The 65,332-nt window shown below is 47.8% G+C and overlaps 1 protein-coding gene, 1 long non-coding RNA gene and 1 pseudogene across 4 annotated transcripts; 2 read left to right on the top strand and 1 right to left on the bottom strand.

The window, feature by feature from the left end:
* Positions 1-7,691: 7,691 nt before the first annotated feature.
* LOC309862440 (L-lactate dehydrogenase A chain-like) lies at positions 7,692-8,913 on the bottom strand (annotated as a pseudogene). The gene is made up of 3 exons: positions 8,678-8,913; positions 8,146-8,504; positions 7,692-7,930 (listed from the first exon to the last, which is right to left on the bottom strand). The product of its transcript is annotated as an L-lactate dehydrogenase A chain-like (transcript).
* Positions 8,914-17,339: 8,426 nt separating this feature from the next.
* Positions 17,340-21,486, top strand: LOC309863462. Its single transcript, XR_014311057.1, has 2 exons — positions 17,340-17,683; positions 21,166-21,486. It is a non-coding gene; the product is annotated as an uncharacterized lncRNA (long non-coding RNA).
* A 7,601-nt stretch (positions 21,487-29,087) lies between these two features.
* PRDM8 (PR/SET domain 8) lies at positions 29,088-38,114 on the top strand. Of its 2 annotated transcripts, none has more exons than XM_082728019.1 (6): positions 29,088-29,528; positions 30,143-30,389; positions 31,430-31,566; positions 33,888-34,108; positions 35,111-35,342; positions 35,748-38,114. In XM_082728019.1, the coding sequence occupies exons 2-6, from the start codon at positions 30,361-30,363 to the stop codon at positions 37,361-37,363; spliced, it is 2,235 nt and encodes a 744-aa protein (XP_082584145.1). In that variant the 5' UTR covers positions 29,088-29,528; positions 30,143-30,360; the 3' UTR covers positions 37,364-38,114. The 2 variants fall into 2 exon arrangements, with proteins under 2 accessions (XP_082584145.1, XP_082584146.1); XM_082728020.1 differs by lacking the exon at positions 29,088-29,528 and adding an exon at positions 29,673-29,824.
* The last annotated feature ends 27,218 nt before the right edge of the window (positions 38,115-65,332 follow it).

Genomic DNA, 65,332 nt, shown 5'->3' with positions numbered 1-65,332 from the left:
AGTGACTTTGATTAGCTCATATATTTGCCCTAAAATTTTACTCTTTTTTAAAAAATTTTATTTATTTATTTGAGAAAACGAGACAGATCGCAGAGGGAGAGGAAAGAGCAGGCTTGCCGCTGAGTGGAGAGCCCCATGCAGGGCTCCATCCCAGGACTCTGAGATCATGACTGAGCCAAAGGCAAACAGTTAACCAACTGAGCCACCCAGACGTCCCTTTCCTAAAATTTTAAGAAAAATTCCTGGAAATTACTTGTGTTGGAAATAATGTCATCTACGAACAGGGATAGTTTATTTCTTCCTTTCCACCCCATACATCTTTAATTTCTTTTCCTTGCCCTACGGAAATGGCTAGGACTGTCAGATGGTATTCAATAGTAGTGAGGAAAGTGAGCTTCCTTCCTTTTTCCAATCACCTGAATATTTGAGTGCCGCTCTTTCTGCCTATGGGTCCTATCCCCATACTTTAATAAAACTATCTTTTTTGCACAAAAACATCTCAAGAATTCTTTCTTGATGGTTCACTCTAGGACCCCACCCCACATCAAATCATATAATTTTGGTGCCCAACCCGCCAGCTGAGTCTTCTCGTCTGGACTCTGAGACTCTGCAAATTCGGAAGCCAGAATGCCCATTAACATGGCTTCTTTGTCCCGTGAACCTGTGGAAGACCTCCAACTTCTCTTCAAATGACAGCGAAGGTCTGGAGGATGTCACTTGGCACGTGGAAGCTCTTGATAATACACAATCAAAGCCCTAAATGAAACTCAAAATAGCATTTCCCTATTAAACACTGAAGTAACGCAAATAAGTAAAGCAGTTTTACAAAATAAAATGGCATTAGACATTTTCATTGCTGCACAAGGTGGAACTTGTGCTATCATAAAAACAGGATGTTGTGTATATATTCCAGATCATCACAGAAATGTAGCAGGATTGCTAAAAGATAAATACTTGAACTGGTGCTTTACATGATCTCTCTCTCTCCCTATCCTTTCGTGATTGGTTAAACTCCTGGGCTGGAAGAAAATTTTGATCAACTATCAAAGGCTTTTTTAATTGGGGTTTCTTTTCTCATATAAACCTTATTTTGTTGTTTTTTCCAGTGTTTGGCTCTCCTCTCGTGCCAAGACTCCTTTACTGCATTTGGTAGCTCCTATATATACATATCTATATTCAGAAATTCTATATATAGAAAAATATATATATATATGAATTTATATGCATATATACAAGTTCTGCAACTGATCAATGTTGACCCATAGGTAGGGACATCTTTATGCCCCTGTTCAGCAGGAAGAAGTCACAGAAGATAAGACCTTCCGCCCTCAACAACCTTAAAGATTGTTCCAGGGTGAATTATGTAGAGAACAAAGACAAAAGGAAATGTAGATAGAATTAAGTTTCCACACAACTTGTCATCCATTGACAAATACTTGAGACAGGCAGAAGATGACATTCCTCCAGGAACTCCCAACTGTCTTAAGGTTAATGTTTTGTTAAAGGTGGAAAAACAACCTCAACTTGACAATAATCAGGCCTCCGGGATTCCATAAATCTTCGTTAGCATATGAAAATCCTTTTGGACGCTTCCTTTATTTCTATCCTTCCCAACTTAAAAATGTGTAACCAATTACTCTTCACAATTCCAGTGCAGCTCTTTCTGCCCACAGATCCTGTCCCTGTGCTTTAATAAAACAATATTCTTTTATTTGCCCTGAAAAAAAAAAAACATAGGAACATGCATTTTATCACCACCAAGTGCAATGTCACTGTAGATTATTTGTAGTTGTTTATAAAACGCTCTCCCCTATTCTTAGTTTGCAGAGCATTTTTAACAAAAATGTATGTTGAATTTTATCAGATACTCTTTCAGGATCGATTGATAAAATCATGTGGGTTTTCCTTTGTGAGGTTGTTAATATGGTAGATTAAACTGATTAGTTTTCAAATACTGAAACAGCCTTGCATTCTTTGGATAAACTCCATTTTTCTTTAGTATCATTTTCATTTTATATATTGCTGGATTCAATTTATTGATATTTTACTGGGGACTTTATGTCTATGTTCATGAGGGATATTGATCTGTGAGATTTTTTCTGTATTGCCTTTGTCTTGGTTTCGTATTTTGGTCTCATAAAATGAACTGTGATATATTTCCCTCTTGTCTATTTTCTGGAAGAAATTGCATAGAATTTCTGTTATATTTTCTTTAAACATTTGGTATATTCACCAGTTAAGCCGTATAAGCATAGAAATTTTTTCAAATGACTTTTTTGTTCTACACTTGATCTTAGCCAAAAGGCCGAAAAGCGATGACTTTTTAGTTCTTATTGTTGATTGCTGTGAATTCAGCTTCTTTAGTAGGTATAGGACCACCGGGTATCCATTCCATCTTGGGTGAGCTTTGGTAGTTTATGGTTGTCATTGAATTGGCATTTCATCGAATCTCATGAATTTGTCACGTTTTTTATAGTATTAGCTTAGTATCCTTTTATCATCTAGAGTCCGCAGTTATATCTCTTCCATTCGTGATATTAGCAATTTCTGTCTTCTCTTTTCTTCGTCAGTCTTGCTAGATCCTTCTCAATTTTAATAACCTTTTCAAAGAACCAGCTTGTGTTTCATTGATTATTATCGCCCTCGACCTGCAAGGACGACAAGAAGCCCCAGTTCAGATGTATCTTCTCTCCCTTTATTTCCGCCAGTCTACACACTTATATAGGTTTACATGACCAATCAGTGAGCAGGGTACAGGGGGAGCGAATCAGGCTGTGCACCTAAACGAACAACTTCGCTAGCAACCAATGCTGTTTACTTCCTCTTTGGGCGTTCCACTGAGTCTCACGTGGCAATCCTCACCTGGCAACTAGCCAGGTGCCATCTTTTAATGGTGGAGGCCACCCTGGCCAGGGGCCTGCCTCCGACATCTCCCCCTTTTTTCTATTATGGCAGGGATCGTGCCTGTCTTAGGTTGTCAGTGGCGGGGAATATCCTTACCCGTCATCAGACGGCAGATATCAATGATCTGCATCCTGTCTTAGGTCGGTATATTTCCCCCACCAATCTTACCCATCGCTGACTACCCATCCAGCATACTTAGCCACACTTGGGGGGATGTTCCAGCCTCGATGGCTAACAAGGCTTGCACCATGGCTTGCTGTTGCCTATGTTGCTGTTGCCTCCAAATTTGCAGTTTCCTTACTAGCAGAATCAAGCCCCCTACGAGGATTATCATCAGACCAAATATGCTAGTCCATTGTTTTGTAAAGGTTAACGCATCTTACAATGTTTTGATTATCGCTGGGAGGGTTGCAAGCTCACGTCTGGTGTTATTTATCCTTGTTATTCCTAGTACCAGGTGCTGAGTATAGTTTTGGAATTCTGCGGACTAATTCCCCCACAAGTATTGGGAGAGCTGTCAGGAGACATTCTGTAAGTCACTCATATTAGTATAGGCTATGGGAGTTACACAAATTGCCGGGAAGGGTACTATACATCCCAGTCCCAATAGGGCCCCCCATATGTCCACTTGTTCTTGAACCAAATCCACTCTCTGGTTGACTATCAGGATTCCTGCTTGCAGATGTGCACTGATCTGAGTCTATGTTTGAAGGGCAGCCGCCGTTCCTTCTGCAAGGGTGTTCACAGCTTCCGCAGTGGGTATAGTTGCAGCAAGCGAGACTGCTGCTGCCGTGGCAGCTACTGTAGATATAGCCAATGCTGTCACAACGGCGGCTGTGATACCAAAATCTCTCTTCTTTCTGGATAGCACCACCGGTAACCTGTCCTCTGGAATGGAAATTGGGATAGGAACACGGGTAGGGATACGCATAATCACAGCCAGCTTGAAGGCCGTGACATTCCAGCACTGGGAAAGATAGCAATTCTTAGTGCAATTCAACGTATCATTCAGCTCGCTAGCATTTGTTACGAGGAAAAGGAACGGTGGCGAGACGCATATAAGAACAGTTGAAGAATTTGCCACCATTTAACATGGACAATTGCATCCTGTAAAGGTATTATTTTTATAAGTAGGAAAGCGTGGAGTGAATGTAAAGCTATGCATTTCATTGATGTAAACTGAGCGCAAGGTACTCTGACATCCAGACCACTCCGGTGGCCATACCCTGTTATTGGTGCACCTGGGCAACTTAAAAGGTTGATATGGCCCCGAGGCATTAATAGGTTTCACAGGGGCCAAACCCTGGATCACAGGTGGTCCCATTGAGGTATGTTTAGCAAGCCTTCATCTAGGAACCATGGAGCCGCCTTTTCCACTTATTCAAAAAGGCCCGAGCAGTTTTTGCTTTTAGTGGAGTTGCATTGGCTTTCAGCAGGTCTTTTAAAGACCCTTCCAACCGCACTTTAGATACTTCAGATCCCATTATGAACACACAGACAACAGACACGGACGTTAAAGACACTGACTAGCACATGAACTTTTTACACGCAAATACTTCAGTCGACCTTTACTCCCTGCTTTACCGCGGAATTCCCACTTTTGAACGTGGCTACTGTCCCCGCTTACCTGCGGACCCTTACTCCCCGCTTTCCTGCGGATTACCTTGCAAGAATCCTTTATTTAGTTCCCGGCTGCCGGCACCATTTATCGCCCTCGACCCGCAAGGACGACAAGAAGCCCCAGTTCAGATGCATCTTCTCTGTCTCTATTTCCGCCAGTCTACACACTTACATACGCTTACCTGACCAATCAGCGAGCAGGGTACAGGAGGGAGCGAATCAGGCTGCGCACCTAAACGAACAACTTCGCTAGCAACCAATGCTGTTTACCTCCTCTTTGGGCGTTCCGCTGAGTCTCACGAGGCAATCCTAACCTGGCAACTAGCCAGGCGCCATCTTTTAATGGTGGAGGCCGCCCTGGCCAGGGGCCCGCCTCCAACAGATTATATTTTATATTTTTAACTTCTTTTATTTCTATTCTTATCTTCATTATTTTCTTCTGCTTCTTTTGGGTTTATTTTTCCTTTTCTAGTTTAAAATGGAAGTTTAGATTATTGATTTGAGATCTCTCTTCTTTTTTAATATAAACATCTAAAGTTATAAATTTCTACCTAAGTACTACCTTAGCTATATTCCACAAATTCTGTTCTCTATTTTTATTTTCTTTCATTTCAAATACTTTCTATTTCTCCTAAAATTCCCTATTTGAATGTATAGGCTGTTTTGACACACATTTAAATTCTAAGTGTCTGTTAACTTTCTAATGTTTGTTCCTGGCTTACTATCTTTCTGATATCTGGTTTTTGCTTGGTATGGTTAGAGAACATACTTAAGATAATTCTGATTATCCTAAATTTGTCAACTTTATGTTCTAGGATATGATGTATTTTAGTGAGTGTTCATGTGCATGTGGGAAGAGATATTTCTACTGTTGTTTGGTCAAATGTTCCATAAGTTAAAATTAAATCTAGCTGTTTGATGATTACTCTACAACTATGCTGATTTTCTTTCTACTCATTCTACTATTAATATTAGAGGAGGTTTTAGGTCTCCAATGAAACTGTAGTAACTGTCTATTTGTCCTTTCAATTCTGTCAGTTTTATGTAATGTAAAGCAGCATTATTAGGTGCATACAGATTTAAGATTATTATGAATTATTGGTAATGTGTCCTTTTGATTATTATAATAAATAATCATTTTTTATCCCTGGTTCTGTTTTTAGCTATGAAATCTATGTGAGCTACTCATGTAGCCATTAAGCTTTCTATTGATTAATGTTTGCAGACATTACTTTTTATCTTTTTAATCTATACATATTATTATATTTGCAATGATTGTTTTGTAGACAGCACAAATTTGGTCCATGGTTTCTTCTTTTTTCCTTAATCCATTCTGGCCATCTCTGCATTTTCTACTGTTATGTTTAGACCATTTACATTTAATGCACTAAATAAGGTGTTTGCATTTAGGTCTACCATTTTATTATTTCTTTTTTGTTTATTTATCTGGCTTGTGTTTCTCTGTTTTCCCTTTCCTGGCTTATTTTGGGTTATGTTAACATTTTTGGGTATTCATTTCAATTTATCTGCTATGTTTTTCGCTATGTTTCTCTTTGCATAGCTTTTTAGCAACTGCTCTAAGAATTGTATCATAATCAGTCATCTTTTCACAGAACGAGTATTTCACCAGCTGAAGCTGAATGTAGCACAAGTGTCCACCACAAGTGTCTCTTCACTCTCTTCCACAATGGAAACCCCATCTGAAAAATGTTCTCACTTCCAGTGTTTTGAGTTGTGGTAAAATACATGTAACATAAAATTTGCCATTTCAACAGTTTTTAAGTGTACCATTCTGTGGAATTAAGTTCACTCACATTGTTGTGCAATCTTTATCAACAGAAGTTTTCATCATCCCTACATGAAATTCTGTACCCGTTAAACTGTAACTTCCCTACCTCCCCCACCCCTGACTACTTTCTTCAAGAATTTGACTGCTCTAATTACTTATATATAGTCACAGGATATTTGTTCTTTTAGGTCTGGCTTATTTCCCTGGCGTAAGTTTTCAAGATTCACCTGCGTTGTGGCTGTATCAGTACGTCATTACTTTTTAAGGCTAAATGTCATTCTACTCTGTGACTATAAAATAATCTGTCTATCCACTCATCAGTTCATGAACATTTGGGTTGTTCCCACTTTTTAGCTGCGATGAATAATTCTGCTTTGAGTATGTTTACACAAGTTTATGTGTGGATATATGTTTTCAACAGTCTTGAATGTATATCTAAGAATAGAATTGCTGGATTACCTGTGTGACTCTATTTAACTTTCTGAAACACTGTCACATATTTGCCAACACTTGTTATTGTCTGCCTTTTTTACTATAGTTACACTAGTGTGTATGATGTGTATTTCGTTACAGTTTTCATTCTCATTTCCCTAATGCGTAATAATGCTGAGCATCTTCTCATGTGTCTGTTGATGACTTTTCTATCATTTTTAGAAAAATATTTATTCAGATCAATTGACCAATCTTTTATTGGGTTATTTAACTTTTTACTACTAGGCAGTAAGAGTTCTTTCTATATTTGAATTACAGGACCATTCCTTACCAGATAGATGGTTTGCAAATTCCCAATTAATTTTTTTTTCTTTGGTTGTGATTTTTTTTCCAAAAAAAAAAGTCCCTGTTCAAATTTTATTTGGCATTTTAGTTGGTATGACACTTAGTTCGTTGCATGATCTTTTTACATTATATGGAAATGTACACAATGTACATATTCTGACATATATGGTACACAAAATAAGATCCTTTGGAACAGTTATGAACAATACATGCAATAATGAATTTATACATTGGATCTGAGGATGTGACTGAATGGAAAAGATGGACTAGGCATGCTGGGTGTTGGGTGAAGGAATCAGAAGTCATAGAACACACAGGAAATACGATCTGGTTTGCAGAGCAACTGCAGCATACACAATATTGGCAGTGGTGCTTCTGAGATGAACCCATTTAGGACTACAAAGACAGGTATCATCCAGCATTAGGATATAGCTTCAGGGTTTGATAAACATTCCTATTTAGAACTTCAGGAAACTGATGTTTTTTTCTTAGGCCATTTTAATATTCCTTGAGTAACAGATCAGATAATAAGGACAATGTGCACAACCTCCAATGAAAATCCTGTTGTAATATAGACAGTGAAGTGGTACAGTAGAAAACTTTAAAACCGCAGCTCCTTTTGGATCCCCCGGAGTGTATCTTCTTCAAACAGGCCTCTTCCTCAGGAGTTAGAGTCACCTTCACAACATCTGAAATTCCATTCTGTCCCAAGATGTAAGGAACACTAAGGAAATATCATCTTTTATTCCAAAGAGACCCTTAATCATGGTGGAAATTGGATGCACCCACCTAAGATTCTTCATTATACTTTCTGCCAAAACTGCCACAGTCCAGGGGCGCCTGGGTGGCTCAGTGGGTTAAGCCGCTGCCTTCGGCTCAGGTCATGATCTCAGGGTCCTGGGATCGAGTCCCGCATCGGGCTCTCTGCTCAGCAGGGAGCCTGCTTCCCCCTCTCTCTCTCTACCTGCCTCTCCATCTACTTGTGATCTCTCTCTGTCAAATAAATAAAATAAAAAAATCTTAAAAAAAAAAAAAAAAAAAAAAAAAACTGCCACAGTCCAATGGCCCAGGAAATGTAGTCTCTCAGTTTGATCACCTCATAGGCACTGTCAACAACCTGTTTGTGACCCCCTTTCCACTGTTCCTTATCTGCATCAGTGCCTAAGTCAGGGGGCAGATTCTTCAGAGAGACACCAGCCATCTGGTGGTAAACCAACGTTTACTCCAGTCCATACAGGCACACTGGAGTCACTGTGCTCCCCAAGTATCCACCCATGACAGCTTAATGGGTGAACTCCCAGCCTTTCCCCCATTAGGTAACAGAACTGGGCTGAATCCAGATTGCAACCACTTCCAATAATATGGTTTTGGGGAAAGCCACTTATCTTCCAAGCCTCACAGGTCAAGACATCCACTGGATTGGAAACAACAAGCAAATTGCAGTTTGGGCTGTATTTTATGATATTAGGAATGACAACTTAAAGAGGTTTATGTTATGCTGGACCTAATTAAGACAGCTTTCTCCTTCTTGCTGACATGACCCAGCTGTGATAATAACCAGCTTGGAATTTGCAGTCACATCATAGTCTTTGCCAGAGACAATTTTTGGTGTTCTAAGGAAAATGCTGCCATGCTGGAGATCCATCATCTTCCCTTTTGTCTCCCATGACATCAACAAGAGCAAGTTCATCTGCTAGGTCCTTCATTAAGATACTGATGGCACAAGCCATGCCAACAACACCAACCCCAACAACTGTAATCTTATTTTGGGGAGTATGTTTTTCCTTAAGATTTTGAATCAGCTGATCTTTGAGAGCTGCCATTTTGGACTTAGAACTAAAAGGAATCGGGAGAGCACGTTGGGCGGGCCAGGGTCAGCGGTGCTTGAGACTGGACCCCAACTTGGTGGCAGCAGCTCTGACTTGGTTGTTTGTGATTTTGGAGTCATGTCATAGAATCCTTTGCCAAATTGAAGGTCATAAAGATTTTAACCCTCTATTTTCTTCTAAAAGTTTTCCAGTTTTTGCTCTTACATTTAGGTCTCTGATCTAAATTTTTAGTTAAATTTGGTATATGGTGTTATATTGTAAGGTTAAATTTGGTATATGGTGTTATATTGTAAGGAATAATTATGTAACTTAAAATGTTTTGAGATTTGGGGGAGTTTTTATTTTTGTTTTAGAGAGGGAATGAGAGTGAGAGAGAGGCAGAGGGTGAGAATCTCAAGTAGGCTCCAGGCCCGATACAGAGTCCAACATGGGACTCGATCCCACAACCCCAAGATCATTTCCTGAGCCAAAATCAAGAGTTGGATGCTCAACTGATTGAGCCACCTGGGTGTCCCAAGACGTGTACATCTGATGATCGATTAGGTACAGACAGAAAATAACACCACAGAGAGGTGTATAAACTTGAAAAAGATTTCTTACACTCATAAAACCTAGAGGAAGACAGGACACACCACTCAGGGGGCTATACAGAAGTAGCTCGCACAGAACTGGCTTACCCAAGCAGGTTTTTATTTTTCTTCAAACACACAGAATGTGGTATCCCATAGGCTTCTGGCCTCCACTTTTTCTGCTGAGAAATCAGCTGTTATTCTTATTGGAGTTCTCTGATAAGTGAGTGATGATCATTTTTCTCTTTCTGTTTTTAAGATTTTCTGCTTTCCTTTGACTTTCAACATATTTACTAGGATGTATCTACTTACTGGTCTCTTTTCAACTATTCTTCTCGTCTCATTTATTCATTGAGCTTCCTGGATGTGTAGGTTATTAATTTTCAATAAATTTGGGGATTTTTCAGCTATTATTTCTATTTTTTCTTCCCATTTCTTCTTCCTTCTGGTACTACTACTACTACACACACATTAGTATACTTCATGCTGTCCAATACTTCTCTGAGGCTCTGTTGATTTCTCTTCTTTCTTTTTTTTTCTCGCTGTTCATCAGCTTGAATAGACCATAAATTCATATTCAAGTCTGCTAATCATTTCTTCTGCCAGCTCAAATCTATAGCTAAGCCTCTCCAAAGAATTTTTTAGCTTAGTTATTTCATTTCACTTTTGAACTCCAAAGTTTCCAACTTTTTTCTATCTCTAATAAATCTCTCTCTCTCTCTTTATATTCTCTATTTCGTGTAACTTTGGCATTATACTTTACTTCAGTCATAGTTTCCTTCAGCTCTGTGAACTAGTTATAATGGTTATTTTAAATATTTTTCTGTTAAATCTGACATCTGGTAATTTTCACAGGTATTTTCAGGTGCCTGCCTTCTTTCCAGTATGTAGGTCATACTTTCCTATTCCTTTTCAGGCCCTATAGTTTTTTACTGGGAACTAAACAGTTTACGTACTATACTGTAGCAATTCTGAGAATTAGTCTCCTGCCTCAGGCTTGTTATCCTTATCCCACCCACATACACATACACACTATTAAGTCTCTGATGCTCTGCGATCAGGGAGGCACAGCCTATGGTCACTCTAGGATGACAATGGTACTAGTAAAATTATCTTCCACCCTTTCCTGACAACAGCCGTTGAACTCTAATAATTCCCAGTATATTGTCCTAATGTTTTCAATAGTGCCCTCATATTTTCCATAAAAACTGAAAAAACAATCCTAAAATTTGTATGGAACTACAAAAGACCTTGAATAGCCAAAACACCTTGAGAAAGAGAACAAAGCTGGAGGCATCACACTTCCTCATTTCAAACTATGTTACAAAGATGTAATAATCAAAACAGTATGGCAATAGCATAGAAACAGACATATAAACCAAAAGAACTGGAATATAGAGCCCAGATGTAAACCAATTAATCTCTGACAAAGTTGCCAAGAACACACAGTGAAGAGAGGACAGTCTCTCCAATAAATGATGTTGGCAAAACTAGATAAATAAGAGAATGAAATGGGCCACTAACTTACACCACTCACAAATATTAACTCAAAATGTATTAAAAATTATATGTAAGGGGAACCTGGGTGGCTCAGTGGGTTGGGCCTCTGCCTTTGGCTCGGGTCATGATCTCAGGGTCGTGGGGTCAAGCCCCGCATCGGGCTCTCTGCTCAGCGGGGACCCTGCTTCCCCCTCTCTCTGTCTGCCTACTTGTGATCTTTCTCTCTCTCTTTCTCTCTGTAAAATAAATAAATAAATAAAATATTTTTTAAAAATTTAAAAAATTATATGTAAGATCTGAAACTTTAGACTGTCTGGAAGAAAACATAATAAAAAATATTCCTGATGTTAGTCTTGGCAATGATTTTTTGGACATGACATCAAGAGCAGAGGCAAGAAAAGCAAAAAATAAGCAAGGGGAAACTATACCAAACTACAAATCTCTGCACAGCAAAGAAAATAAACAAAAACATAAAAAGGCATCTTATTTAATCAGAGAAAATATTTGCAAACCATCTATCTGATGTGTGATCAACATCCAGAAAGATAAGGAACTCCTAAAATCGAATAGCAAAAGAATAAACAACCTGATTTAAAAATGCAGAAAAGACCTGAGTAGACAGATACTCAAAAAGATGCTGAAAGACAAACATATGAAAAGATGTTCAACATCACTAATCATCAAAGAAATGGAAATCAAAACCACAATGAGATACCACCTCACACCTGTTAGGATGGCCATTATCCAAAGAGAAGAGATAACAAGTATTAGCAAGGATCTGAAGAAAAGGCAACCCTTGTACGTTGTTGGTGGGAACGTAAATTGTATAGCCATTGTGGGAAATAGTATGGAGGATCCTCAAAAAATTAAAAATAGAACTACCGTAAAATCCAGCAATCCCACTTCTAGATATATATCCAGAGAAAACAGAGTCAGTATCTTGGAAGATAATATGCACTCCCATGTTCACTGAAGTATTACTCATCATAGCTAACATATGGAAACAACTAGAGTCTCCGTCAATGGGTGAACTGATCAAGAAAATGTGGTACACAGACACACACTCAGACACACACATGCACACAGCCGGAATATTATTCAGCCATAAAAAGAAGGAAATACTGCCACTTTTGAAATGAGGAACCTAGAGGATATTATGCTAAGTGAAATAAACCAGAAGGGAAAGACACGTACTACATAATTTTACATAGATTGTTTAAAAATGTAATCAGAGAAAATATTTGCGAGCCATCTATCTGATCCTAATTATCAGGGCACTCCACATTGGGTATAGAAATTACTTAAAAATAAAATCTTATAAAGAAAGGGTTCCTGAGTAACTCAGTCATGAACTTTGGCTCAGGTCATGATCTAAGGGTCCTGGGATGGGGCCCCACATTAGGCTCCCTGCTCACCGGGGACTTTGCTTGTCCCTCACCTCTGCCTCTTCCCACCCCCACTCAGGCTCACTCTCTAATAAATACAATCTTTTTTTAAAAATTTGTTAAATAAATAAAAATTAAATAAATTTAAAAGGTCAAACTAATGGAGACAGAATGGAATGGGGGTCACCAGGGGCTGGGGTGGGGAGGCAGGGAGGTGGGAATAGGGAGATGTTGGTCCAAGAATACAAACTTAACAGTTATAAGATGAATAATTTGAGGATCCCCTGCATAGCCTGGTGAATACAGTTAATAATACTGTATGGTATACCTGAAATTTGCAAAGAGGGTAGATCTTAAGTGTTCTCACCGGTTTAAGAGGTAATAAATCTATTAATTAACTTGATTGTGGTAATCATTTCACAATGTACATGTTTATCAAGTCATCATATGCTATAAATATATACAATTTCATGTGTCAATTATAACTCAATAAAGCTGGAAAAAAGGAAAAACAAAAAAGAGTTCCCAGCAGCAGACTTCCTCCACAAACTAATCCAATCCTACTGTGGCTCCTTGGAAAGAACTGTTTCTGAGATCAGTATTTGATATTTGTACTAATCCCAAAAGGACTTCTCCCAACGCTTTCATTCTGCAGCTCATTCCCACGAACTAGCTGGCTTACAGTCTCAGCTACACTAAATACCCTTCCAGGCGCCTCTCATCACAACTCACACAACAGACACTTTGTCTGTCTGTCTGTCTGTCTGCTTGTTTGCAGTGGTCTCTGTATCTACCCCGTGGCTGGAGCCCACAGCCCCGAGATCCAGGGTCCCGCGCTCCACCAACTGAGCCAGCCAGGTTCCCCACAGCTACACTGCTCTGGCAAGCAGCCCTTAGGTTTAAACTTCCACCACTTCATGACCGGCTTCTCCCACCTCCACCCGCAGGCAGAATTTCTGAGCCCGGGCTCTGAGGGCAGGAACAATGACCAGCCTCTGGGTGACACTGGAACTCTAGGAGACGAGTGCTTGGTGGGGTTGGAGGGCAGCAGTCTGCTCAGCTTCCTCTCCTGGTATGGAATCTCTGCCTCTAAGACTGAGGGAAGGGCTCTGGGGCCCCAGGATTCCCAATACACCACACCCAACCCAAAGTCAACGGTCTCTTCCCCAACAAAGGGTTGGGCGTGAGAAGGAAGCTCTGACCTCCCCCCACACTCATCCGAGCTAGCCCCAGCAACCGACAGCCAGGGGCCGGAGGGGTAAAGCAGCCACCTTGCTCCTATTGCAGAGAAGATCCTCCCGTTGGGGGCTGCAGGATAAAGCCCGCCCGGTGCTGTCTGCTGTCGGCTGCAGCAGTCTGAGTTGAATCTATGCCCCAGCGAGCTGGGAAGAGGCAGCAGGGAAGTGGTCTTCGTTCACATGTCACGGTTTCATCCATCTTATCAAATTTTTATGGAGTTTCTTGCACAGACCTTTCTTAATTTGCTGTTTGCCTTTAGGACGACTTCTAGAGGCTTTAAAAGACTTTTTTTTTTCTTTTTAAAGATTTTATTTATTTGTCAGAGAGCACACAAGCAAGGGAAGGAGCAGGCAGAGAGAAGCAGGCTCCCCACTGAGCAAGGAGCCCCATGCGGGGCTTGATCCCAGAACCCTGAGATCACGACCTGAGCCGAAGGCAGACCTTTAAGTGACTGAGCGACCCAGGTATCCCTAAATGACTTTTTTTTTTTTTTGTATATATATAATTTTCACTAGTTTCACTGGGGGCTGGCTCAGCAGAGCTCCCCAAGCTATCATGCTGGAAGTTGGCCTGTTTCGGTCAACTGTGCTGTTTGGTTATATACAGTAATATACAAGTTATATACAATAATTCATCCTTGCTTCTCACTAACTTTTCTAGAGTTAACTTGTTTCTCTCCATTAAAACAGTGACTGCCAATTTTATATCAGTACTCTCAACTTCTCAAAGTCTTCATTTCTAGAAATTCAGAAATGAGGCTTTTGTTTATATTAATATCTGGAGTGAACACTCAAGATTCTGATACTAGTTATGATATGTATCTAAAATGAGGAAAGAAGCATGTTTCTCCACCACGGTCCTTGTTCGTCATTTTATCTATGGGATTATTAAGGTTTAGGAGGAAAGGACCACCGGGAAGGCAAAGTTGGAAAGAGGAAGTTACTTCAGTTTGAAGCCCACATAGACGCTGAACTCTAGGGAAGGCATTAGAATGACTTCCTGTTGCTGTGGGATTAATGTGTTGGGAGTTAGTCACCTTTTGCTGAAGTCTGGCTGGCTTCCTTGAAAATAACAGTCAGCAAGTGACTAACCAGGCCTAGCAAGACTGATCCTGACACAGGAAGCCACAAAATGATGGAAGACCTGGGGATGTCCAGAGGAAGTTCGGAGGGCGTACTCTCAAATTCTTCCCTGTCTTGGTTTACAAAACCTGCCAAGACCTCTGGCAATCTCTCATGAGTGCTGGTCAGGACCTTTCAGCCAAAGAGCTCTGAGAGATGATGCTTCAAAACTTGGATGCTTAGGTTTACAAAGCCTGCTAGGATTTTTTTTGTTTTGTTTTAAGATTTTGTTTATTTATCTGAGAGAGAGGCAGCGCATGAGCATATGGAGGAGGCAGAGGGAGAGGGAGACCCCCTCTGTGAGCAGGGAGCCTGACCTGACGCAGGGCTCCATCCCAGTACCTGGGATCATGAATGGGGCCAAAGGCAAACGCATAACTGACTGGGCCGCCCAGACACCCCTAAAGCCTGAAAGTAAGTTTTTACTTTCAGCTGGAATTGTGAATTTCGAGAGCTGTTTGCAGAGAGGGTTCTTGAAGAGTCTATTACGAGTAGGAATAGTTGTTTGCGAGTTTTACGCCATCGTCGCCCTGAGATCCACTCTCCACCCTTCCAGGCCTAGTTCTGAGTCCTCAGAAGCTGACCCAGGCAGGTTCGGCACCGTTCCAACACCTGACCGCCTAGTTTCCAGGTGGGTTTAGCCGATGTTAGACAGACACAAGAAACTGGAAAGTTGGGGACGAGAGAGGGCAGCATTCTTCCTTGCCTCCGCCTTGCCCTGCGGCCGCCTCTCCCGCAGCAGCTGATCTCTGCGGCTCTCGCCAAGCCCCTCCTTCCAGGTTCCAGCTCTTACTGAGCCCCAGAAACACCAACCGCTTTCCCAAGAGCTTCTTGCTAAACTGCTTCTGAGTGCTTCGTGTCTCATTTATTCCCACTACCATGCCCATGTGTTTGAAAAGAGTCCCTTCATTTGGACCGAATTCTGTTTCCTTCTGGGTCCCTATTGATTACTACACCTAAAAATCTATGTGGGGTCTTATTTCTAAGCCTCACCACAACCCTGCCAGACTTTACTAACATTATTACACATTTACAGGTAAAGGACACTTGATTCAGACAAGTAAAATGCCCAAAGTCACACATCTAGTAATCCAGAGTTGGGATTACAACAGTAGTCCTAATAAAAGCTACTTTCCTTATTTCATTTAAATTGGTACACAGGGGCACTGGGCTGGTCCAGTCAGTCAAAGCCTCCGACTCTTGGCTTCCGCTGGTCTGATGGTAGCTTCATGAGACGGAAACCTCACTGGGCTCCATGCTCAGTGCAGCCGGTTTGAGTTTCCCTGTTCCTCTCCCTCAGCTCTTCCCCTCCTCAGTCACCTGCCTGCACTCTCTCTCTCTCTCAAAGAAGTAAATAAATCTTTATCTTTTAAAAATATTCTATTTATTTGTCAGAGAGCACACAAGCAGGGGGCGCAGCAGACAGAGGGAGAAGCAGGCTCCCTGCTAAGCAAGGAGCCTGATGCGGGGCTTGACCCCAGCACTCTGGAATCATGAACTGAGCCAAAGGCAGATGCTTAACTGCTTAACTGACTGAGCCACCCAGGTGCCCTAAATAATTTTTTTTTTAAGATTTTATTTATTTGACAGAGAGAGAGAGAGATTACAAGTAGGCAGAGCAGCAGGCAGAGAGAGAAGGGGAAGCAGGCTCCCCGCTGAGCAGAGAGCCGGATGTGGGGCTCAATCCCAGACCCTGGGATCATGACCTGAGCCAAAGGCAGAGGCTTAACACACTGAGCCACACAGGTGCCCCAATAAGTTTTTAAGTAAGTAAGTAAATAAGTAGTTGTAAACAAATTCTACTTCCATTTTCCCTGAGTTTATTTAAATAAAAGTCAGATTTTATGTCACCTATTTCATGACTATGTTAAGCTTGAGCCCTTATTCTGAAATAGAATTTGATGAAATTCACAAAGAAACTGTTAAATTCAAACACAAGTATCCCTAACTGATAAGTTTCAATGACTATAGAGAGAAAAAAAGATTCTTACTTAAAACAATGATAAAACTTGAGAATCTGCTCTGGCCTGGTGCTAACATTAAGTCTTCTTCGCCTTCAATTTTTTGGCAGACACCCCGGGCTACACGTCAATAACTATTCCTAATTCCCTTACCCTATCTTTTTGCACTTTGAGAACCAGTTCCCCCAGAGTGTTTTGTAGTTATCTGTGGCTAGGTGACTCAGGTCACCTGAAAAATGTTTCCAGGTCACCTGGAAAATGTTAAGTTTTTCTTTTACTGATAAAAGGAAAGAATTATTTTTCTTTGCCCCTGTCCCCTAATGCATGCTTAGAACAATGGTGTGATGTCTGGAATTACAGCAGTCATCTTGTGCTCACGAACCAGTATAAGAATGCCCCAAATATTTCATAGCATGTACTTATACTAGAAAGAGTATTATCATTTTATACATTATATATGAGTACACATTCAATAAAGAGCTGTTAGACTTAACTTAAAAACGTCATTCTGCAAACCCTCAAACCTCTGAGTTTTGTTATTGCTTTATTAAATACTGGCTGGATAAAAAGAGTATTTATAAAATATACGTATGGCATAAAGAAAAAAATACACTGACCAGCTAGGTAATCATCACCCAGCCTAAGAAAAAGGACAACTCAGAGGCAAGCTTTATCCTAGATTTAACGTTTATCCATCTTTTGCCATTTTAATAATCCCCTTTGCTTTCTTTTGTTCATCTTTATCCCTTCTGAAAGGCTAAAAATTAAGACCTTTAGCTTTTTTTCTCCGTGCATGTTGCTAATATATGAAACACTGTGGTCCCAACACACTTCGTGTTTGCAAATCCAGGAGGCAGCCTGCCGGCTCCCTCTCTTCTCAAATTACAAGGCAAGGAGAGTGGTGCAGCGTTAGACCCGCAGGTTGCAAGGTCATCAGAAGACTTGAGGAGGGTCACGGTTCACCTTCTCGGAGCTAGTTAGAGGAACAGGTACACACGGGATGCCTGGGGGGTCTTACCGTTGGGGTGGGGGGGGGTGTGTGGCCTCTGTATTCAGGGAACAAACTTTGGGGTTTCCAGAGGGGTTCCCCCGCCCCTCCCTCCGCTCAGTCCTAGGCAGGCGGACCCGGCCCAAGCCTCCCTCCGGATCCCGCATATGCTTTCTCGCTAGACGACTCTCCGCGCCGCCATCTGCTCCGGGGGCACCTGCGGGGCGCCCCGCCTCCCCAGCCCCGCTTCCAGCCCTTCCCGTCGCAGCACATCGTCTCCGCGGCCCCGCGCCAGGGTGGCAAGAGCCGTCCGCGGGCGCGCGCGGGGCGGGCAGCGAGCGCGGGGCGGGCAGCGGGCAGGGGGCACCCGGCAGGGCTGTGCACGCGGCGGACCGGGCCCCGCGCCGTCGAGCGCCGTCCGCGCCCGCCAGATGCGCCGCGGGGGGACGCGCCAGCACTCCCGCACGACGCCGGCCACCGCACGCGCGACCGCGGGGGAGGGGCGCGGGTCTCCTGCCGGGGGTGCGGCGGGTCTGGTTCCGTCTCGGGTCTCCCGCCCCCGCCCGCACCCCCGTCGGCCCCCACAGCCGGCCGGGACCGCGGCCCAGGGCGTGCGCGAGCGCTCTGCCAGGGGCGTCACGCGTCCCCTTCCCCCGCGTCTGCCCCTCCCCCTCCCCCGGCTCCCGACGCGGTTTTCCCTTCGAGAACTGACCCCACCGGCGGGGCCTGCGACGACACGGGGAGGAGGATCCGCACTCGGTACCCCCCTGTCTCGTCCCGGCGCCGCACGTGCCCGTCGCCTCCCCCTCCCCTCAGCATCCCCGGCAAACGGCGCTGTTGTCCCCGGGGGGACCGTCAGCGCCCAGAGCCCCCGCCGGACGGGACGGCTCGCTCAGGGGGGACGGCCGAGGCGCGAGGACGGGGACGGAGAACGCGTGCGACCGCGGCCCGGGGCCCCCACGGCCCTCCACGGCGCGTCCCAGAAGGCGGGGGGAGTCGCCCCGTCGGCGCCCGCGCTTCCCGCACTGCGCGCCGCCCCCGCGCCGAAATCGGGCGGCTCGACCCGCCGACCTCCGCGGCCCCCGGGCCGGCCCCGCCCGCCCTCACACACGCTCCCGTCCCCGCTCGCGTCCCCGCGCCCGCCCCCGCGCCGCAGGCCCGGCTCCCGCAACCCCCGCCTCCGCCCACGGCCGCGGCTCCAGACGGCCGCTCCCGGGCTGCGCTCGAGACCCCCGACGCCGCCCGCGGCCGCCCCCCTCCCGGCTGCTGCGGCAGGGACCGGCCGGACCGCCGTGCGCCGAGGGCGGCTCGTCCACAGGCCCGGGCCGGGGCAGCAGCGCGGCCGCCGGGGGCCCTCGGGAGCGGGGCGCGGGGACGGGAGCAGGCGAGCAGACCGGTCGGCGGCCGCCGGGAAGGCCGCCCCCTCCGCCCGCTCACCCCGCGCGCTGCCCCCCCCCGCTGCCCCCCCCCGCTGTCCCCTCCCCGCTGTCCCCGCGCGCTGGCCCCGCCCGCCGTCCCCGCCCGAGCTCCCCGGGCCCCGAGCATCGCGCGGCGGCCAGCAGGGGGCGCCCATCCGGAGCCGGGGCCGCTGCGGGCTGCGCGGGGCGTCGCGGCTGCCGGGGGAGGCGCGGGTCGGAGGGGCGCCCCCTGCTGGCGGACAGCGGTAGTGCCCGGGCCGTGACCTTCTGGGTCCCGGGCTCCCCTCTTCCTCCCGCAGCAGCCGGGAGGGGGGCGGCCGCGGGCGGCGTCGGGGGCCTCGAGCGCAGCCCGGGAGCGGCCGTCTGGAGCCTCCTCCCGCCTTCCTCCCCTCATTTCCTATTTGTTTCTCCGTTTTCCTTGCGTGCGGGCTTCCGCCCTCCCCGCCGTCCCCCTCCTCCCCCGGAACCGTCCTCTCTGCCCCGGGCCCCTCCCTGGCTCGGGGCGGGTCCGTCGCCCACGGGTGCGTCTCCCGCCCCGGCCCCGGTCCTCCCGCGGACGCCGCTCTTGGCGCCCGAGGACGCGGCCCCGAGTCCCGAGGCCGGCGGGCGGCGCTCCTTGTCTCCCGGTGCGGGACTGCGACTCCGCGGGCCGGGGAGGGCGGCGGTCGGGAGCGGCTTCCCCGCACACGGAGTCCGGAATGGGCGCGTCTCGGAGGACGTGGTGCGGGGCAGAGGCTGGGGCCGAGCCGCTTCTTCCACGCAGAGTCAGGCCCCTCGAGGGCCTCTTCCCCTCACACACCCTAAAAATCAGGTCGGCCTCCCGGACAGTTCCCGCTGCTTCCTCCTCCGAGCCGTCTGGCTGGATGCGGGGGCGCGGGGCGCGGGGGTGCGGGCGGGGGGTGCGGGGAGGCCTGGCGTCCGCGCGCACCCGAGGTCCCCGCTGACCCCCGAGGCCGGCGCCGCAGACCCCGCCCCCCGCGCCACGGCCCTGCGCACCGGACCCCGCGAGCTCCCTAAGCTCCCGCACAAATCCCCCCGGCGGGCGAGTGCAGCGCGTGTGCCGCCGCGTCTGCTCCGTAATCCCGCGCGCGGCTCTGGAAAGCAGCCTCGGAAAGGGGCGTCGCTAATCCCTTCCACGGGCCAAGGCAGTCTGGGACCTGCGAGACCCCTTCTCCCGCGGCTGCCGAGAGCCTCCCCAGAGGGATGTTCCGAGACAGACGTGCGCCCGCCCGTGCCGTCCGGGGACGCCGCCCGCCGCAGGCTCGCCGCGGGGAGGGGAATCCCCGGCCGGGGGTCGCGACGCTCCGCAGGGGCAGCGCCAGAATGGGAGGAGGGGCAAGGGAGAGTGAGCTGCCGGCGGGCACCTAACAGGGTTGGGAGCCCGAGAAGAAACCCAGTGCCCTCTCCTCTGCAAGCTTGGGACCAGGGGACCTCGTCTGGGGGGTGCCTCCTCAGGAGGGCGCTGGGAGAGGCAGCGGGGCCCACCCACAGCACGCAGGGGTCAGGGTTTGCCCGCCCCACCCCCAGGCCTGTTCCTCCCCCTTGAGCCTTCTTTCTCCTGTTCAATTAATCCTATTTCCTTTCTCCCATTTTGTTCAAAACTGTCTTCTAGTCCTTCATAATCGTAATTTGCACCATTGCCTTTTATCTGTGATTAATTGAGAAATCGACAAAGATAATGGAGGGTCGCGCCCATAAATTAGCTTTAGGGACCGACACACAGACAGACAGACGCAGCCGTGTGGGTGGGCCCTGTCAGTCGCCCGCGGAGCCTGGTGGGGGCCGCGCCGGCCGCGAAGGAAGGGGCTGACAAGAGGCGCGGGTGCGCGCTGCGCGGAGCGTCTGCTCTGAAGTGACCCCAGTGGGCGCCAGCAAGGACTTCTCGCCGCACTCACTGGAGGGTCTCCTGTGATTTTTAGCTTTTCCTGTCTGAGCCTAGAAAAGAAGAGAGGAAAGGATTCGGGTGGGGTGAGGACGGGACTCCTATCTCTGCCCCAGAGGCCTCCCTCCCGGCAGAGGAACAGATCTGAAGTCGGGTTTTTAGGCTGGGGTCTGTTTCTTCCAGGGATGGAGACTGGCATTTGCTCTTGCATCCTTTCCTGCCCTCTCCACTTGCCTGCCAGTCCGAGGAGAGAGAGGAAGAGAAAGAGAGATTGAGCGACTCCGCGGTTGCGACCACACCTAATCCCCTGGCCTCAGAGAAGTACCCTCCGCGCCGACCCCTCTCTGCTCTCGGCAGAGGCGCAGGCCGGTCCGGATTCTGTTCTCCTCCAGGAAATGGATCCCGCCTCCCAGACGGCTGAGGGGGGCACTTTGCCACTCTTCACAGCTTCGCCCCAGCCCCTTTAGCTTTCAATTGAAAACCAATTAAAGGTTTCTATAAATCTGTTAGCTCCCCTTTTATCTGGGGACCCCTGATGCATGCGGTGCTGCCCTTTCGATGCCTCTTCCGTGTTTTGTTTTACAATTGTTGTATCAATATAATGCGGCCTTTCTTCTCCTGTCTCTATAGATACAGATACACAAGGAAAACCAAAGCTATTCAGTCTCGTTTGTCCAGCAGCCGAACAGTGCTGCCCTTTCTCTGCTGCCGCTCTCGCTGCTTCGGGAGCAGCAGTTATGGCAGAAGCAGATGGCTACTGATTGGGGGAGCTTTGTGGCTCGGATACTGAATACTTTATGGAAAAGGGCTTTATCATGCTTCGCTGAGCAGAGGAACAAGGGGGTGAGATTTATGCCCAGGAAAAATCAATCTTTTCCAAGTTGTGGCCCCTTCTCACCACTTGTCTCTTTTGCTGGTGGGGGGGTGGGGCACTGAGGAGTTGGTTTTATTTTATTTTATTCTCTTTTCTGCTAACAGCACTTTTTAGTGAGAGTCCGAGAGGAGAGCAGACGAAGAGCCAGAAGTTTGTGGAATTCCTGAGGCGAGCACTGCTCTGCCCTCAGGGAAAAAGCAGAAGAGTATGGTCTCCAAGACTGTCTGGAGCCATGTTCTCCCGGACGTCCTGTTAGTTCTGGGTAAAACATCATCCTCTATTATCCTATTATCTGTAGAGAACAAAAAGGGATGTAAGTGCTCCCATCCGAAAAGTCAGGGAAGGTCCCTGGTATTGAAGAAGCAGGCCCTGGTGAGGCGCGTGGGATGGAGGTGGCTCCCGCACTCCGAAGGGGACTGATCCGCGCGGTGATTCAGGGATGTCTGCGAGTGTCGGTGTGCGACTCCTGTTGAATTTTCAAGCTTTGGAGACTGTATAGACTCCAACACTCCACTGAGGGTCTAATGCACCCCAAGGTAGTTGACCTTACGTCTTTTCTCGCTTCTTCCCCTCATCGAAGCGTTACTTCTCTCGAGTCAGATACGCCCCGTGTCTGTTGCGGGAACGTGTCCCTTCTGCAGAGGCCGAGGCCGCACCCCCTGCTCCTGCTCCTCCCGGACCTGCTCCCTAGAGGGAGAAGTGCCCCCAGCATTGCGAGCCAGGCCCTGGCGGCCAGGCGCAGAGACGTGGAGGCCAGCTCCAGGCCTGGGCTTTCTTCTTCATGTTTGAAGTGACTTTTTTAGTAAAGAAACATTTGTTCCGAATCTTTCATGTCCTAAGCCGCGTTTCCCTACCTTTCTCACTCCCTGCCTCGTCCCTAGGGGAAAGGCTGGCTAGAGGGGCGGCTGGGCCGCAGGACGCGCGCCGCCGTCGGAAGCGCCTTCTAACCTCCCGCCGCAGCCCGCGCTTCGCGGTCCTGCGGCACCGCCGGTCGGGGGCGAGGGGGGGCGGGGGGGGCAGGAAAAACAAGGCTTAGAGCTCGCATTTGCCTGAATTTGCAGGGGGGACCCCTGAGAGGCCTCCAGCGACGCCGTCTGGGCTCTCCCTGCGCGCAGGGCGACGGAGGCTCGGCCAGGCTCGCGTCACTCAAGCCAACCCTCCGAGCCCCGCGGGCCCCTCCAGTCCAGCGACGCCGCGCGTGCGCGGAAATGGACGCACGAGAGGCTCCGCCGCCGGCGCGCGCCCCGAGGGGACGGACCCGGCTTGACCCCGCCGCGGCCGCGCCGCGAGGCGGACGCTGGTTCCGCGGGTTCCGCGGGTTCAGGGACGCGGGTGGCTCGCTCGGAGGCGCGGGGCCGACCGCAGGCCCGGGGCACGCGCGTGCGGAGGGCCCGCAGTTCCGGGCGTTCACGCACCGCCTGCCGGTCCCGCACGAGAGGGCGACGATGACCGCGGGGCTCCGCGTGCGACCCCGACAGGCCTGCGTCGGCCGCGCGGCCCACAATGCTCCGCGCGCAGCCGCGTGCGGCGTCGGGGGCGGGGCCGGAAGGCGGGGGCGGGGGATGCTCGAGGCCGGGCGGTCCGCGTCGCTCTCGGGCCGCGGGGATGGGGGTGGGGGTCGCTCGGCCCCCCGGCCTGCTGCGGGGCCGTGCGGGGAGGGGCGGCGCGCGGCCCGGAGGCTCCCGGCCCGGACTTCGGCCTTCGGCCGCGGCGCTCAACCAGCCGGCGGGGCGTCCCCGGTCCCGCGGCCCGCGCTGCCCCCACCCGCCGCGTTGCCTGGGGCGCGCGGTCGGCTCCGACGGGGGGAGGCGGGGCGGACGCGGTGCCGCGCGCGGGGGGCGGCCTCTTCCGCGGCGTCGCGGGGGACGGCGTGGGGCGCCCCTGCGCTCGGACACTCGGGCCTCGGCGAGCAGGCGAGGGGCTCCCGGAGCCCGAGCGGGTTCCCCCTCCGCCTGGTGTCACCCGGCACCCCCTGGTGTCCCCGGAAGCTTCGAGAAGCCCGTCGGCCTCCGGGGCTCCGAGCGGCTCCCAGGACAGCCCAGCCCGTCGGAAAGGACGCGAGGGCCGTGCGAGTCGGACGGCCGCGGCCGGACTGACGCGGGTGTCCGCCCCGCACCGCGCGTTGTCCTCGCACGTGCCGCCGGTCACCTCGCTCCTCGCGACGGCGTCAGGATTCCGTCCCCCCGCGCCGTTGTCGCATGCAGGCCGGCGAGGACACAGCGGCGGGGCCGGGACGCGCACCCGGGCAGTCGCAGGGCCCGGCCGGAGCTGGACCGGAGCCGGACTCGCGGGCCCCTCCAGGGTCCGTCCTCCAGACCTCCGAGGCACGGGAAGGCCCCGAAGGCAGGCGCTGAGCCCTGCGGGGCTGACCCGGCGGGCGCTCGGGCGCGCGCCCTCGCCGTCGCCCCAGAACTGGCTGTGCAGACGCGCTCGCCGTCGTGCGCACCTGACCCGCGCGGGAGGCAGCTCCCTCCTGCCCTCGTGCTCGGGGAGGCATCCGCGGCCGGAGAGGACCCTGGGAGCCCGGGACAGGGAGGGCAGAGGCCCCGGCCCCTGGAGAGGCGGCGCGGAGACCCGCGGCGGGAGGACGCGTGGCGCGTGGGGAGGAGCGTGGCCGCTCCCGCGAGCCCCGCGGTCAGGACGCTTCTCTGCCCCGGGCGCCCGGCGGGAGACGGCGGCTGCACGGCCCCGGGGAGGGCGGGAGCCCGGAGAACGTGGGAGGCGTGGAGCCTCCTCCCGGCTTCGTGCGTCCAGGGTTTGCGTGGCCGCGTCTGGGACACCCCCAGTGAAGGTGGCAGGTCCCGTGTCGCACCCGGCGTCGGGGGCTCCATCCTTTCTCTGACTCGTCCCCAGCGGGGTAGTGAACGCCCGGCCTCTCCGGGACGCCTCGTGGACCCGCGTCGAAGCCCCTTTTTGTCATTCGGTGTCCTCTGAGCTCCTAGCGTCGTGGCCCAGCATTTAACCGGGACGTCAACAGCGGGGGGTGCCGACATCGGAAACCACCTGCCTGGGCATGGAGCCACCACGTCGGTACCCGGACGTCCGCGACACACTTTCACGCTTTCAGGGACTCCCCTTGTCTGGAAACGCGGGCTTCCTAGGCCTCGGGCGGACCGAGTCTGGAGCGTGGGCCACGCTGTGAGGCATCTGACCCACGTGCAGGGTAGTGGGTGCTCAGGTGGCGGCACGCGGGCTCTGGAGAACTCGGTCCAGTTCCGCTCGTCCAGGAGCAGGTGCTCCTCGGTAGGGCTCCCACAGGCCGCTTTCTCGCAACCATCCCGCCTGGAAACGTGCCGCGAGGAGCCCTGACCCTGAAGTCAAGAAAAATGACAGTCCTGAAAGTTTCTTTAAAATTGCTATCCTCAACAGTATTCAGCCCCAACCTGCTTAAACACGCGCGCGTGTGCGCACACACACTGAAAGACCATACGTGACTGGGTATAAAAATTGTCCAGACCTTAACTGAATTTTGGGCCTTCAGGAAGTCTCACCGTCCAGGTCATATTCAAAATGTTTCTTTTTCTTGGGACATTGTGAATCATTTGATACTTCCGGATATTATTTATTTATTAAAATATGAATTTTCCTCAGAACTTTAGAGGACATTATGAATTATACCTTGGTCACCTTTATATTAAATTACCAGAAGACTATTAAGTCAAACTGGGAACTGCTTTTTCAATCAGCAAGTTCAAGAGAAAAGTGTAACTTTGAATTTCTTTACCTGTTATTTCTGATGTTTTGTAATGCATATGCAGGAGTACACTCCATAGTAGTGGGACCATTCCTGTTCTTTGTGACAAGTTGATCTGTCTGTGAGTTCTATGAGCGACCACATTTTCAAGTATTAGAATTTGAAGAAAGAATTACAGTGGTAGTTCTTAAGTGCTTATGAAAATCTACTGAAAGCTGTGGGCTTTCCATATGATGCTTGGGGAGACATTCCCTCATTGATGCTAGATTAATATGCCTGGATTAAATTGTGAAACACCTGCAGTCCATTTGAACTGAAATCATGAAAGATGGTTTCACTCAGAGTCCAATATGTCATATGACCAGGGGAGCAGTTTAGGTATGCGAGCGTGGTTTGTGAAGAAATCAGACTGTATTGTCAAGGCTCTAACAAAGCAGCATGAATCACTGCTGTTGTGGTTACTGATTGGTGTCTATTCCCCAAATCCTTCCCCCCCCCCCCACTTCCCCTTTCCTTAGAGAAAATCAGATGTCTGTCTCTCTCTTCAGCCTTCAGAAAAGTATGTCATGGACACATTCCAAGCTAGAAAGTCCTGGGCATGTGTGCATTCTGCCTAGACTCCCTTCCCAGGAGAAGAATGCTTTATGCAGCTCATCCTTCAGAGCCCATTTTAAAATGAAAGTCCATACCTCAGAGAACTGGCTAGGATCTGATGCTAAGTAATCTTCCTATTACAAATCCCGTGTATGCTGATCAGCACCTGGCTTTTTAACTCAGAAATTATACACAGCCTAAAACAGAGAGAAAAGGTGGTGGAACTCAAGTACTATTGGGATAATGTCCCTTCTCCTGGCTGTGGAAAGAGATTTCACCTAGAACTTCTCAACTTAGTAACATTCCCAAGGCCTAGACAGTCTTCTTAAAATCTGATGCTCTCTCCGAGGCTGCTGGATAGCACTTGATCCCCAGTTTGCCTGGAAAGCCTGGCCCAGGGCGTGAGGAAGCTCTGGGTGGCTGTCCGTGGTCCTGCTTACATTTCCTTCTGTTCACCTTCCTCCTCCTGCTGAGACCTACTCAAGGGCTGTGGTGTCTGAGTCTGGAAAGGACATCATAACCCATAGTTTTGACAAAACCGGATATTCCCTGCTAGCTCTCTAGATACTGTATGGGGGTGTGGTATCAAAACTGGGACAATCTAAGGGTCAAGGTGCTGGATAGGGCATCTGGTTCACAAGTCGCACTCAACACAGTGCGCATGAGGCACTGATTTCAGATTTGTGGTGGTTGTCTTCAATGTCACCTTGGTTTGCCAGCCCTGCTAGAAGTCATACTCAAAAGCCATTAGGCCAGTTAACAACAATTCATATCCAGGAGAGGAAATAAATTGCACAAAGTCCTCAAAGACCATCCAGCTCACAGCTGAACTCCCAAGAGAAGGGTGAGTGGAACTTGAGATCCTTCAGAGACAAGCTTATAAACTTGAGAAAGGGAGGTTCTAAGCATAATGACAACAGTTGTATAAAAACAACAGTACCATTTATTGAGAAACAGGAAAAGCTGAAGTCAGAACAATGTGAGTCAGGAGTATTGATCCCTGAACTGAGGAGACTGGAGTCCCGTCTCCCAGGCTACAGAATTATCCATCCTTTGAGAGTCCGGCATCCCAGGACCAGCCTGGGACACATTCACTCGTTTATCACCTGCTGAACCAACTGTAATACTTAGGCAAGGAATAGACCTAAACTGAAATTCCATGTACACTTATAAAAAACAAAGTGCCCCCATCCCTGTCCACTTTTATCCAGCTCAGCAGTCTGCCTCTTCTTGTCTCTCGGTCATCCCTTAGAAAGTTTCTTATTCTCCAAGGTGAGGTTGGACAATGCAATACCTCTCTGTGAAGGTCCATTCTTACCTCCTCCAACCCTCACAGCGCTGTCCAGAGACCTACCTAAGCGACATTAATAAGCTTAGAGAAAAGTCTCCACACACCATCTCACTGGCCCTCCTCTTGTCCTCAGTGCATTCTCCCTTTCACCATGAATTGTTACTTTTATTAAAAATTGGACTACTGAGGCTTTGCTGGTTTACTGCTCTGGAGGTGGGATTAGAGGAGGATGAACCAGGACCTGGAAAGGAAGAGAGAAAGAAAAACAATGTGTTTTCGTTCTTAAAGGGTAATAATTCTTCTAAGTGAGTTCTTCTTAGAGGCTACACCAGCCTCCTATCACAGAAGCTGAAGCATTTGGGGCCCCACTTCTGTACCCTGGGGGGAAAAAGGGCATTTCCATTCTAATACTCACTAAGAATCAGATTTCCTTTCTTACCCTTTCTCCACCCTCTCGCTTAGTTCATAAAAGGCACCACCTCAGGAATCATTCATCAACCTCTCTCCAGCCTTCTCTTCCAAAACAATACTGCAGTTGTCTACATGTGTCTTTTTTACCATAACTGCAGGAAGCCCTGCTAAGGGGAACAAGGTGAACAGATACTCACTCTTCACTGTTATCTCTCTAATCATTTAATTGGAAATAAAATCCCAGGGGAGAGTGCTGCAACTATAAACCCATTGTTCCATGTGAATAAGATAAAACTATTGACTGAGATGTGTTTTTATAGTACTGCTTGAAACTGAATAAATGCTACAATCCTTCATTTAGTATCAGTGAATTCCAGTAAGTAATAATGCAGAGTGATTTTAAAGTAGTTTATACACCAATTTAGCCCATAAATTTCTAGGGAAATAAAAGTAGTTTATTGATTTTTCTTTACAACCTATTAATAATTAAGACCATTTATATTACCAAGCAAAATGTGCTTCACTTAAAATACTAGAAAACCCTCAAAGTAGGAATGTCAGGCTTAGTCTTACCCATATTTGTTTTTTGTTATAGCAGTCATTGAATCCATAAGACGAAGAGTCGGTAGGATTCACAGAATGTTAGAAATTCTTTTATTTGGGAATTTTTGCCTGAAGTCAGTAGGGGAACTCTTAATTAGAGGGCAGAAAAGAGAAACAGAGTAAATAGCTGATGGTCAGGTTCTCCATACATGTCTCCCCTCGTTGATGTTTGAGCTATTTTCTGTCTTGTATTTTGGAAGGTCAAACCCCCCACCCCCAGCTTAAGTATCAGAAGCAATCTTTATTTTATATAAACTGGAATCTAGGTCTCAGAACCTCAAAGGAGATATAGTCTAAATGCCCCGTATAGTTAAGAAAAGAAAGGCCAAGGGAAAGAGAAAATGTGTTCCACTGAGCGTTGAAGGTTATCTAAATGCCCACACCCTGAAGTGGGTGCTTTTATATTTACAGTATGGAGGAGGATTGTTTTAAGTGGCTTCAATGGACAGATGACTTATTCTGGGAAAGGCAAACTTTCTATTCTCTAACACAGAAGAAGACTAAGGATTGCTGTGTTCAACAGTTTAATGGAATTAGGGTCATGGGCATGGCACACACACACACACACACACACACACACACACACAGACACACACACACACACACCCTAGCTTTATTAGGCTGCAGTTTTTGAAGGACCACAACTCTCTTATGGCTAATTCTTCATCTTAACTTGCTGTTGTTGACACCTGTGCTTCTCCGGCCCTTTCTTTTTTCCTTTTCTTCTCTTAATCCACTTGAGTGACCACCATTCTTCATCCCTGCTTGTTATTTTTCAGATGTTTGGGCACTTCTTTGGGAGGACATTTCTAATTATCCCCCTTTCCTTTAAACAAGGGATGGGGGGAATGCTTTCTCGTGTGTGAGAGAAAGTAGGGAGGTCTGAATGAAACACCCAGTCATAAGACAATTCGTGGCTTAGACACTGGAAGACTCTTATACACAGGCACGGGAGAGTTCTCAGCATTGAGCTCTGGTGGAGTTGCCCTTTGCCAAACTGCTTGACAGTGTTCACACATGCATAAGAGAAATCATAGATGAAGATGAAAGAAAACTGCAGTGGAAGAAGCTTGGAAAAAGTTAGTGCTAACCTGGAAAGGAAGAGGAAATCCCACCCTTCCTCACTAACATACAGGGGTCTGCTACCCTTCTTCTGCCGAGTCCGGGTTTAACCGAGGCAGCAGCTCCGTCTGATCAGAAAAGTTGGAACTTCGGTGGGGAAGGGAGCTAACCACGGCCGGGTGGGGACGGAGCGCGGGAAGAGGGGAGAGAGAGGAGGGAGGCAGGCCAAGAAGAGAGCTCGCGGAGCGGAAATCACTCCCCCGGCTTCATTTCTGCTCGGCAGAGCCCCTCCCCGGCCGCCCTGGACTGCGGGGTGCGGAGCGAGGGCGCTCCTCGCGGCCCCACTGGGTCCCGGAGGGAAGGCTCCCGGTGGCGAGCGGGTCAAGCCCACACTCCACGCACCCGTTCCTTTAAGCTGCTCTTTGCCAACCCCCAAACCACTTACCTCCTTTCCACACCGGATGGAAACGAGACCGGCTCCGCCTTCGCGGGGGTTCTGCTCGGTCCAGTCGCGCCGGCCGCGCGGTCCGAGCCCTGCGGGAGCGGACAGACCGACCTCCTCCGAGCCGCGGCGCGGCGGGCGGGGCGAGGGCGCAGCCGCCCGTGCGCTCCAAGGTCTTTCTTCCCGCAGGAGCTGAGTTGGAGGCGGCAAAGAACCCAGACATCCCCCCGCGACCCTGGGCCGCGGCCCCCGCCGAAGGAGTCAACTTCCAGGCGGTCCGAGTCCTCGGGTCATTAGCTCCGCGGCGGCCCCGGAGGGGCAAGTCGGCGCCTCTAAGTGGCTCAGCGCGCGAACGAGGCTCCCGAGGCGGCCGCGACGGCCCCCTGCGCTCCTCCGCCACCGGCTGGATGTACGTCGCTCTCCGGAGCCCGTCTTGGTAATAATTTCTACTTTCACTCCCCCTCCGCGGCCTCAGAAAACGGGCCGCCCCCAGCATGGGACCCCGCGGGGAGGCGAAGAACGCGCCGGGGAAGAGCGGAGGGGCAGGGACGTCTTGGGTCCAGGAACCGGGGAGCTTCCCGCCCCCTTCCCAGGCCCAGGTAGTCGCATCTCCGACCGGACGACCCCAGCAAGCCCCCTGCGGTGGGCTGGCGGCGTCCTCGCTCCGTCCACCTCACCCCTTCTGTGGGTCCCGGGGAAGAGCGAAGCGAGTTCTCGCCGGAGCGCATCCTGCCTGCGTCTCGCTCGGCAGGGCTGGGAGGGGCGCGCTCCGAGAGGGAGCCGGCGCCGGGGCATCACCCTCGGGCAACTCGCTGCGCAAAGCAGCGGTGGCTCCACGGCCAGGGAGTCCCCGGGGGCTCCCCGCCCCCCCCCCCCCCCATCGCGGAACTCAGACTCGGGAAGAGCGCGCGGCCCGGGGCGCGCTGGGTGGCCAGGTCTCTGCCGGAGGCGCCTCAAGTGCCTGGAGAAACGGAGGAAGGGCCGCTCCCGTCCTTTCGGGGCTCCCCTTGCCGACCCCGGCACTGATCGCTCCCTCCTCACAGACCCAGAGGGCCGCAGCTTCAGCAGGAGGCGGGCCGGCCGCGCTCCGAGACGCTTAGCCACTTGGGGAAGGTGCTCAGGACCTGCGGGGCACCGGCAGGCCGGAGAGACCGCGGCGAGGCAGGCGGCGCCGGAGGGAGCGCCCAGCCCAGCAAAGAGTTAAAGGGAGGGGACGTGGGCTGTCACGCGTCATTGGGCAGATTATGTGCAGCAAACAAAAAGTGTGTGTCTGCGTGCCAGTCAGTCACTGCATCGGGTCCATCTGTACAACTCTCCGCGCGCTCTCGCGTCTCGCTCTCCCTCGCTCTCCGCCCGCCGCTCGCACCCCGTCTCCCCGTCTCTCTCCCCGTCTCCCCGTCTCTCTCCCCGTCTCTCCGTCTCCCCGTCTCCCCGTCTCCCCGTCTCTCTCCCGCTCTCGCCCTCTCCTCTCTGTAGGCACCGCCTGCGGGGCAGCAACCCCAGCCCCTCTCGACCTGGAAATGCACTGATTCCGCGGGCAAAAGAGACCCTCGACTGCGTCCCCGGGTTCCAGGTGGCCTGCTCGGGGCGGTTCGTTCCCGACCTTCTCCCCGGTGAGTCTCGGGCTTCGCTGCGGGAGGGGGCGGGGGGGAAGGCGGGCCGGGTTGGGAGACGGAAAACCTCGTCCGTCTCGGCGCCCGCCGGGAGAGAGGGCGACGGCCTCGCGGAGGGACCGTCCGGCGACGCGGCGATACAAAGGGCGGAGCGGGCGGGGATCCCTTCGCGGGAGAAGCCGGCGGCGGGGCGCGCGCGGCCGCCAGACAATGCCTGCCCGGGGGAGGGCGAGCGGCCGGCGGCAGCGACAGCGACAGCGACAGCGACGCGCTCCCGGCCAGCCCCGCGCGCTCTGGGGAGGATCCCGGGCCCAGGCAGCCGGGCCCGCAGCCGCCGCGGAGCTCGGAGGGGCCGGGGGCGGCGGCGACCGCACGCCGGCGGGGAGCCCCGGCTGTCGCCCGGCGCGGATCGCGGCCGCTCGAGGCTCGTGGCGGCGGCGACGCGAACCCCTCGGAGCGCGGCGGAGCGAGGGGCTTTCGGCGTATTGTTCGGTAGAACTGCATGTTAATGACTGCGTCCCTGCTGTCGCCGAAGTGACGGGCGACCTCCCGCACAATGAACCGCCTGTGTGAAAGAGACTTTTAAAGGGGAGAGAGAAATTGAGGCATAAAACGCTGAATTGAGGAAACTGAAAAGGAGAGAATAGGATTCCGCTGAAAAGGAGATGAGAGGTTCTGAAGGGCTGCATTTTTTTTAACGTATTTAAATGTGCAATTAGAGATCAGAAAGGTTACCTTGTGTGGGGTAAAAATACCCAGCGAAAGATGCCTTAATATAATAAAGTAAGTTTCTATTTTATGGATATTTTCTTTTATTTCTGTCTGGCAGAAACAGCCCAGTACTTGACGTTTTGGGGATGTAGCAGAGTGAATGGAAAAAGAGGCTGACCAAAGTTTCATGCTCTGTTAACTGAAAAGAAAAAAAAAAGAAAAAAAACCTCTACCTTGTAATCACATTTACAAGATTAATTGGTTAATAGACATTATGATAAAAATGGACATTACTAATATTATTCCATAATGAACAGCTTCTCGGGAAAAGAATTAGGTCTACTCTTTCCTGCGACTTAAATTATACAAAGTATACATGAATTACTGCCTGTCGTGGCGTTATTAGGGAAAAACCAACTTGGGGGAATCTTTTAATCAGTCAGGGTTAACAATGCAGTTAGTTCAAAGCCAGTTTAAATTTTAAACACCTGCTTTGTGTTGTTTTAAGTGACAAGTTTTGTAAGGGTGGCCAGTGGCATAGGAAGGAAAATGTCTCTTTATGACAGCTTAATAGAGCCCTCCATCAGGGTATTAAACTTTGTAAATTGCTGTGGATTGCACGGGCAGAGAGCCCACAGAGATCTACCCCAGTGGGGCTGCCCCTCTTGCCCAAACCGGGTCCTATCTGGGGAAGTGAGAATTCGCCAGTCACTACACATGCAGTATTTCAATCAGGGGACATTTCAGGCCTGCCGGGTACCTGCTCGCTCCATGAGGCACATGCAACTCAATCCACCCCCTTGTATAACAAGGTACCTGGGATTCACTCTCATCCATAAATAAGCATGTCGAGAAAAAAATAATTACCTCTGCTTGCTGCTTTTAATTAAAGCCTCGGAGGGACAGTGTTGGATTATGGTAATGAACAGACAGACGTCCCCTCTTGTAGGCTGCAGAGGAAGGTTAGCTGACACAGACTCAGTGGCCCTGACACTCTCCTGGAAATCCATTCGCCATGCTCCGCTGTCTCTGCCTGCTCGCTAAGGCTGCTCCCCTCCGCTGTCTCTGCCTGCTCGCTAAGGCTGCTCCCCTCTTTGGAAGAAAGAAAAAAATCATTCCGGGCACCCAGTTCAATACATTAGAAGGGGGGAGAGGAGCTTTCTCCCAAGGGTTGGAAGTTTCTTTCAGTCGGGGACAGTCTGTAGGCTCGTAAAAAAACAAAACAAAACAAAACAAAAATCCTATTGTTCTCCCCACCCTTATCTCCCCAATCCTGGCCCATCCTCCCCCAAGATCATGCAAAAAGCCGATCTGTCTTTTCCAGACTTGTTTTCCTTCTCAAAAGCGGTCCCCCCTGAGATCCCATGATTCCAATTCTTTAAAGAAAGTGGCAGGGCTGGGGGAGGAGGAGTACTCCTCAGTTGGCATTTTCAAAATATGCCAGATTTAATCTGCCACTGGCTTTATTTTTGAAATCAAGGCTATGCGAAAAATCAGGTAAACTCAAGAAAAATATAACTGTAGTTGAAATGTTCTGCCTGGATTCACAGAGGTAAAAGGAGTGAATAAGGAGTAATGTAAGTTTCCTTGTCCTGTGTATCTGTCACCAGTGATGGAGGATTCAGGCATCCAGCGAGGCATCTGGGATGGAGATGCCAAGGCTGTCCAGCAATGTCTGACAGATATTTTTACCAGTGTTTACACCACCTGCGACATCCCCGAGAATGCTATATTTGGTCCCTGCATCCTGAGCCATACTTCCCTGTATGACAGCATAGCGTTCATAGCTCTCAAGTGCACGGACAAGAGAACAGTCCCCTATATCTTCCGGGTAAGTCTTGGCCAGTGCTGCGTAGGGTATGAAGGTAAACCTATGTTGAAAATGGACCAAGGATCATTCTAATGACAAGCTGAGATAGGTTATGAATGTAGACAGTAAAGGAATGTGAGACATCCTATTTTACACAGCAAAAAAGAGAGAAAGAATATTAAACTCAAATCATTGTCAGCCGATTTCTGGAATAAATGGTAAAATATGATTTGGAACGCCAGGTATAGCTAAATCACTGCCTCAGTTCGAGGCTTTCCTGGCGGTGAGCTCCACTTCCTTAACTCTGGAAGATTTCAACTAGGGTGGAAGCTATTTGCAAACTAAGTACTTTCTGTAAGTACTTTTAGAGTAAGTACTGGGTGCATTTGTGTTCCAACCCAGGAGGCCTTCTTTTCCTCTAAATGTTACTCTTTCTAGGAAGCTAGCCTGGTTCCAGAATTTGTATTTAATGAAAATGTTAATGGCTTGACAATAAAACATCATTGAACTCATATGTTTGGCTTTCAAGATAGAAGTCTTCCCACTTTCTATTCTTTCTTTACAAAGAAGAACTATTAATTGTTTAAGGCAAAATTAGGAAGATGAATGAATACCACGGAATAATGTCTAAGATCTAAGCTTGCTTTTTAACTTCCAAAGCAAACAGAACTCTTCACACTTTTGTAATGTGGGATAATTTAGAACTGAACTCTCAGGAGGTTAATATTAATTTGAATTGTAAAGAGAAATGTCCTCATTTGATATTCAACCAATATATGAAAAACACTGCTTTATATGATTGGTACAGCGTTTCAAAGGACAGTTATCTGGCCTGCTGTTTGCAGACACAAAGATGGGTGCCAACTGGGGTCATGGTTAAGCTTGATCTCAGACAATTCTTTGGAAAAGGATAACAAAAAGGAAATGGTCCAGGCTTCTCTGGCTTCATTCTCTCAGGAGGGTCTCCCTTCCCCCGCCCCCTACCTCTACCTTCTCGTGTTCTTTCTGTTTTCTGGTCTGTAGGTAGACACCTCAGCGGCAAATGGTTCTTCAGAAGGTCTCATGTGGCTGCGACTTGTCCAATCAGCCCGAGATAAAGAAGAGCAGAACCTCGAGGCCTACATAAAAAACGGACAGCTGTTCTACCGTTCTCTCCGCAGGATTGCCAAAGACGAGGAGTTACTAGTTTGGTATGGGAAAGAACTGACTGAGTTACTCTTGCTCTGCCCCTCTAGACCCCACAGCAAAATGAATGGTAGGTTGGCTCGCGACCTGCGGCGGGGCCCTTCACGAGTGGGGGAGACGCAGGGAGAGGCGGGGCTCGCTCGGCGCCCTGGCGCCCGTCCTCCCTTAGGGCTTCTGCGGGGAAACCCGGAGGCCTAGCGCGGCACGAAGCTGGGACTGAATAAACCTGGGACCCTTGGCTCGGTTACTGCATTGCCCGGGGTTTGGAGGGAAAGGTAGAGCAGCTCGGACAGGGCACTCTTCTCGGGGCGCTCAGGTCCCGAGAGATGGAGGTGATCTGTGAAGGGGGTGAGGGCGAGCCGGTGCGGAGACGATGCTTAGTAACCCCGTGGTGTGCATGTGCGCGCGTGTGTGCGCGTGTGTGTGCGCGTGTGTGTGCGTGTGCGCGCGTGTGCGCTGTTCTCTCGCTGAGCAGGGTCGTCCCCGTACACATGCCTGGAGTGCAGCCAGCGTTTCCAGTTCGAGTTCCCCTACGTGGCGCATCTGCGCTTCCGCTGCCCCAAGAGACTGCACAGCGCGGACGCCAGCCCGCAGGACGAGCACGGCGGCGGCGCGGGCGCCAAGGATCGCGGGGGCGGCGGCGGCGGCAAGGACCAGCCACAGGCGCCGCAGGAGGCGCCCCTGGGCGCCGGCCCCAAGTTCGGCAAGGCGGGCCCGGTGCACCACTACCCGGCCCCCTCCCCCGAGGGCAGCGGGCAGCCCGCGGCCGGCGGCGGCGCCAAGCCCTCCACGGACTTCCACAACCTGGCCCGGGAGCTCGAGAACTCGGGCGGCGGCCACACCTGCTCCCCGGGCCGGGGCCTCGGCGGCGGCCAGCAGGAGGCGGAGCTGAGCCCCGACGGCAGCGGCCCGGGCGGCGGCAAGGGCAAGCGGAAATTCCCGGACGAGGCGGCGGAGGGCGGCGGCGGCGGCGCGGGGCTGGCGGGGGCGCGGGGGCGCTTCGCCGAGCGGCCGCCGCCCGCCTCCAAGGAGGACCTGGTGTGCACGCCGCAGCAGTACCGCGCCGCGGGCAGCTACTTCGGCCTGGAGGACAGCGGCCGCCTGTTCGCGCCGCCCAGCCCCGAGACGGGCGAGGCGAAGCGCAGCGCCTTCGTGGAGGTGAAGAAGGCGGCGCGCGCGGCGGGTCTGCAGGACGACGCGGCCGACGGGGGCGGCGCGGCCGCCGACGACCAGGACGCGGGGGGCGGCGGGGGCGGCGGCGGCCCCTCCACGCCCGTGGCCGCCTCTCCGGCGGGCGCCGACAAGCTGCTGGCCCCGCGGCCCGGGGGCGCCCTGCCCAGCCGGCTGGAGGGCGGCAGCCCGGCGCGGGGCAGCGCCTTCACGTCGGTGCCGCAGCTGGGCGGCGCGGGCGGCGCGGGCGGCGCGGGCGCGGGCGCTGGGGCGGCGGGGGGCGGCGGCGGCGGCCAGGGGCCCGGGCCGGACGAGCGCAAGAGCGCCTTCTCGCAGCCCGCGCGCTCCTTCGCGCAGCTGTCGCCGCTCGTGCTGGGCCAGAAGCTGGGCGCGCTCGAGCCGTGCCACCCCGGCGACGGCGTGGGCCCCGCCAGGCTCTACCCCGCCGCGGCCGACCCGCTGGCCGTGAAGCTCCAGGGCGCCGCGGACCTGAACGGCGGCTGCGGGGCGCTGGCGGGCGGCGGCGGCGGCGGCGGCGGGGGCGGCGGGGGCGGCCTGCCCAAGCAGAACCCCTTCCTCTACGCCACCGCCTTCTGGCCCAAGAGCTCGGCGGCCGCGGCGGCGGCGGCGGCGGCGGCGGCCGCGGGGCCCCTGCAGCTGCAGCTGCCGTCGGCGCTCACGCTGCTGCCGCCGTCCTTCACGTCGCTGTGTCTGCCCGCGCAGAACTGGTGCGCCAAGTGCAACGCGTCCTTCCGCATGACCTCCGACCTGGTGTACCACATGCGCTCGCACCACAAGAAGGAGTACGCGATGGAGCCCCTGGTGAAGCGGCGGCGCGAGGAGAAGCTCAAGTGCCCCATCTGCAACGAGTCCTTCAGGGAGCGCCACCACCTCTCCAGGCACATGACCTCGCACAACTGACCCGAGAGGACCCCGGCTCTCCGCGCGCGCGCCGCCGAGCCGCCTGGGGAAAAACACGCGAGGACACCCACCACCTCCTGGTGACCTGGAACGCTGCACCCAGAGACCCGGCGCACACGCTCAAGCGTCCACGGGCCGCCCCAACCTTTCCCTTCCATGTTTCCCTGCACCGACGTTCCACGCGCACGCACACGCACACGCACACGACAGGATGGTGGATCTTTGATTGGGTGGGTTGTTCGAGGGGTTTTCTTTTGAATGCACGCATTTTCACTTTCCAAAAACAAAGGTACATTTTTTAAAATGTCATATATTGCAACATATTGATGCATTTGTCATACGTTTCTACTTAAATTATTAAGCACTTACGGTTTAGATGTAATAATTATATGTAAGGGCAAAATTTATTTTGGATATAAAGTAAAGGAGGAGGGTGAGATGCCTTCTGCATTTCTTGATGACAGTTTGTGTTCTTACAAAAATAAATAAAATGAAGAAAAAGGGGTCACCATTCAATTTCAGTTTCCAGGGGGAAGTGCATGGATCATGAAATGATTATGGACTTCAATGAAGAATGTCATCATTATGTAAATATGTATTTGCTTTTAATACAAAGTGTAATTTTGTGCCAGTGAAATGGAGTCTGAATAGTTATGTGTTTCTTTTATCCCTGGAAAGATTTATTAAACTTTATAGATTATCCAGGTATGTTGGATGCTTTGACAATAAATGACTATTTTCTTCAAAGCAATTATGTGGAAAGTTTTTAAGTACTTTTTTTTTTTTTTTTTTTTTTGTAGCTAAGGGCTACACTTTTGAGTAGCTACCATCTATTTTCACTGAGTCTCTGAAAAGAAGAAGAGAGAGCGGGAAGAGAGAGATAATAAACCCAGTCCCACTTGCCTGAATTTACTGTGAGCCAATATGGAACCTAAAAGTGAGAAGTCAAAGTTCGATACTGTTTGTAAAATCTTAGGTGGAAGGTGTTGGGCTTCTTCCTCAAAGGGCAAATCATTTAGACAAAGATGTCTGCCAGCAAGCTAACCTGTCAGGGGATGAGCATTCTTTTCAGCAGCAGGATAACTAGCATCTTCACAATTGGCCAGAGACCACTTTAGGCCTTGATCAGAGAGACTGGATGAAAAGCCCATTTTCATTCTACAAATGATGCCTACAGGCGGGAGTATCCTGTGCTCTAGAACCTTTCAGCATTCTGTCCTGTGCTCTAGAACCCTTCAGCATCCTGTCATGACCCATTAAGAGACCCAGTGAGGAGTTTCTTTAGAAACCAAGGTGAAATGACCACGACAGTCTATGCATTGCTGGGCCCAGCCTTCTTTCTAAAGGCTCAAGCAGCTGCACAGCCTCTGGAAAAAGCCTGGTCCTAGAGCATGATGATACAGAGGAACCGGATAATTTCCCCTCCTCTTCCTGTTCTTCCTCTTATGAAAAGTCTCTCTGTACTCTTCATCTGCTGACAATTCCCAGTTAAACTGTTTGGCACCATTAGGTGCAAAACCATAAAAATGATGGTCCTTTAGGTCTTAGGGGAGCCCGCATCTAGAGTCATTCTAGAAATGCTCTACGAACAGACACTACCTTGATTGTCTATCACTGGAGCTATTCTTTCCCATTTTGTCCTCCACTATGTCAGAAGGAGGACAGCTGTGAGAAAGTCTGTAATGGGAAACGTCCACACTGTCTCACTGGAGACATTCAATGGCTTCCCCTCCAAAAGGATTTGAAAGCCTTCATTGTCTTGAGGTGACTACAGAACAAGTTATATTTCAGGCAAGGAGCAAGTAAAGACCAAGGGTAGGGTAAAGAGACGTATCCACAGTGTGACCACCATTGCGTCAAAAAGCTGGTTGACTCCTTTACCATCTAAGGACCTTTCTGTGCTACATGTCTCTGAGGCCTGCTCTGTTTTCCTAGGCAACAAGTGGATGATATAAAACCCTAATCCTCAGCAAAGTAGAATGAGAACAGTCCAAAATTTCAGTTTTAACTGCTCTTTATGACTAATATGGCTGCGTCATCACTGCTGTCCTTTGATTTCGCTGCATTCTGGTTTTCTCATCTACACAGGAAGTGTGACAGGTTCTGCTATCTGTAAACTACTTCCCGCCCTGGGGATTGTTTTTTGTAATGGGCTAATCAGGTCCCAGTGATATCTAAAAGGAGATTTGTAGAGAAAAGACCAAGATTGGTCATGAAGCAAATTTGATGGCAAGAAGTAAGAAAGATATTTGGGGGCAAATGAAATATGGGCCCCAAGAGATCCTTAAATCAGGAAGCTTGAGAGGCTAACTGAATTGTCCAGATCTGAGACACTAGTGGATTTCTGGAGCAAAAATATCTTCAAAACCAGCCAACCAACCAACAGCACAGGTCGCTTGGGGACCAAAGTCTCCAAAACCGACAAAAATGCCCCAGACTTCAATGCCCCCACGTTCTGTCCCAGTTGTCCAGAATCTCCTCTTGACTAGGGGGCTTTGTTCCCTGTTGGGATCCGGAGATGAACTTAGGTCTAGACAAAAGGTACGCAGATGCGCCTTTTTGTGAAGTCTGGAATCTCGCGGTTCGCAGGCTGCGTGAGTTCGCTCGTGCCTGCTGCGGTCAGGCCGTTAACGGAACCGCACAATCGGAAGCGCGCGGCGTCCGGGCAGAGCACGGCCCGGAGAGCCGGTGTGCGCGCCGCAGGCCGACGCTCAGGGCTGGGCCCCGGGGCGACCGGCCTGCGCACGGGACGTCTTGGCAGGAAGGAGGAGGGCAGGGCGCCCACAGCTCCTTTTGCCTTCAGCCAAAGCAAACTGACAAGCGTTTTATCTTCATGCTGCGTTTTCGAGCTTTCGGGTGTATCTTAACTCTCTGCGCGTCGGAACTTTCTCGGATGAGACTTTCTCGTCACCGCCCCGGTCCACACGGCTGCGGTCGCTGGCCGGGGCCGCGGCGTAGACGCCCGCACAGCCGCAGGGGCGACGGGGTCACAGGCTGTGCCGGCGGCGCCTGCGTGGGTCAGGCGGGTCGAGGACAGGTGGCCTGAGCTCACAGCCCCGAAGCGGGTCCTCAAGGCCGGGGAAAGGTAGAACCAACCGGGGCGCTGCCCTAGCCCTTGCTGCGTCCCAGTCGGGGCCGGTTCCCGGGATTGGCCGCGCGCCCCGCGCCTTCCGTCTCCGCGCGCTCTCGGAGCAGGTCCCGAACCCCCTCCGCTCCCGGCTTCGGTCCGCGGGGGCGGGCTAAGGGTGGGGGCGGGGCGGGGCGCGGCGGGGGAGGGGCTGCGCGTCCCGGTTTGGCTTCAGAGGGTTCCGAGCTTTCGCGCACAGGCTTCGCGCCTGGAGGGCCCCAGAGGACACACGTTGCACCTGTTCGCGGGCGCCGGCGAGGGGAGGCCGAAACCTGAGCCGCGGGGGAAAGTCCCCAAGGTCCCTGGTCCTGTCCTCAGCGCTGTCCTCGGCGCCCGAGGTGCCGCGTTTCCCAGTGGCGGCCGCGGGCGGCCGGTGGCAGGCCCGGGTCAGCGGCCACGCGCGCCGCAGGGGGCGGGGCTGGGTGGGGGCGGGGCGGGGGGAGCAGGTGTTCGGGGCGGGTTCCGGGGCTCCTTCCTCCAGGGATGCGGGAGCGGCGGAGCTGCGCCCGCTTCCTGTCCCCGGTCGGGTTTCTCCTCCAGCCCCTTCCCCCGCAGGCGCCGGCCAGCGAGCGCGAGCGCGACCGCGAGCGGGACACGTCGGACACCCGGACCAGGCGCACCCAACCCCGGCCGGGAAGCGCGCCCCAGTCGCTCCCGATCCCGGGGCCTGAGCCGCAGAGCGGTCCGGCCCGGAGCCCGGGGCTTCCCGTCTCCGGTCTCCACCACACGGGCCGCGCGACTCCCCTCCGCCAGCCCGGACGGTGCGCGCAGCCCGCGACGTGCCCTGGGGCCCCGCACCGCGCACCACCGAGCGCACCGCGGAGCCAGGGCAGCGCGGCGGCCGCGAGGGTCCCCGGGGGGCGGGGCGGGGGTCCCCGGGGGGCGGGGCGGGGGTGCGTGGTTCGACGTGAGTTTCTTTCTTTTCCTCTCCTTGCCCAGCCCCGTGTTCTGGCGTCGCTTTTGGCTCCTTCCGTGGTCTTTCCTGTCCCCGTCCCTCGGTCCGTCCGCACCAGCGCGGGTCTCTTGCTGATCTGAGTCTCCTGAGCTTCACGAAGAAACCGGCCCCGGATTCCCAACGCTCGGGGCGCCCGAGCCTGCGGGGGCCGCCGCCGCCCAGGAGGACACTGCCCTGTCGAGTTACCGCGCACGGAGGGCGACCCGCACCTGACCCAGGGATTTAGAGATGGGCAGGCGCGGGTTCCGACAGACAGACGGGCAGACAGGCAGACACACACTCACACTCACAGCCACCTCTAAACAGTCCCTCCTAGGAAAGGACAGCCTTGGCCAGGCTTCCGAACCTGGCTCCTGGCTCGTGGCCTGGCTGGGAAATGCCATTGTCTCCCGCAGGTGCAGAAGTGCCTCCCGGAGGTGTGAACCCTGCGGCCTGCGGGAAGCCGAGCCGGGACGGAGTGAGAAGCCGCAGGCTCCTTTTCCCTCTTCCACGTGCGTTTCGGTGGACGGGCAGGCGGGCCTGAGGCCTAGAAGCCTGAGGGGAGGCCCGTCTTAGGCTAGAGGGCCTGAAGGCCTCCTGCCCTAGTGGTGCAGCCGGGCAGGGAGAGGGATGCTCTGCCGCTCTGCTTCACACACCCCAGTCCTAAGGTAGCTTTTGCTTTTCTTCCTTTGAATTGGAAGTTAAAACTTCTCAGAAGCATGTGTATTCTCCAGCGGTAGTGGATGAAGAAACTGAAGAAGAAGTTCTATTAAAAAAAAAAATTCTGGGGCGCCTGGGTGGCTCAGTGGGTTGAGGCCTCTGCCTTCGGCTTAGGTCGGGATCCTGGGGTCCTGGGATCGAGCCCCGCATCGGGCGCTCTGCTCAGCGGGAGCCTGCTCACCCCCACCGCCTTGCTTCTCTGCCTACCTGTGATCTGTCTGTCAAATAAATAGAATCTTAAAAAATAAATGAATAAATAATAAATACATGTATCATTTAAAAAAGATTTTTTAAAAAATCCTTTTTTAATTTTTTTAATCTGTAGGGTTAGAGGTCTGGTAAAGCATCTTACTTAAATAGCTGACCCGGTTATACTAATAATTAGTTATTCATTCCTTTTCTTTTCTTTTTTAAAGACTTTACTTATTTGAGAGTGCACAGAGGGAGAGAGAGAGAGAGAAGCAGCTCCCAGACAGGGAGCCTGATGCCGCGCTCATCCCAGGACCCTGGGATCATGACCTAAGCCGAAGGCAGATGTTTAACCAACTGAGCCACCCAGGTGCCCCATATTTATGCCTTTTCAAGTTATGTGTGTATGTGTGTGTGTACTGAGATACATACATATGCATATTTGCACACATAGCACATATGTGCATATAGATGTATGTGTACATATCACCCCAAACACATATATTTGTATATAGAAGTGCACATATCCATTGTAGTACACACACACGCACACGACTTGACAGGCACTGTTCTCAATGCTTTCTGTTGATTCGGCTTAATTCTCACAATCTGCCCAAGAAGAAGCCTACAAAGGGCCTAAATTTTAGGATTACAAAGTTGGTATGTCTGTCATCTCTCGGGAACAAAAAGATGGATATCATACAGGGGCACCTGGGTGGCTCAGTGGGTTAAAGCCTCTGCCTTCGGCTCAGGTCATGATCCCAACGTTCTGGGATCGAGCCCCACATCGGGCTCTCTGCTCAGCGGGGAGCCTGCTTCCTCCTCTCTCTCTGCCTGCCTCTCTGCCTACTTGTGAACTCTGTCTGTCAAATAAATAAATAAAATCTTAAAAAAAAAAAGATGGATATCATACAGGGTAATGGAGAGACTAGTGCTTCCAAGTCAGAGGCCTGCTCCACAATCTGTGGCCTTTTCACGCATGCATGGGTCTCAGTGAGTAATACCACCTCTGGTCTGACACATCGCTGTGTCTTAAAAAGCAAATCAGACCTTTCACACAGAAACTCATCACTTCCCGCATGTGATTGTCGTTCCTGTTGGTGATGACATGCTTTCAGCTTCAACCTACCTTCCTCGTGGGATTGGGATGCCCTCTGAGCTCTGTAAGAAATCTTGTGTGGTCTTAACTTCCTTAAGTGATCTTTGCTCATTTTGAAGCAAAGGTGGGAGTTCCTGCTGGTTTGATTTTGATTCTTCATCCGCTGGGGACTACCAACTCCAGCTCAAGTTCTTTTTAGTGTTCTTAAATGGACCTCAAGTTACAATGCATTATTTTATTATACATTTCCAGTCTTTTAAAGAGATCTGAAGAGGACATACAGTATCTTCTTCTTTTCCTCAAATTCTTGAGGGAATAAATTCTTCTGAGAAACATTAAGCCTTTTTGTAAACCAAGAAAAGGAATAAAATTTGAAAGAAAAAAAAAATCATGGGACAAATGTAACTATCAGTTTTATATCCTTCCACTTCTCTTCAGATCTCCAGCTAGCTACCAATTCCAAGTGCTTCTCGTCTTTTTTTTTTTTCTTCTTCTTCTTCCCCATTTTCTCTGGAGAAACTGTGTGGGAGTGTGTGGGTTTCTCCAGGGAAGAAATCCAGAAAACAGATCCACCCCAGACCAGGATCCCAGAGCACACACACCTGCTTTGGGGATGGAAATCTGGGAAAAACAGAGCATGATTACACTCCCCCCTCGGGATTCATCTCTGGATCGGTGTGCCAGTGTCATACCAGTGCTCCTCGAAACACAAAGTAGTTTTTCTGTGTTTAGTTACTTTTCTGTGAAGTGTGAAACTTTTTTTAAAAAAGCTTTTGATGGCTTCTTTTCTCACAGACAAACAAATGAATTAAGATCTGTTTTCCCCTCTGGCAAGATTTCACTGGGTCTTTGAGAAAGACAAACATAGCCAAACAGCGACACCCAGCCCAGAAATCGATGCAAATCATGCAGTTTAAAAATCGTGGTATCCATACATTTCTCTAGGCTCAGAGGTTAGGTGTTGGAGCCTAAGGAGGTTGGAGGAAAGAAAACAAAGGCAATATTGCTGCAGGGTCCCTCTTAGAAAGGGGGTCAATGATACTTGCCCAGTCACGTACTTTTGGAGAGAGGACAAGTGAAACTGTTTGCTTTTGCTGGGCCAATGGAGGTAAATCGTGAATGCCTTAAAGCTTTTCCTCATGGACAGTCAATCTCTCTCTGATTTTCATCTCAGAACTCCCATCTTCAGTTGTCTCTGCCTTTAGGCTTTCTTAGATCTCCCTTAGTCTTTTCCCTCCAGCAAAGGGGCGGTTTACAGAATTCCCACTGGTATGAATAAATAGCAAGGAAAAAACATTTGAATGTACATGAAGGTATTTTCCTCACCGTTTGTTTTTTCGAGCTTCTTTTCTCGTTCTGGAACAGTCTAAAGAAGGACGAGCCAGTGGTTTGCAGAGGTGCTTCTGTTCCTGGGCTCATCGTGCTCAAGACGACTTCCAAATCAGAAGTCTTTGATTTTGAGGCTGCCCTTGAAAGCGTTTATTAAGCTTCCAAACATGCCTAAACATAAAACCAGGGAGATATTTAGAAAACTTACCTCTCAAAAATTGAATTCCATGCGTACTAAAGATAATAGCGTGGTAAGACAAGTTTTATCGAGTTCCATGACTGCTAGCAGCTCACATCTGAATTTCTTAAATCCCTTAAATATTTAAAATACATTTATTTTGGTATTAAGCCAATTTTTTTAGAGTCAGCTCCCCGCCCAACATGGGGCCCAACCTCACAACGGCAGGATCAAGGGTCTTACACTCTACCGACTGAACCAGCCAGGCACCCCAGTACCAAGTCAATTTGATGACAGCTCAGAAAGAGGGGTTTGGGATTTTAGAGAGCACAAATTTCTCTCTTCCTTTGAACATTTCAGGAGAAGAAATTTAAAGCTTAATATGTATAGTTTCTGAGTCTCCATCGTATCTGCTCTTTACAACAGCTTGCTCAGGTCAAGTGGAAAAACAGAGATGAAAAGACAGGAGCTCTGATAATGACTTCCTAGGTGTGTGGACTCCAGGGAGACAACTCCAAAAGGAGGTAACTTCCCCCAAATTCCCCTTGTCAGAAATTTTCATTAGAAATGATAGATATTAAGAGCCCACAGGGCAATAATAATAGAAAAGTAATATTTCCCAGGAAAGCAATAATATCTGTAGGGCATTATAAAGGTCTGTGAGGATGCGATCTCTCTAAACCACCTAGCTGACTGTTAAAAATGCAAATTCCCAGATGCACTTCCAGAAATTGGATAGATCTTCTTACGGGCTCAGAATCTTGTGTTTTAATTAATCATCCCAGGTGATTCTAGAGAAGGTGACTCTTGATCCACACTTGAGAAGCACCGTGAAGTGTTCAGAACAGTAATTAGTCCCTTGGAAACAAATTAAAGTATATGTGTACCTCAGTCTAGAAACTTGCTATGGTTCAGAAATACTGAGTCTAATTTGAATTACAGTGTTATAAATATACAGTAAAAGTTTTTAAAAATATTTTATTTATTTGTTTGACACACAGCAAGAGATCACAAGTAGGCAGAGCAGCAGGCAGAGAGAGGAGGCAGCAGATTCCCCACTGAGCAGAGTGCCTGACGTGGGTCCCACAACCATGAGATCATAACCTGAGCCGAAGGCAGAGGCTTAACCCATTGAGCCACCCAGGCGCCCTTACAGTAAAAATTTTTAAGTATCTTCAGGGATGCTCTATGTTTCAGATCAGTTTTCCTTTCTTTTCTTTTTTTTTTTTTTAAGATTTTATTTATTTATTTGACAAACAGATCACAAGCAGGCAGAGAGGCAGGCAGAGAGAGAGGAGGAAGCAGGCTCCCTGCTGAGCAGAGAGCCCAATGCGGGGCTCGATCCCAGGACCCTGAGATCATGACCTGAGCCGAAGGCAGAGGTTTAACCCACTGAGCCACCCAGGCGCCCCTCAGATCAGTTTTCAATTTCTGGTGATTCATAACGTGTCAACATTTTGCCCTTTATGTCCCATTCAGGCCCGGCCATTAGTGTAAACAACAATAAAATATATATAAATGCATAAGAAAGGCTCTAAGAGAACCTTTGAGTGGAATTGGTGTGGAAGATTGTTGAATGTCCATGGATCATCGGCTCATGAGGGATTTGCTTTTTATTATATTTTATTTTATTTGCATTTGGATACGTTGGATTTTCTTAAATTGCGTCACAGCGTCTTGGCACTTGTGCGTTCATGGCCTTTCCCAAACAGGTAGTGACAGCAGTCTCCCGAGAATTCTCCGCACCTGCGGGTTTTCGGTGGATCATAGCACAGAACTGAAAATCTCTGAAGCTATGGGTTTGCTCCGGCCCCAGCTTACCGAACCTGCCCCGCTGGGGGCCACACAGACTCTGCCACATTCTGAGGGACAGCGAGTGGAGGCCACCAACTCCGACCGCAGAAGCTTCTGTGGCCCAGAAACGGACTGCTCTTCTGCTAGCTGGGTCCTGCCAGGCCTCCATCGGGGCCCCCATCGGGGCCTCAGATGGAAATCAGAGGGGGTGGTACCTGAATAGCCTGGTGGCATCTGGTCATGGCCGAGCACTCACAGGAACCCAGCAGTTCTGATGTTGCCCATGGTCCTTCAACAGGGTATGGGCTCTGGGATGCTCTTGTACAAATGTAACCCTAAATGCAACAGACTTCTCCTACTAGGCTTCTAGGTTTGTCCGGACATGCCTGACTTCGAGGGTAGGCACTGGGACCGGAGCTACAAGATCATTTAGGGTCCATATAGTTCTTCATTAGCGCAGAGGATCCTGCTTAAAAAAAAAAAAAAAATGAGATTAGATTTCAGGAGACCTAACATCTACTCTCCTTCCGGCTCCGCCATTCCCCAGCTGGTGACATTGGATGAACTAATTTCTTCTAGCTTCAGTCTTCTCACCTGTAAAACAAGAGGGCTAGACTAGATCAGAGCTTCTCAGACTTTATAATAATTACCAGGGCCCTTGATAAATGGGTTTGGCTCCATTTCTGGAGATTCGGAACAAAGGGGCAGTGGCCTGTGTATAAGAATTTGCATTTTAATAAACTCTCTGGGTGATTCATGATCCACCTTCTGGAAATATTTGTCTAAATCAGTGGTTCTTCACTCTACTCTTGCATTAGAAACATGAGGAAACTTTTAAAAAATGCTCTTGACAGGATCCACTGTAAATGAGCGCATCAGGTCATCTCGGTGTGGGACCAGGCGCTACAGGTTATTTTGCGCTGCAGGGGTTGAGAATCAGTGGCTTAGATAATCTTTCAGATCTTTCCTTAGGTCTAGACCTCTCACTAATTTGGGATTCCTGGTTCTCTACCACAGTATACAGATTTACTGCTAGGGGCTGAGTCCCCTACCCCACAAATTCATATGTCACAGTCCGAACCCCGAGTACCCCAGAATGTGACTGTATTTGGAGATGGGGACTTTAAAGGAGTAATTAAGGTAAGATAAGGTCTTATGGGTGGACCATAATCCAAAGTAACTGGTGTCTTTGTAAGAGGAGATTAGGACAGAGAGGACACAGAGATAAACTGAGAAGACCAGAAGAAGGCAGCAATCCATGGTCCCAAAATGCAAGTCTCAAGAGAAACCGACCCCGTCAGCATCTTATCTTGGACCTTCTGGCCTCTGATATTGTGAGAAAATAAATTTCTGCTGTCCTCAGTTTGTGGTGTTTTGTTAAGGACAACCCTAGCAAACTACCACATTAGTCGAATGGTTTTCTGAAACCCGACTGACTTTAAAGAAAATGGCTTGTCTTGTTATTGTTCAGAACCAACTTAATCTCTTGTATGGACACAAATGAACTAAAAGGAAAATGATTTAATGAGCATTTTTTCCAAAATCCTGATTAAAGATAAGCTATGGAAATAAGTAATGCAGTTTAAAATACTATGACTTAATTTTGAGATGATGTTTTAAGTTGACAGGACTAAGAAAATTTCCAGGACTTTTTGCTACCACTCATAAATAGCAGGGCTGATTTTAATTAAACAATAAATTACTACCAAATTTTTAATATGGTCATGTAAATTTAATGTAAATTTTAATTATGAGCTTACATGAAATGGAATTTATTATTTTAATTTTAATTCTGGGTTTTATAAGACAACCCTGTCATCCGTCCTATCCATCCCTAATTTCTCATGCCTCTTTCTTAAGATTTCTTTAATCTTAATTTTCACTTGGATCTACTCAAAGAGAAACTATTTGAGTATTTTCATCATACCCTGGAAAAACAGACTTAGACCATAAAGAAAAAGATATATTGCCACCTAGTGGAAAATAGGCAGAATCATTCGATTTCACTCAGTTTTAAACCACAAAATGGTTAGTACAAGAAATGCTGAAAAACGTTCTTCCATCATGAATAACTACACTTTAATTAAATGATGCCTTCCACATTTAGCTGCCGTACCATTTTTGTCTTCTAAGTTACGTATTCTTTATTTTTACTCAGCAGCTCCTCATAGACATATGCTATTGCTATTGCTATTGCTGGGGGATAAAGTGGAACCCAATCTTTCTGAAGGACATCTAGCTAAAATGACAAAAAGTGTTTACAGGCAAATAGAAAGACTATTTACTGTCCACAGAAGGCCAGCATAGGAGACAACTGATGTAAATATAGCTGGCGAGTTTGGGCAAGTCACAGCTTTGGTCCTGTTTCCTCATCTGAAAAAGTGGTGTTAAACTACAGAATCGATTAGATATTTCCAATTCTAATATGATCAGACTGTGTACCTAGAATACACACTTATAGTATCAAGCGCAGGGTCTTTGTAATAATTAGGTGAGTGCCCAGCTTATTTTAGAGAACGGTGCTGGTGAGCTAATAGGTGTTTGTCTTTGGAGTGACATTTCAGCATAGAACTAAAAGAAGTTTATTAATGGAAAGGAAGTTCCTATCTATTTACTTTGTTGCCAGGTTCCCGGGGAGTCTCCCCCGCCTCCCCCCTTAAGATGAAGGTGACCCGGCTAATTTTAACTTCAGCAATCACATTCTATCCAGCTAAGTTATCCTGGCTGCTTCTATGTGGTTGTAGCATCTTTATTGTTTCCTGTCCTAAACTCAGAGAAGGTTGCTGCTAGCTGGTGGACTTGTGGACCTTCAATAAGCATGAAGGATCATATTAACAACTCGGTAATTCTGTGAGTCCTTCTTATCACGCACGGGCTGGGGAAGGAAAGGAGAGTTTAAGGACATTTTCCTTTTCTTAGCCCTTGGTATGTTCCAAGAATGTCACAAGCCTCAAGTAGTTAACCCTACTGTGTGAATGCCCTCTGGAAAGATCCTGTTTCAAATGAGGTAATTTGGGGAGTTTAAGTCATCACGTTGTTTGACTTAAATTCTTGGATACAGTTTCTTTCTCTACAGCATTAAGACAAATGTCTTTCCCTCTCAGATTGAATGGGCTTCACGTGAAAATGTCAGCTTGTCTATGGGCGTAAGAGAACAAGTGTGCTAAATTAGTAGGTGTCATGACATACTACAGGTAGGGAGTCTGCTGTACTCAATTACCTTTTAAATAATTAATAGTGAGAAGCTCCATTCATGTAAGCACTAATAAAATACTTAGAGGACGTAAGAAGATTGATATCAAACTTCTGTTTGAGACCTCACCAGAGATGACATACGAGGAAGGCCAGTTATATCGTATTTCTAGTACATTTATGTCCTCTCCCTTCTTCTGTCTCCCCACAGAGGAAGAGGAAGAGGAAAGAAGAGAAGGAGACAAAGAAGGAAGGAAGGAAGGAAAGAAAGAAAAACGAACAAAAGAGAGTAAAGGTTAATTTTCCAGAGTACGTGTGTTGTGAATAAGGTCTGGGGAAGTTGATTCTGACAACTGAGAGGAACAGAGCGGACTTCTAGGGTCTCATTTTTTTCTTCCTAGAAACTCTCTGTATGTTCTGTTTGTAATATTTATTTTCAGGTGCATTTTGTGGTATTTGTTGTCCATTTTACCTACTTCCCTTCTTTTTAAATCAGCAAAACAGCAGAAAAATAATGTTCTAAGTCTCAAATGCAAAGCTGGAAAACACCTGCCTTCTTAGAATAAGCAATTGTTTCTACCCCCCCCCCTTTTAAAGTACAAATAGTTTAGTAACCAGATCTACTTAATTTCAGAGGTAAAAATTCAATTAATAATTTGAGACATTCTTTATTCTATCAGATTATATGGCTGCCTCATATCATTTTCACTATCAATCTTGCCAGCCTATTACATATCTTCTACTTCCTCAGTTAGGTAGTTTTAGCAATAAAATATGGAAGAGGCTACTGCATGCTTGAAACAACAGTTGGATGTGACAAGGACAAATGAAAGGTCATGACACATGCCATTAGGGAAGTATTTCTGTAGGTCTGAAAAAAAACCCAAAAAACAAAAACCTCTAAGTTTGAGCTACTATTTAAGTTCCAGCATAGATTAATATATCTGTTTTTTGATCATCTACAACTCTCAACTGATTACTATTTTTTTTTCAACTGATTACTATTATTATTCTCTTTAAGGTAGCATTTCCCCCATATTGTAGTGGAGCAATACTAAACGGCATATGTAACAGTGAGATACGTTCTCTCTAGTGATATAAAATTAAAATATTCCATTTCAGTGCAAGAAGGTATTCTAAGTGCCACCCCATGAAAGGATACTTTATAGGGTAACTTTGTTTTGACTGTGTCATTTTTTTCTTTTTATTATCAGAACGCATATGCATGTGATATACATCCCAGGGAAGCTGAGTTAAGGCAGTGAAGGGTGTTTGTCCCAATAAACGAGAAGAGATTTCTAAAGTCATACATGTTACATTCCACACATTTTCCATGGTCCATCCTAGAAAGAGGTTGCAGTATAATGAAATAGTTGGGAAATACGGCTGGTACTTAGAATTCAGAGTGTTAAGAGGGAAAGATGTCCCAGAAATATAGGCAAAACTGATAACGATTCTTTCAGATAAAATATTGGTCTGTTTTGGTGTAAAATGTCTTATTAACCCTCAGTGCTATTGTACACACTTACACATATGCGTGAGAGTGAGCTTATTTATATGCAACCAAACATTCCTCTGGCCCGCAGCCTAGAATATTCTGTTCTAAGAGTGGAACAAATGCCTCAGAGATCCTAAGTCTTCACTTCCTTTTCAAAATCTCAAATCATGGGGTCCCTGGGTGGCTCAGTGGGTTAAAGCCTCTGCCTTCAGCTCAGGTCATGATCCCGGAGTCCTGGGATCAAGCCCCGCATCCGGCTCTCTGCTCAGCAGGGAGCCTGCTTCCCTCTCTCTCTCTCTCTCTCTGCCTGCCTCTCTGCCTACTTGTGATCTCTGTCTGTCAAATAAATAAATAAAATCTTCAAAAAAGATCTCAAATCATGACAATTTTTTTGTCCTCTTACTGCTACACTCTAAAAGGCCTGGGTGGCTCGGTTCGTGAAGTGTCGGCCTTCCCCTTGGGTTGTGATCCGGGGTCCTGGGATCGAGTCCTGCTCATGCTCCTTGCTCAGCAGGAAGCCCGCTTCTCCCTCTGCCTGCCACTCCCCCTGCTTGTGTGCTTGTGCTCTCTCTCTCTCCCCCCCTCTCTTTCTCTGACAAGTAAATAAATAAATTTTAAAATAAATAGTGCACTAATTGACAGGCTCTTCCGGGTGCCTGAAGGCTTTCCGTATCTACCTTAGTGATGGAGCCTTCGTCTGGGGTTGGTATCTGGTACCTTTAATGCCTCCGGGCGTACTTGCATGGATGTCCGTGGTTTTGCAGAAGCCAGAGAAAAGTCACAAGGTTTTGTTTTAGTTTGTTTTGTTGATGGTTGGTTTTGTTTCGTTCATTGGTGAAACGAAACTTCAGTCAGGGTTCGGAAGTTGTTGGTAGCACCTGCTAAGCATGATCACTGAGATGCGAAGATTAGCAAGGACTTAAGGAATGGCCGCTCTTCCTTGCTTTTCTAGGCTATGCTGGAAGGCGCAGCAAGAAGGAGTGCGGGGGTCAGAAAGGCCTTGGCATGACCACTCCGTAGTAGCACAGTGTCCTGCTGTGCCCTGTTGGCAAGTCGCCTTACTCTTCTGAACCTGTTTTCTCCCCTGGCAACTGGAATGTTGAAAACCATATGAGGTTGTTGCAAACATTGTGGGTGAAGGTTTGGAGGCCCAAGTCACACAGTAGCCCCAGATACATGCAAACGATCACTTCCGAGTTACCCATCAGGGAGGCCTTTCGGAATTTCCCATTATCTCGTGCCTTCTCAACTTCAGGCCTATAAACTCTTTTCTCCCTTTTGTGAATAAAGGGGGGCCTCCCCTCTCCTCTTTCTGTGAGCAGAGGGTGCCGCTGGGAGACTAGAGAAGATCTCTGGGGTACGGACGGTTAGTCGAGAACTGCAGGTGAGACCTGAGACCAAGGAAGTCGGAGGCAGAAGCGTGGTCTCCTCCCTCAGCAGCGGAGATCGCCTGTCTCCCCGAAACACCTGCGGGGGCGGTGACCCACTCCTCCAGACTGCTTTGGAAGCTCACCACTTGAGAGAGCTCCCTTCCCTGGTGGTCTGGTGGAGCCCAGGAATGCTGGCCTGTAGGGCACAGCCCCAGACCTGTCTGCTCACTCAGCTTGGAGTGAGCAGTGTGGGAGGTCCTGATAAGCCGCTACCGGGTCGGGAGCTCGGGAGCCGCATGCTGAGGGCTTGCACGCACTGGTGAGACACTGCCAAGGGGTCACTACAAACTCCGAACTCGAAGAAAGATTGAGAGCCTGAATTTTATTAACATGTTATCCTATCAGAGCCCTAAACAATGATTCTGTATAGGACATTTTCAAATATCTATGTTTGAGTTTGGAAAAGAATTATCCTATATTTTTAAAATAGCCATTCAGACCACCTCTTTGGTAAGTTACCTTGGTGCTGGAAGAATTTGAGCCAGTATGGATGGAAAGCTCAAGGTTCTGTCGTTTCTTTCCTACGAGGGATGAGTAAAGAGAGAAAACAAAACATGAATCAGAGGGTAAAATTCAATCCCATTTAATTCTGTTTCATCCTGAATTAAGTTCGAAGTGCATATGAAAAGTAGACGACAGTAATACTAAACTGAAACACTTCATTTCATTTAGTATTTCTCTAAATGGGTGTAGGGTTGAACTAGCAGAGATTCTCAGCAGTTACTGAAATCTCGTTCGTCCTATAAAATTGTATTACATTGTTGAGGAAAACCTATAAAGTTTTGCTTCTAAAAATCTCTCAACCTCAAGATGATTACTGATCTGACAGTTTTCTTGGGTTAGAAAGAGTAAAAGAATTACGTAGGGAATTCTCTATGCTCCTTACAACTTGCACAGAATTTCTGTTTGCTTGGAAATCGGGTTCTGAATACATCTTCCTTTTATTCAATGAATGTCATCTTAATTTTTTTCACTCTATAAAATGGTTCTTTCTTTTTTAATAAAACCATAGTTTCTGGTGCTTTTCAAAGAGACATCTCATCTTTACCTTGGTGAGAACTTCTGCTTCTACTATTTCATTACGCTCCTATACATCAATGTTCTGTTCCCGATATGTGCTTTTTAACAAATTTCCTACAAGATTTTGAAGTCGGAAAACAGCTGGTGCTGGCTTATGGCACTTACTCAGTAGAGGCTCTGGGCTCCTGCAGAGGATTAGCCTTATTTTAGAATATAAGACACCAGCGATGTGCTGCCGGGTGGGTAGGGCGGAAGGCGCCACTGCCCAGCGAGGGGGCCTAAAGAAATGCAGGGTCAGGCCCGCAGTCGCATGTGCCATGAGCTCGCACCCCTCATGTCTCCTGAGTCGCAACCATCCGCCCGAGCCTGACTGGGAATGCTTTTTGGCCTGTTAATGCTATTCCATATGTGAAAAGTACATTCTAAATTTTACGTTATTTTTAGATCTATGATAGCTTATCAGGGGAATGTGTGAACTTCTTTTATAGTGCTTTTAAATGTTTGAAAGCAATCAGAATAAATATATAATGTAATAGTGTTTTTAAATATACTGTCCAGACTCCCATGTCCTCAGCAACTTACATTCATCATTCATAACAGAAACATCTTTTTCCCCCAAAATGAAAAAAGCCAGCTTTATACATGAAGCTAAGAGTCCACTAGAGGTCACTTTCCAACTTACTTCCCTTAAAAATGGAGAAATTAAGACTTGATTACCAACATTGAATCTTCCATCACGTCTTTGTTTCCACTGTTGTATATTTTGCTTCTTCCCAGAAGAATTTCTGCTATTCCTCAATTTTTTTTTCTGAAATCTTTCTGATACTGGGCTCATATATTCTTATATATCAAATATATTTTCTATTGTGACTTTCTAATGACTTTCTTGGATATCTAATTAGGTCTATATTATTTTTTATTTTTAAACATCACTCTTCGAACACTAGCAAGATGTGTCTACTTCTGAAGTTTTAATAGACTTTATAATACTGTATTCATGTGAAGGAAGCAGAAATGGGCACCTTCTCAGGACTTGAAGCAGCCGTTCAACCTCTGCTCCTTGCCACACACGCTGGAACTGATGAAAAATATTCAGCATTAATACTTGTTGATGAATCTCTGAATTTCATTTTTCTTGAATCCATTGGAGCTATATTTTGAGCCACTTTTTGAAAAGCAATGACTCTAAAATGTGATACCTGATATCCTTTAGTTTATCTAACTGAGTGCCTAATATACTTTGGTTGTTTATCTCCCTCTCCTTATGCTTGAATTGCATAAATGTTAAGCTACTGTTTCATTGTTAGTATCACAACTCGTGGACAAGAAGTAACATTGCAAACATATACATATCATATATATAAATACATATATTACCAACATATATATCATGTGTGTATGATATATATATATCTGTGTGTATTTATAGTCTTGTGTATTTCCTATTAAACCTCCTGGCATAAGGTTACAATTTCCTGGCTTCCCATTGGAAAAATGCCCACTACATCTCTCCTCTATCTATAACTGTACTGATTTTAAAACGTGTTTGTAGCTATTTTAAAACTTTACTCAAAAAGCAGTTTTTAAAATGGCACTAGTGCCATATCTCATTTCTCTGTGAAATGGAGATGTTTATAAAGAAATCACACAAAGATTTATTCTTGCCTTCCAAAAAAATGTCCATCTCTTTATACATTCATGTACCACTAATGTGTCTAAGTAGACTGTAACAGAGGTCACTGAAACATAATTTCTACCACTTATGAGAAGATTTTATCAAAGAAAATATTTAACATTTGAAAACATAATAAAAGAGTTAAAATGCTAGATGTGCTTTAAACCATACATATAATACCCAATTTTAATACATTATTTATATACCCAATTTATTAAAGTTATTTTATGCACAAATATAATATGTGAATAGTTTCCCCATGGAAAATACTGAAATATTACAGATAACTGCAGGCTTCTGCTTACTAGCCCTGACCTCCAAACCCTCCCAAAGGTAACTCTTTTTGTGTATTTTCCCAGATCTTGTGATAAACATTTACATGCAAATATGTATACCTCTAAAATATATACATACTACTCAGTTTCATGTACACATGTGGTTTTAAAATAAACATATGTAACTTTGAACAATTTGTTCTGTCATTTATGCTTGACTTCTATTTAATAATAGAGTTGAAGTTATTTACATGTCTGTTTCTATAAATCTGTCTAATTCTTTTGAACTAGGGCACAATGTCGTTGAGAATGGACATGCCCGTAATTTAACTACCCGTATTCCTAGGGAAGTACTGTTCATTTCTGTCTTTTCTGTCTTGGAAGCGATCTGTCTGTGTTCATCCTCCGCACGTGTCCAGCGTTCCACGGAGCGGGTCTTATGAGGAGCACTGCTGAATCGTAGAATGCAGGCACTGGCCACTTAACAGACACCGCCAACTAGCTCTCCCGGTGTCTTCAAAACCGTCCTTGCATCTAGCAGCCACGGCAGAAGACCAGGCTCCCTGCACCCTGGTCAGTATTCTGGATCCGACTTGACATTTTTGTCATTTTTATGGCATTTCATGTTTGAAGTTGTATTTGCCTAGTTATGAGGACTATTTAACTGTATCATCTTTCCATGCATTATTGGGTATTTGTATTTCTTCTTCTGTGGATTTCTTATTTATAATTTTTGCCCATTTTATAGTTGCATCATTTGCTTTTTCTTACCAGTCTCTAGGAGATTTTCTATATTTTGAGTATTGAGTGCTTGTAGGTTATATTCATGCAAATATTTTTCCAGTCCATCTCTTGTGGTTTTTTTTTTAAGATTTTATTTATTTATCTGACAGATTAAGTTAGGGAACACAGTATTAATTTTAAATTTGATTATAAGAGAGTAAGATATTACCCTTGTTACAGAGAAAAATTACTTTCAAAGTGTTGGTCTATCGCAGGTTATTTTGCTGCCCAGTACTCCAAATAAATTACATACAATATGAATTAGTCTGTTAGACACCCAATGTGAGTGAAGCTGGGGTTAATTTCAGAAAAACATTCGGAGGCAGCCAAAACAGCTAAGCTTTACGTCTTCTCTTAATTGAAACTCCTTTTTTCTAAGGCTGCTTGTCGGTGAAATCAGTTGCCGAAGATAGAAAGAATTTATGACTGGTGTTGATTAAAACCTCAAGTACAAAACGATTTTAAACTACATAATAAACCCTTTGTCCAGTTCTTTCCTAAGAACACCGGTGCTTAAGATTTACCAACTAATACACAGTCCAGTATTGGTCTTGACATTGTTCAAATGAATACTTAAAACCAACGAGAGTACAGGAAGACTGAAACATAATCCACAAACATTTAAAGGATGCTGATTTTGTATCAAGCACAAAAAATAAATATTGAAATTTGGAGGAAAATCACGCCTCTGAAAAGTCTGAGGATTGATTCAATTGTCATTCCCATCTTCTAGAAATAGAAACGGACATCTGCACCTAACTATTGGCCAGTGGTGTGCAATGGCAGTTCTCAGTGTTCTGAGATCCCCAAGACACTTTCCGGGAGTCTGCGATACCAACACTATCCCAGAGAGCGTCAGTCTCTCACCATGCACTGGAGTGTTTCAGAGGCTACAGGATGGGCACCATCTCAATAGACTGAATGCAGACTTGAGACTCCAGCTCTCTTTTTATTCAGAGAGTAAGGAGATTTTTAAAAATGTAAAACAATACTTTTCGCCCTACTAAATTGTTTTTGGTTGTGGAAAATGCTATTATTTTTCACAAAATATTTGCAATTCCATTATAACAATTTTCCATGCAAAATACCCTGGTTTTCCCTTTTTAAAGAAAAGATTTTATTTGTTTGTTTATTTGACAGAGAGAAGGAGAGCACAGGCAGAGGGAGAAGCAGGCTCCACACTGAGCAGGGAGCCCGCCGTGGGGCTCGATCCCAGAACCCTGAGATCACGACCTGAGCCCACGACAGGTGCTTGACCAACCGAGCCACCCAGGCATCCCTGGAATTATTCTTGATTCCTCCCCTTTTCTCCTATTCCACATGCAATCTATCAACAAATCCTGTTGTGTCTACCTCAACGTGTGTCAAAATACAATGCACATCTCCTCATCTTTGCTACTCCCAACTTGCCTGGTCCAAGCCACAAGGATTATAAACCTGGATTATTCTAATAACCTTCCAAGGCTGCTTCTTGCTGAAACCTTTTCCCATCTTCAGTGACTTGATCTGACTTAAATTTCAAAATAATTCCTCTAGCACCTGGGCTGAGTATAGACTGTAAAGGGGGCAACAGTGAGGTGAGCATGATCCATTAGGAGCCACTGCATCATTCTGACAAAAGGTGACAGCAGCTCCACCTGGGCCAGTGGTGGTAAAGGTAGTGGCCATGAATGATTACATTCTGGGCGTTTTTTTATTGTGGGACATTTCAAACACACACATTTGTAGGAAGCTCAGAAAAATGGGCCCATATATAACTGTCTCCGAACTTCAGTAATGATCACCTCATGACCAATTCTCTTTCTTCCACAACTTTTCACTCTCTCCTTTACTAGATTATTTTGAAGCAAGTTCCAGATGGAAAATCATTTCATTCGTAAATATTTCAGGATGTCATCCAAAAATATATGGGATATGTTTAAAACAAACAAACAAAAACCTAATTACATTGTAAAAATTAGGAATAATTTCTTGACATCATCAAGTACCAAAATCGGTTTTCAAGTCCCCCTGATTGTCTCATACTAATTTTTATAATCTGTTTGAATTAAGATCTAAACATCAACTGATTTATATGTCTCTTAAACCTTTTAAAATAGAAAACTCATTTATTTTCTCTTGCAATTTTTTTTCGTGAAAAAATCGGGCCAGTTGTCATGTAAAATTGCATGCACTCTAGGGTTTTTCTGGTTGCATTCTTGTAGTGTCATTAAATTATGTTTTCTGTCATCTTTACTTCCTGTAAGATGGCAGTTGGATCTAGAGACTTGACCAGAATTCTTCATAGGTGGCACTGTAGACTTGCTTCAGGAGTCACTTGTCAGGTTGTTTTATTTAGGAATGATAATGACTACTGATAGTCATTGCCTTGATCCGTTATTTCATTGAATGTTGAAAAATGGTACCATTCTAATTCTAACCCTTCTTCCTCAATTATTAGCTAGAATTGCTCTCTCTTACCCTGGAGATAGTGGATTCCGAAAATGAGAGAAAGACAACAGAGATGCCAGCTTGAAGAGATAAAATAGCCAATTGAAGATTTAAAAATAAAATAACCTATTTCTTGCTTGGGAGATTTTTCGCTGTAAGACAGAGAGAAAGAACATTGAAGAGTAATAGTAACAGTTCAGTGGCCTCAGCAAGTAATACGATGAGATGTTTACCCAAGTTTATTTTTCTGAAAATGTCTGACAATATCAAATTTTATCTTATTCCTATGAACTAAGGAAATTCAGAAACTTTATCATTTCCAGCAGTCTCATATGCAACTATGGATTTTGTGATCTTATTTTCCAGAAGGTTACTTAGCATGTAAACACTTCTTTTGGAGTTTGCAAAGCTCTTTTGCACATACCATCTCATTCAAACCTCAAAACAACTCGGTGAGTTAGTCTAGTTAAGTAGTATCGCTCTATACGACAAATGAGGGAACCAAAAATGTTTTTCTTCCACAGTCTTAAAGTTACTGCCTCTTAGTAGAGCTGTTTGTCTTAAACATAAATAATGATTGCATTGCCAGTGTTCACAGTTGCGTTGCTGTGGACGACCAGGAATGAATGAGTCAACGGTTACGTATGTGCAACATCACATCGTCTTTGCTAACTTGGCTCACCTGAATATTCTGAGTATCAACTTGCCAGGGCTGGGTCATAAGTTATATAGTGAGTGGGGGTGGGAGTGAGCAAGCAGAAATCATTATTAGAGTGTGATATAAGAAGTGTAAAACTTGGAAGTGTGTTCCTGACTTGCGCTGAGAATTGAGGCAGGCAATGCCTTGTGTTCAGTTCCCCACTCGACCAAATGAAGAAATTAGGGGTGTTATTAAAATGAAAGTTTAAAAGAAAAAAAAATGAAATGAAAGTTTAACTTTTCCAGTTATATTTTGCATTGATTATAGGATTGACAGGCTAGGGAAAAAAAAAAAAAACACATTAACCAATGTTCTAAAGAAATTAACTTAAAAACTAAGCAGAATTAATTCAGGCTGGTTTACAAAGAACCTATTTTAGAAGCATTAATGGAAGAATTGTAGGATTACAAATTTCTTTTATATTAGAAAAAAGTATGGGGGGCGCCTGGGTGGCTCAGTTGGTTAAGTGAATGCCTTTGGCTCAGATCATGATCCAGGAGTCCTGGGTTCAAGTTCCGCATCAGGCCCCCTGCTCAGTGGGGAGTCTGCTTCTCCCTCTGAGTCCCTCCCCTCTCACCCTCTCTCTCACTCCATCCTTCAAATAAATAAATAAAATCTTAAAAAAAAATAAAGAAAAGAGTATCAGGGCACTACGTGGCTCAGAGGGTTAAGCGTCTGCCTTCGGCTCAGGTCAGGACCTCCAGGTCCTGAGATCGAGTCCCGCGTTGGGCTCTCTGCTCACTCAGGAAGTCGGCTTCTCCCTCTGCCTCTCCCTTCCCCCTCTTTGTGTTCTGTTTCTGTCTCTCTCGCAAATGAATAAATAAAATCTTAAAAAAAAAAAAAGAAAGGAATATCAATACATCATGATATTTTAACACGATTTTTTTAAAAAGATTTTATTTATTTGAGAGAGAGTGAGCGAAAGAGAGAAAACACAAGCGGGGAAGGAGCAGAGGACGAGGGAGCAGCAGACTGGCCCTTCGGTGGGGAGCCCGGCCCGGGGCTCTATCCTGGGACTCCAGGATCATGACCCGAGCCAAAGGCAGATGTTAATCGACTGAGCCACCCAGGCGCCCCTTACCACTGGTCAATGAGTTCAAAATGACCACAGCCGTTACTCTAATTAACTCTAAATTTTAAGACAGCTTCTAAGGTAATATGTAGACATAAAATGAGTACCGCAAGCATCCAAAAATACATACAGATTTTACATATTTCCATTTCAATTTTTACTTAAAACATGAACATTACCTAAATTCCATCATCACAAATGTCCTTTGACTCATGACTGGCTAAAGTGCAATGAGCTTCCTTCCCTACGGTACTCGCACACTTAACTTTTGAGTATTCTCTTCCTTATCATTTCAGTGTCTAACCAAAAACCTTTCCATCCGTCACAGGGGAAAGAGTATGGTCTTCGTTGGCCCCGAGGTTCAAAGCCTTGTCCCTTTACTACCAAGGTGGGTTGAGATATTAGCCGAACCGCAGGGAAAGTGCCACCACGGGTCGTGCTTCCCACACGGCAGCGTGTCCTTCCCTTGCCTCGTCGCGTGACCGCTCCGTGACGGTCGCCTTCTCCGAGCTGGTCCCCCAGGGGATGCAGCGGCCTCCCCCACCCCGCTCGGCCCTGCCTCCTTCCCCTTCCAGCGCTCGGGGAGTCCTTCTCCAGCGCTGTCGCGATCAACGGAGCTCCGTGATTTAGCCATGTGCGCATGCATCTCGTGAGTTTAATCACAGAGGCTTTTGAGCTTGAAGGGGCCTCCCAGAAAGATAATTTAGCCCATGTGGCCGTTGAGGAATTGGGGGGCCAACATGTCACTTCCTCAAACACAGGGGGTGACAGTGCTGAGACGGATGTCCTCTTTTCCAAGTCCCCTGCTCTCCTTGTGACACTGCTTTGCTCATTATAAGCCTCTTTGTCGTTGCGGAGTGACACGTTTTGTGTTACGTTAGCAGAGTTGAGGCCTCCAGGGCCTACGGAGAGTGCACGGAGGGGACTTAGGATGATGGTGCGAGGTGGTGCGGACACCCCGGATAGAACTGGCCAGACGACGTGAGGGCCCAGTGCAAGGGGAAAGTGTGGGGCCTCCTGTTCAAAAAGCAGGACAAGAATGCCATTAAAGTTACCAAAATATCAATGTTTTCCCTTTCTCCACCATGGTGTTCTGTGAGGTTTTTGTTGTTGGCTACTAATGTTCTTTCTTTCTTTTCTTTTTTTTTTTTTTTTTGCATTTTAAAAATGATCTTATTTATTTATTTGACGAAGAGAGAGACAGCGAGAGAAGGATCACAAGCAGGGGGAGTGGGAGATGGAGCCACAGCCACCCTGCTGAGCAGGGAGCCCAACATGGGGCTCCGTCTTGGGATCCTGGGATCATGATCTGAGCTGAAGGCAGACACTTAACAATCGAGCCTCCCAGGCACCCCTATTTAATGTTTTAAGTAAAGAAACAGTAAATGTTAAGTCACTGAAGAATTATTACTATTTATCTTTGTGTTGTGCAATGCCAGTTTTAAATGTAAATATAAGAATGTTTAACTTGTATGCAGAAGCATCCAAATTACACAAGTGTATTTTGTTTTCTTTTGTTTTGTTTTGTTTTTTGTTTTTTAAAGGCTTTTGTTTATTTGACAGAGACAGATAGCCAGAGAGAGCGTGAGCAGGGGGCAGGGACAGAGGCAGAGGGAGAGGCAGGCTCCCTCCCGGCGGGGCGGCAGCCGGATGCGGGACTCCATCCGTGACCCGAGCCGAAGGCCGGTGCTTCACGACTGAGCCACCCAGGTGCCCCACAAGTATATTCTGCACCTCATCTATGTGTGTGTGTTCTTAACAGAAGAGTGGAAATCGGCACAAAATTAACTGTTTTTATTTCTCTTCTTGAGAGGCACACATTCTACTAATACTCGCCCACTTGGCTTACTGATAAGGAAGGAAGACTGAAAGCCCAAGGAATTGCTAACTGCCCTCTCTTTTCCTTTTCTTCCATTTCATGGGGCACTGGGTGGCTCAGTGGGTTAAGCCGCTGCCTTCGGCTCAGGTCATGATCTCAGGGTCCTGGGATCGGGCCCCGCATCGGGCTCTCTGCTCAGCAGGGAGCCTGCTTCCCCCTCTCTCTGCCTGCCTCTCTGCCTCCTTGTGATCTCTCTCTCTCACTCTGGTCAAATAAATAAATAAAAATCTTTTTCTTCTATTTCATTATTTTCACCGTGAATGGTCAGCCAATACAGGACGGTAACGCACTAACACTGTCTTCTTTCTGCATTGACCCTATTTCAAATGTTCCTGAAACCAATCAGGCAGACACGTGGCTGGCATATGCAGTGCGACCAACCTGCGCTGCTCTGTGTCCCCGTGTCCCCTTGTCCCCTTTACCCTCATTCCTTCGAGGAACTTTTTTCTTCCAGAAACGTCTTTCCCTGCTTAAATTCATTTTCCACAGAGATCCCATTGCCAATTGACCTTTTATCTTATTTTTACTGTTCTGTATTAATTTAATTTATTTTTAGCATCATTATTTGCCAGTCATATAAATTATCTGAGGCACTGTGTCCACTTGCCACCCTACCCCATCTTTATAAAACCATTTATTATTAACATTGCACATTACAACAAAATTTTGTGTGTCGATTTTTCTTATTCTTTCTGAAATATGTCCTACAAATACAAGGAGTTTCTACACAAATTTTTCCCCAGGAGTAAAAATAAGAAGCTTCCATGTGGGGATGACGTCATCTCCTTAAAACAGTACTAGTCGTAAATATTTTGCCTGGTTAAACATTGGTCAAGATTCTTTGTTTTTTTCTTTTAAGTATCTGTAGTGTCTTCTAAACTTCGTTTCTCTCTACCCATGCAGGAATAGAATTATCCTTCTTCAGATGTATTTTAGCATTTAATGTTTTCACTTAGTTGAATTATCAGTATTGCACATTCACAATGACTTATTTCAGGAGCACTATGAGTAATAATGGTGTTAAAACTTCTATAGTATTTATTTTTTAAAAATTTTAGAAGATTTTATTTATTTATTTGACAGACAAGAGATCACAGGTAGGCAGAGAGGCAGGCAGAGAGAGAGGGGGAAGCAGGCTCCCTGCCGAGCAGAGAGCCTGATGTGGGGCTTGATCCCAGGACCCTGAGACCATGACCAGAGCTGAAGGCAGGGGCTTTAACCCACTGAGCCACCCAGGTGCTCCGTTCTTTAGTATTTATATTTACCAAAGCATTTCACATACTTTTCATGCAATTATCTTTTCGTTTGATCTTCATGGCGACTCTAGGAATGATCTACAAATGTATTCTTGGGGGACACCTGGGCGCCTCAGTCGTTAAGCCTCTGCTTTCAGCTCAGGTCATGATCTCAGTGTCCTGGGATCAAGACCAGCATCGGGCTCTCTGCTCAGTGGGAAGCCTGCTTCTCCCTCTCCCACTCTCCCTGCTTGTGTTCCCTCTCTCTCTCTGTCAAAAAAATATAAATAAAATCTTTAAAAAACTTTTAATGTATTTTTCGTCTTAAAGTTAATGAATAATATGTTGTTGCATATTAACATACAATTCCCTTATTCCTAGGTTTGAACTTTTTCTTTAAAGACTTTATGTATTTATTTGACAGACAGAGACAAGTAGGCAGAGAGGCAGGCAGCGGGTTGGGGGAAGCAGGCTCCCCGTTGAGCAGAGAGCCGGATGTGGGGCTCGATCCCAGGACCCTGAGTTCATGACCTGAGCCGAAGGCAGAGGCTTAACCCACTGAGCCACCCGGGCGCCCCCCGGGTTAGAACTTTTATAGGAATTTCTTGGGAAGTCATACACAAGCCTCTCCCCTCCCTGCTGCTGCTGAGTCTCTAATGCAGGCAGACCAGGCCTTCATCGAAAACAAAGAGAATAGTCATCTGGGGGCCCTTAGAGTCCGCTGGGTTTGTAGTCTATTACAGTTAGTCTAAAATCACAGTAGAATAACTTTAAGATTCATGGTTCTTTATTCGTTTTAATTCGCCAGGTGCTGCTTTTCGAGGTCAGATGCAGAGTGTGGGGGAGGAGGGGCTGAGCCGTCAGTCTGGCCCTTTCGTCTCCTCTCTGTCTTGCCGCAGAGCTCAGCATTTTGTCGTTACAAAAGCGGAGGTACAAACATGTCATAGAACCAAACCCTGGCCCCCAATTTCCTTGAAAATACTGAATCAATTTTCATCCTCAAAATTTAAACGACACATATTCATTCTTGAGATCCGAAGTGCTGCCAAACATTCTTTCTTGCCATGGCAACATACAAGAATTTGGAAAACTGTTCAAGTTTAACCGCCGGCCAAACTCATCAACGTTCCTGTTCACAGAGCAGCACGGTTAGTAGGGTCGTAAACACACTCCGATTCGATCACCTGTTTAACTCTCTTGGAAATTATTTATACATACTCTATGTGATACTCATGATTCTATGATATCCATTATCTCATAGATGTATCTCTCTAGCTTGTTAAGATTTTGATAGAGCCTCTAAGCTATCTATTCTTAGGTAAGTTTTAACAAAGGTCTCACCGCCTGCTGCCTTATTTAAATTTCATTCCGATGACCGATTTCTATTTTAAGTCCACTTTCTTTTCCTTC

This window comes from Mustela nivalis (assembly GCF_964662115.1).
Source record: "Mustela nivalis genome assembly, chromosome: 4".
In the NCBI taxonomy this organism is placed as follows: domain Eukaryota; kingdom Metazoa; phylum Chordata; class Mammalia; order Carnivora; family Mustelidae; genus Mustela; species Mustela nivalis.
Note: the sequence above shows the minus strand (reverse complement) of the source record. Positions and strands in the feature narration are given on the sequence as shown.

Bases quoted from the DNA above. Each gene is read 5' to 3' on its own strand.
- PRDM8 (XM_082728019.1), top strand. From the start codon at position 30,361: ATGTACGTCGCTCTCCGGAGCCCGTCTTG. The intron at 30,390-31,429 runs GTAATAATTTCT...TCCTCTCTGTAG, and splicing joins GCTCTCCGGAGCCCGTCTTG to GCACCGCCTGCGGGGCAGCA. The intron at 31,567-33,887 runs GTGAGTCTCGGG...ATCTGTCACCAG, and splicing joins CGTTCCCGACCTTCTCCCCG to TGATGGAGGATTCAGGCATC.